Genomic DNA, 62,418 nt, shown 5'->3' with positions numbered 1-62,418 from the left:
TTTTTTCTTTTTTTTAGTAGGTATATTTATGAAATCACATCCACTTCCTTGGACATGTAGGCTGCGTTTTTTTGGCTGCTTTTTTGCAGACATTCTGCTGTGTTTAACTGTCCAAGCATTGTGAATGTGATTTTATGAAAACTACAAACCACTGTGCATCTAATGACACCGCTGATCTGCAAAACTGGATGTAAAAAAATGACAGTGACTTTTTGTAAGTGCAGAATCAAAGTTTTTCTGTACTTTAAAAAAATCCCATTAAAAACACATATCTGCACCAAAATGCATCGAATATGGGGGAAAGGCTTAACCTCTTCACAACACATGACGTACTGGGTACATCATGGATTGTGTGAGGTTAATCCCCGTGGGCAGTCCGCGGTGGTCCGCGCACATCTCACCTTGGATTTCAACAGCTGACGTGTGCCTGCCAAAACACGAGTGGAATCGCTTTCCACCCGCGCCTATTAACCCCTTACATCTCGCTGCCAAAATCTGACAGCAAGATGTATCAGCGCGCCGGCATTAGTATAACTTATCTACCCCCATCGGCAGTCACATGACATGATCACGTGACTTCCGGTGGTTGCCAAGCTGGCCTGGAAGCAGGAAACAGTAGCGGCCGGAGACAGCGCCGCTGGAGACGGGTGAGTTTAAAAAGCTTTTTATTTTCAATGCACGTGTTTTTCTGGTATGTGTGTCACAGATCACACCATAGTATGGTCTGTGGGACATCAGTGATGCCAGAAAAAAACGGACATGTCTCCGTGCGGAAATCACGGACACGCGTGTACGCCACACGGAGACACGGTCAGTGAAAAATCACTGATGTGTGTGCACACCCATTGATTTTAATGGATCTGCGTATGTCAGTGATTCTGGTATGTATAAAAACTGTCACATATGTACCAGAATCACTGACATGTGAAGGGGGCCTCATAGTAGCACACTTGGAGCAGAGGGTCTTAGCCCCCTGTTACCTCTCCACTTCTATACCTACCTCACTGATGGTAAGCTTCCCCGAAAGTAAGGCCCTGTCTTACATTAATTTTACCCCCAAAAGTCCCACCCTGCCTTACTTTCGGGGGAGGCCTTACATTGGAAAAAAAATGACAATCCTCCCCCCTGCAGCCTCCCCATTGTTTGAGATCCGGCATCCACCCCTTCCTCCCCCCTGCAGCCTCCCCATTGTTTGAGATCCGGCATCCACCCCTTCCTCCCCCCTGCAGCCTCCCCATTGTTTGAGATCCGGCATCCACCCCATCCTCCCCCCTGCAGCCTCCCCATACAGTGGTTCTGCCCCCCACTCTGCCACCACACACACTGACACATATGGTACCGGTACAGCCCCACACGGCACCCACACACATATCGTACCGGTACCGTACACACACACACACACACACACTGACACATACAGCCCCATACGGCACCCATACACGGAGGCGGACCACGGGTGGCACGAGACTGGAGAAGGCCTGGATGGAGCGAGGGAACAGCGGCAGCGGTAAGTTCCTGTACTTTCCCCAGGGACCCCCACCCATATGCGGCCTTACATTACGCCGCGACCACCACCCATAGGCGGCCTTACATTCCCCGGCCCCCCCCCCGCTACCCTGCCTTACAATCGGGGGGTGCCCTACATTGGCGGACCCCCCCGAAACCCCCACCCTGCCTTACTTTCGGGGGGGTCCTACTTTCGGGGAAACACGGTATAACCTGTCGATTTCTAATCTGTGGAAACATTTTGTAGGCTTAGAGGGAACAGATATGAACAGGATAATTTTTAACCGAAATTATAAAAAAATTAACAATTTTACAAGCACAAAAAACAAACTCTTTGAAGATGTTACTGTAATCTTTTATTATTGTCCTCCAAGTCAAAACTCAGATCTACAGACAAGATCATGCAAAGATTCCTCAACTACCACACTGACCTGATTCGTACACATGGCTAATTCCTTATTATGCGTGCCTCTCATTTATCTCACAGGCCTCATCTATTGGAGACGTCTATATTTTCTGTTTTTATATTGTTCTCTTAATAACTGGGCTGTACGTAAGCAGGAATATCACACAGCACCTCGAGCCTCAGGTTATAGAATAACCAAACATTTCATGATTCAAGTGAATGTTCAATGACCCTGTTAACCTTCGTGGAGGCAGCTATGATGGGCGTAGAATATAATTCACAAAGAACCAGGTTTTAGAAGCCACCTTACAGGTTCATGATGATGTAAAGGGATTGTATGAAATTATAAGAACATAGTTATCTTGTTCCGAGAGCAGCACCACTCTTTTCCATAGACATCGTCTGCTTCTGGAAGGCTTAGAGCTGTGTCTAGGGAAAAGGTAATCTCATATAACCCCTTTAACTCTAGTGAGTTTTGAATTGGCTCCGAAGAATGCCTTTCTCCAAAGTCTGTTAACAAGGGTCATATTGATGGAAAAAGAAAATGAAGTCAAGCTGTGAACCCCACCATACTCATAATATCGGTATGGTAGAGAGGATTTACATAGACGGCCTTTTCTTCTACATGGCTGGAGGGACAAGGTCCTATAGGACACCTTTCACAAACCCACTCATGGTACATAATCTGATAAGTACATATGTGAATTCCCGATTGCAATCTTCTAATTCGTCATCGTTCTCTACGGTCCATCCACCTTCCCCTTCCATACTTTCTAATGTCATGAAGTGTAATGTAACAGCCAGTAGCTATAATAGTTTTTGCATGTTTCCTGCTCTGACATGTGTAGCTAGTGGTTATGGCAGTGATGAAAATAATGGCTTGTCTTTGCACCCGGTATTGACCGTCATGAATACGATCAGGAGATATATGATTGGAGCCCATGATAAAGAAGATCCAAGTCCCATCTGATGCACGTAAACCAGGAATATAGGTACTTTATGACCCTTTGCCCGGAATGATCTGCAGTTTACAAATCCAATAAGCAAACCTAAACATTCCTGGAAGTCTTTTATATACTTTAGTATGTATTCATGGATGTACAGTATATGACAGGAAGATCGAAGAACATTAGATAATTACTGTCCAAGGTTGATTAATCAGTTATCACACCCCATCTTAGGGCTTTTTATGGATGGATGAGGAGCCGGACACTAAGGGCTCTTGTACACTTGCGTTTAAAAAATCACTGCAATACTCGGCTACAAATGTGAGTCGAGTGTCCTGCGTATGATCTGCGTACAATGTTTTTTTTTTCTTTCTCACATAGCATCCGTATGACATGTGAGCGTCATACGAGTGCTATGTGAGTGTTATGCAAGCAGCGTCAGACTGGCTACCGGAGGAATCTCCATTAATACCAGTCCTGGCCGCGGTTACCTGCACTGAACTCCGGAGGTGTCACCTGAGCTCCTGAGTTCAGTCCAGTCGGTTTGCAGCTGTCATGAACTGAACCGCAATCACCGGGGAATCAATCACTCGACGCTCGCTGTTCAGTCCAGGCTGCACTCCGGAGCTCAGGTGACAGCTCCGAAGTTCAGTGCATGTAACCGCGGCCAGGACTGCTATTACTGGAGATTCCTCCGGTAACCAGTCCGGCGCAGTATGCAAGTGTCAAGGATCCATGTGACATGCGTATGCCATCTGTATGACATTCTTATGCCACCCGTATTCTGATTTTTTTTCTCTCGCTCCCATAGGCTTGCATGGGGGTGCGAGTGCTGAGACTTGGTGCAAATCGCAGCATGCTGCGATTTCACCGAGAGCACGAGTCGTGCCGTTAAAAATTTAGCAAGAGGACACGGCCTCATAGCGTAACACTGGTGCGAGTGCAATCCGATATTTTATCGGATCGCACTCGCACATGGAAATCGCAAGTGGACTCGATCCCTAACAGTGTTACTCATCTTAAGAGAAAAGAAAAGAGTCAGCTAAAAAAAAATACAATAAAAGAGATAGTTTTACCAAAAGAGTGAACAATTGGTTTTCTTAGGTAAAGAGGTTGTCCAGTTCTTCTTAATTTTTTTATTTTATAACCAGGCCCAGCTGTTGTGGCCACTGATTGGTTGAAATGGTCACATCCTATCCACGCTGGAAGAGTAAACAAGGAGACATTGCCCAGAGCAGCGGTCTGGAAGAACAACAGGATGACTAAGTTATAAGAGATTGAGGCCTTCCATATTGTATTGTGGCTAACAGGGCAAGAGAAATACTGACAGTGTAGGGCTTTATAATCGAGTGGGGGAAAAGGCAGGCAGAGAAGTATACTCAGGCAACCGTCATTAGATGGAAGACGGAGGGGCGAGTGGAAGCATGTGTTAATCGGCAAAGTTATATTAGAAAGGACTTGGACGTTTTGCAGAATGAGTTAGAGAAAGATCCTTTAACTCCAAAGGAAGACTTAGATTGCCTCCAGTAGAATTTAAGCCTAGTCTTATTTTTACTCCTCGACCAGCCCCTGAGGATTCCTCACTAGTACATCTCAAATTTGTAAAAAAAAATCATCTCATTTGAGAAAACTTGGACTAAAAATTACAACATCAATTTTAAACAATTTTCTAAATTTTTTAATTTAGAGTCCACTAATGCAATCAATTTGTTTTTCTGCCAGGATATTAATAGCCCATCTGGGCAGCCATTACAGCCCCGCTCATCGTATCTCTCTGCATTCGTAACACTCGATTATCACTCTCATTATTATCCCTTTATGTCACGATAACACTATCTGATGCAAGATCTTAGCCTCTCCCCTTTGTCTCTCTCCGCCTATTTATTCTTTTTTTATACTTACTTTCTTGTATATTCTAAATAATTAATGGACCTGCAAGCCCTTGTTGACTACACTCTTTAGATTTGCACACAATGTTCTTTTTTTTGCTTCCTTTTACTCTCCTTTGAAATGACAATTTGAAAATATAAAAACAAATTCTCCTAAATTGTTCGGGAGTATTTCATCATGTACTTAATTTTGAAGCATGGCTAACTAAATTTAGATAAAGTCCTAAAAGGATGCAGGATGATATTTTCTGTCCTATATTCCTACAGATTTTATTGCTCACTTCAAAGGCCAGAAACTAAAAGCTATTAATTATGATCCAACAAATCCCCAGGATAGGATGAAATGTATTATCTCACAGAGATTCACGGGACAGAAATCCAACTCAGTGCTGCTAAAATAAAAAAGGGACCATCTCTGAAAATGGGTTTCATCCTAGTGTGTAGTGACTGATAAACAATATCATTCAATAGACCAGGGCATTAAATATACGATGATGGAATTATTACTGCGCTTAGATGGGTCCTTCAAGTCAGGGGTGTCACCAAATGCTAAAAACATTGAGGATATAGTAGAAGTCTTGTTAACAAATGCAAGAATTCTGCCTGAAGCAAAGTGCGATGACGGTGCGAGCGTGTTACCATACCTTCCACCTTCAGTGACTCCAGCTGAGATTATGAGATTCCAAAGGGGTATGTAATCAATACCATGAATGGTAAGAAGAACAAACAAATCAATTTTGGAACAAATGAAGACCGATATGTCACTCAAAGCAAGGATCACCAAGCTACGACTTGCCTACTTTGGACACATCATGCCAAGAGAGAAGAAGGACATCATAGTCAGAAGAATAGAAGGAACAAGGTGACGAGGAAGACCAGCCAGCTGATGGGTTTATACTATCAAGTGAAGAAGACCCTGGTGGGCCTAGCCAGGCTTGCACAAGGTCGATCTTCCTACAGAGAGTTCATCCATCAAGTTGCCATGGCTAGAGAGCAAGCTGAAGGCCCTTAAAAAAATTGCTGGGCTGATCTCAATTTCTCCTCGGGAGTTAAAGTCCCAGTTCTCTTTTTCTACTTTCTTGATCGTTAAGTAGGACACATAAAACAAAAATGCCTGTATTTTATGCAGTCAAAAAAGGAGCATCATGGGGTTGAGTGCAAATTAAACACAAAACTAGCATCAATTTGTTTTCTATTTTGTTTCCTCATCAGGTATCATAATTGGAGATTGGCCTTCAAAGGTTTTGTTATTTCTAGAAAGTAATGTTTTTTAGAGTGAAATAAATCCCATCAGAATAGTATGCACTGGACATTTTATATCACTGGATACCCAACATGGTATATTTACTTGGCATCTGAATCTGGACACACTTTTTCCCTTTGCTTTTCATTACCCACTACTGCTTCCATCTTACTTCCCTTTTCTGTTCTTTCTCTTCCACCCTTCTTTTCTGTATCTTGGATCTTCATACTTGAAGAGAAATCAGTTTCAACATTTCTGGGGTTTTTTTTTATATAGTCTTAAGATTTGCCATTTAATGTGTTTGATTATTTTTATGCTGTAGCATTAATTTTTATACGTTTGTATTTTTGACCACAGCTTATACTCCTGCAAGGTTTTTCTCCTCCTAAGTGATAAAAACCCACAAAAACCTACTAACTCACTGTCTTAGGTGCACATTCAGATATGTGGCTCTAATTTTAAGTGGAGTTCAAGGACAAATGATAGTTAATAGCCAAATGGATCGAGATTGAGTTATAGGTTATTTCCGGGGCAAATTCAAACATTTGCTGCTAGACGCTGATGATATCGAGGATGTGACTCACTAAGCTCTTGCATGCATTGCCCTTGGATGGAATTGTACACTAATACAAAAATATTGTTACACACCCTCTTAAATACCCATTGGGAAATGGGTCCCTATTGGCCGGGAAAAACTGAATTTGCTTACAAATCTGATGAACAGTGGATAACAGGAGAGAGGGTTATTCCATTCAATAAGCCTATAACTAGTTTTGATGCTTTACTACCCATTCAAGGGAATATTTATCCTCTTTTTTTATGCAAATAAATGTGACTGGTTTGCCAAAACCCAAAGGGCTAGCAAAGTAACACATCTGCACATTTGAAGGAATAGCAAAAATAGCTACATCCTCTTGTAGACAAGAACAATCAGATGTGAGTGGTCTTATGGTGTCATAAATTACCGTCCTAGTAAACCATACTGGCAAAACGAGGAAACAACTAGTGCCATGATATTAGAGGACCTTATAGGGACTTTGTTCCGGCAACTCAATAGGGAAGAATTGTGTTTCCACATTCCTACAAAACAATACGTGACTTATTGTACTTCCAACTGTTCTGCTACCAAACTATGTAGCTTTGCCTGGATTGTATCATACTAAAAGACAGATTCTGGATATCTAGTACACTGCGTGCACAATTATTAATTGTTAGGCAATTATGTTAACCATTTCATCATTTTTATGCAGATTTTTAACTCTGTCTCTAAAAACTTGAATGCTTGTTGGATGAAGGAGATCAGGTGATGTGTTTTTGTGTAATCAGGAAGGGTGTAGCCTAAATATATCAACACTATTTATCAAGGTGTGCAGAATTATGAGGCAGCTTGTTATTCTCAGCACAAATAGGCCAAAAAGTGATTTATCTGATTCTGAAAAGTCGTTAAGTCTTACAGAGGGATGCAGTAGTCTTGAAATTGCTAATATATTGAGGCAGGATCACAGAAACATCAAAAGTTTCAAATAGTCAACAGGGTCGAAAAAAATGTATTGAGAATAAAAAATTTACATTAACTGCAAAAGATCTGAGAAGAATCAACTATGAAGAGACCAAGAAGCCATTATCCTCCAGCGCTGCCATATTCCAGAACTGCAACCTCCCTGGAGGGCCCGGAAGTACAAGGTGCTCACTGCTCAGAAACATGGTTGAGGTAAGGAAACCAACCACTACTGAACAAGACACAAAAGTTGAAATGTCAAGACCAGGTCAAGAAATATCTGAAAACAGATTTTCAAAAAATTTAATGGACTGATGAAATAAGGGTGACTCTTGATGGATCAGGCTGGATTACTTACGGTCATAGACCTCCACCAAAGTGGAGGTGGGGTACTGCTATGGTCTGGTATTATTATATATTAACTAGTTGGACTTTTTCGGGTTGAAGATGGACATAAAATCAACTCCAAAACCTACTGCCAGTTTTTAGAAGACAGTTTCTTCAAGCAGTGGTACAAGAAAAAGTCTATATCTTTCAAGAAAACCATGATTATTATGCAGGACAATGCTCCATGACATACACCGATGTCTCCACTGCTTGGTTGTCAGTAAAGCCTTAAAGATGACAGAATAATAACATGGCCCTTCTTCAGCTTACCTAAGCCGTATTGAGAACTCGAGGGCCCTTCTTATATATGAGATTTAGTGAAGTGAAGAAAAACAGTCGTCTGTCTGCACGATGTCTGGGAGGCTGTGGTTGGTGCTACTCAAAAAGTTGATCATCAACAGATTAAAAACAGACAGACTCCATGGATAGAAGAATTATGTCTGTTACTGAAAACAAGGCAGCTATATGTCTTTTAAATTTAGAAATGTATTTTTGTACTTTTCCAGTTGTTTAGTTTGTATTCTCACTTTAACAGATGAAAATAAACATTTGAGGTGGGAAAATTTAAGTTTTTCGTTTAGCTGCCCAATAATTGCGCGCACACAGATATTCTCCTAAGGCCGGTTTCACACATCCGGCTTTTCGCCGGTTTGCCGGATCCGGCGCTCTCCCATACAGTGACTACAGTACAGTGACAGCGCAACAAGCGCCGGTCACGTGCTGTCATGTGACCGGCGCATGTGACCCGGAAGTTACAGCGCTGTCACTGTACTGTATTGTCTGTACGGGAGAGCGCCGGATCCGGCAAACCGGCAAAAAGCCGGATGTGTGAAACCGGCCTAACAAAGGCAAAACCTCAAATTTACGTTCTTAAATATTCAGGTTTGTTAACTTTTTAGATTGACCGACAGCTTTGTAGTTGTTCAATAATAATTAATAATCAAAAATACAAATTGCCTAATAATTGTGCACACAGTGTAGTGTATCCGCCATATTCCTAGTCATATATTTGGACATGACCTATCAGCCACCTACATTGTCATTATGGGGATGGGCTTTACAACGTGTTAAAAGATTTAGACTTTCTGAAAAATTCTCAGCGTATTTATAATGAAGCAGGACAATGCAAACTATTGCCCACAACAAAGAAAAGATGGAGAAAACTATCAAAGTGATGATTTGAAAGCTTCTTAGTGGGGTAAATTCTCTCATCCTTCATGGAAAATCTGCTTTGTGTAGCACTTTTGAACGTTATTTGACTCATCCGATCTTATGGTTACTCTGTCTTATAAATATTTGTCTTCATAGTATGTGTTTCTCAAAGTGAGAAGGCTCATAAAGGACTGACATTGATGGATTACTCCACATACAATGGAGAATTTACATGAACTCCCCAGTGATTAGACGACACCGGAGGGTTAATACGGTCATCTGTGAAACATTGAACACTTCTGATGAACAGGCCTATAGGTTTCATAATCAGACTTATGGAGAACAACACCTTCATGCTATTTAGCTGTACCCCTTGACATGGTACAATTGGGAGAGTTGTAAAAGACTGAGACTTTGATATAATTATAGTAGGGGACCTGCACCCTACTGGGTAGATGTACTATGCTTTATAGACGGTTGAATATTATAAGATGTATATGTTTGTACAAATGGCTGCCATGTAGCGGCAAGTCAATTTTAGATTAGATGTTAGATAAGATAGGCTTAAGGTAGTGGAAGGGAGGGGTAGCAGATGGTAGGAAAAAGGACAGGAGGGAAGGCTCGAGAGGGCATCAGTACATAATAGGGTTCAAGTGTGAGAAGATGTGGTGTCTGTGCTAGGACCAGTCAGGGAACCCTGAGGTAACTTCGAGAGGTCTGGAGCCTACAGCTCACCCCAACAGGCTTAGACAGTCACGGAGCAGGAGAGCCATCGGAGCTCAGAATCAGACAAATGTGACTGGAGTTAGAAGGAAGGAGACAGAGAGACCCTGGAACTTGAGGACAAGATCCAAGATAGCAGGGGACAGGTCGAAGAGCAGTACCCCACATGGAGACGAAAAAAGGAAAGGAAGGCCATGTCTGTCATAGCGGTGTTGAGAATAAAAGTGAACACTTCTGGTTGGCTAAGTGAACTCTGGCGTTACGTGTGTTACTGATTGTCCACAATGGCGACTGCAAGTGAGGTGATTGAGACCGTCCTGGAGAAACCAGTAAGTGTCATGCACACCACCCAAAGTGACATCTGCACACAGTCTCCTTGGGGAAGGAGTGTGGCACCCATGCGGCCTGGCACCTTCCTTCATAATCACCCATCTTCTATTTTTGAAAACTTCGTTAAACTGAACTGACCTTGGTCCTGGCAGATCTGTGTGTTTATTGTACTCCTTGGTGAAGGTATAGATACAAAGCAATAGGTGATCCATTAGTTTGGTGGGGACATAGCCTTGAAGTGGCTTATCTCATCGAAAACACATGATAGTTTGGCCAAGCCTTCCTATTACTGGGAGAGACAACAATCATCCGCTGTTTAATGTGTATGGCCAGCTTTGGAGGTCAACAGTGTGGCCAAAGTATTGATATTTATGTACTTAGTTTAAGCCATGGAGGCTGAGAAAGACAAATAAATGACATTTTTATAGCCGGCAATGGAGTCTGTAACTGAGTCTGCCGCAGTGCCTGTGAATTATTTCAATATCTAATACTGTTCTTATTCTTTTGTGTAAAAAAACAAACATTTTTTTAAAACCCTAGAAACAGAACTCAGGGCTGCACTGACCCATGACGTCCCACGTGTGAACATTGCATTAGTTTGTACAACTCAACACTGCAATCTGAACCGCTATGCTTCTGAATAAATCGTTGTCTGTTCTCTGTCTACAGCATCTTTTACCAGGAATTTCCAACATTGATTTGAGATTTTATATATAATATATATATAATATATATATAATTTTTTTTTCTTTTTCTGAAACCATGCTGGGCCCAGATATAAAAAAAATTAAAATGGAAAAAGACTGGACATCCACAATAAGATCAGTTGACAAAGTCCTACAGTTTAAGGGTAGATTTCTTTCTAACATAAGGTCAGATAACCCTATATAGTGTTTTTTCGAACATGTAAGTTTTTAAATAACAGAACGTAATACATATTTGTCACTGTTTGGCCATATATATCTGTATTTTGTCATGTATTTCTGAGATAAGTAAATTTGATGAAAGGACAAAATAATCAGAGCAAATATCGCCAGTGTATATTTCATATTGTCATGGGGATGAATACAATGGGATGAATTTAGTAGTTTCATTACACCAGATGACAACTGGATAGAGCTTATCATTGGCTCGCAATATTTTTTGGCTTGTTTTTAATCTGTGCTAGCCTAGCTGGGAAGATGGCAAAAAAAAAAAAAAAAAAGACTAAATGGTATTGTTATGGCAGGTGTGCATTTCAGCATACTGTAGCCAGCTCAGTTTTTGGAGGAGGTCTTCTCTGAGGATGCTTCGGATTTTGGCGCCTTGGGTTGACCCCCTCCCTTGCCTCCCTCAGATACTTCTTTTTTCTCGTCTTTCTTTTCTTCTTTTTTCTCCTCTTTCCGTATGGTGACTGTACTTGAGGAGTAACCCTTCCCACCGGAGTAAGAACCAGGGGAATATGGGTAACCGATGCCAAACATGCTGCCTCCTCCCACTGTGGTCAAACGAGTCTCTTCTCCTTCAAGGAGTTTCCTGTAAATAAAAAGGATGTGGTTAAAGAGACTGACCTCAAAGTAGCATTTAGAATAAAGGTTAAAAAAAAAAAAAAATAGCACAGTTTTTTTGTTAAAAATGTTAAAAAGTTCTGAACCTGAAGGGAAAAATACATGCCGTGTGTCCCCGAAAATAACACCTACCCCGAAAATAAGCCCTTGCATGATTTTACAGGATTTTTGCAGTATTCTTGAAATATAAACCCTACTCCAAAAATAAGCCTTAGTTACAGTCAAGGCCAGCATTAGGGGGGAGTCAAACTGCGCAATTTCTCAGGGCCCCACTCTCTTAGGGACCTCAGCAGTTGTATTCCGAGGTTCAGATTGTTTAAGGACCTTTGATGACTTCACAGACGTGTCCCCAAAGCTTTCTGAATTGCAGGAGTCTAAAAGAACTGAACAGGACACAGGCTGGTATGCAGGACTGGCATTAGGAGTATGGGAGAGCGAATTGGGAAATTTCACAGGGTCCCCACTATAATAAGGGCAGCAGGGTTTAGATCCTGATGCTGCTTAAGGACCTTTGTGACATCACATTATGTAACTAGGTTGTCATTAAAAGTCGTCCTAATTGCAGGAATCTAAAGTTAAAGAGGAGACAGGCTGGTATGTATGTATGTGCAGTGTGTGGATGGATAGATAGATAGACAGACATACGAGTGTGGCGGCCCTGCGGCTTCAGGTGCCACAGGGTACTGCACCTCACCCGGGGGCAGTATTCATCTCGGATACGGATGAGGTCATTGCCGGTAAACCACCACCACACATCCAACAAACAATTCGGGAGCTCTATCACTGGGACTGGGCCAGGGTAGGTGCCAGGGGTGGCCATCACGAGGTATGGGACCTCTTGCCACTAGTTCAGCAACCTGGGAGGCTGGGGACCTGCAGGGGAAGTGAGGACCCATCTCACACAGCATTCAGTTAGCTCCTGGCGCAGCCAGTGCCAGGTCAGACTCAGTAAGAGACATCAGAAGAGACTGCACAGAAAGGAACCCGTGGTCAGGAGCTGGAGGCTCGACCCGGGTTCTTAGTAAGAAGGGGAACCCAGGGTTTGTGGGGAGTGCAGCCCATTCCTCGGCCCAGGAGCTGGGGTGGAGGGAAGACCACTGGAAAGGACACACAGAAGGAAACACCGGCCTTGACCTCTGAACTATCCGGGATCGGCTGGAGCCCATTACAGCAGAACACAGCACTCCAAAGGCGGTGTAACTTCAGTGAGTAAAGAACTTGACCTGCACCCTCTGTGTTGTCCCATCATTGCCGACGCTGCCATCATTGCGCCCCTGTGCCATAGGTGACTACTACTCCCAGCATCCTCCCTGGGGCCTGAGCTCTGCCTGTGGAGAGCTGTACCATCCGAGCTGCATTATCATCCACCCCAGGGAAAAAGTCCCGCAGCGGTGGATCCCATATTTAGCAGCACACCACGAATAACACCGCCGGGGTCACGGAACTGGGCCAAGCCGCTGTGACAACCCAAACAGACACCGGCCCGGTGACTAGTAACCCTTGGAACCCCGTGGGCGCGTCGGAAGTCTTACACACAGGGTTTGGAAAGTTATGTTGATGTTCCAAAATGTAATAAGACCATGTTTGAATAAATGTAGATTTTTTTTTTGGTTCAAGAAAAAATGTGGATTGTTGTTCATTGAAAAAAATAAGACATTCCCTCAAAATAAGCCCTAGGCCATCACTTGCAGCAAAAAATAATATAAGACCCTATCTTATATTTGGGGAAACATAGTATTAAATGGGAAAACATTGGGTGGCATAAAAAAGGACTTAGGCATAATAGTGTCAGGTAGCTGCTGTAAAAGAAGATAGGATCAAACAGGTCACAGTTATCGTTCTGGACTGTCCAGATATTTGAAGTTATATGTGATAGATTTCTAGAGATGGGATGTTAATACAAGGGTTTATTTTAAATCAATAGAGTCAGGAAGGAATATTTTTTTTTATAAGATTAGGGTTATTTATCTTAATGGGTCTTGTTGTATTCTCTGGATGAACTTGCAGGATAAGAGGTTAAACATAATGTGATCATATTATGGCTACCGCACATATCCGGACATTCTTCTATGACTCAATTACCTGTATGCGGCTATTTCAATATCCAAAGCCATCTTGACATTGAGCAGATCTTGGTATTCTCTCAGGTGACGAGCCATTTCTCCTTTAGTAGTTCTTAGAGCATTATCAAGTTGGTTGATGGTTTCCTAGAGAAATTATGAGACATTTGAACATAACTATAAAAAAAATCAATAAGTGGACTGAATGTCAAGAATTGCAGTGTTTTGAATAGCAGCAGTGTTTTTATTACTATTACGCTATTATTATTTTACTTCATATTCTAGATAACGTGCAAAATCCATATAAAACAAAAAGTAGGAAATGTGCCTGGATGTTATACTTTCCAGTCTTTATAAAACAATTGGTGAGTATTATGTCATATGTAGAGCGGCAGCTCTCTAACACCGGTGTCAAAAGACACCGAACATCTATTTCCAAAATAGGCACTATCAAATATGACTTTGCTGAAGTGTTACCTGCATTTGCCCTATCTCCTCATTGTTCCTGTCGTCCGCCTCCTGGAGCTGCCTCTCAAGTGACTCATTAGAACTGCGCAGGGCGTCAATCTCCAGAGTTCGGGCTTGTAGTTGTCTTCGATATTCTGAGATCTCTTCCTTGGCTTGGCGAATGTTGTCGTTGTTGCGGGCTGCCTCTTGGGACACGTTGGCAATCTTGGCATGGTACCACTCCTCAGCTGATTGCTGATTACGGGTGGAAAGGACCTCATATTGCATGCGGATTTCCTTTAGAGCAGCTGTGAGGTCAGGTTTACTGACCACATCCATCTCTACAGTGATCTGTAAGACAAAATGTTATATATGTTAGTCAGCAGCAGACCGTGCTTTCTCTACCTCGGCTGAATATCTGGCTACCCCCTGTCCACCTCAGTCCGTTCCTTCAACACATGCCAAGGATAGGACTACAGTTCACACCACCCCTGCCTGCTTTTCTCTAGGCCATTCCTTGATCACCTCTCCTATGTATCTGACTACCATTTCTCTATCTTTAAGTACCATTTTTTATATACCTGTGCTATGTGCCAGACCACATTTACTCCAAATCACTTATATACCGTGATGCTCAACACTATGTGCGTATATGCGTACTGTGATGCTAGTCATTAGGTAGCGCTAGATACAGCTTGAGTGCAGTGTGAATGGAAAGGTAGTCAAACAAGCCGGGATCAGGAACCAGGAGGGCACGACAGGACACAGTGAGTTGGCAGGGACAATATCAAGATACAGGCTGATTGTCAAGATTCCAGGAGAGTACATATAAGGTACAGGGAGAAGGAGGAGACATGGTCAGGGGAAAGTCCAACATCAGAAGCCAGGTGGTAACGAAAAAGTCAGAGGGGCGGACAGAGCACAGTCAACTACAGTCCAGGGTGACGAAGCCAAGATCAGATAACTATACACAAAGAGCCAAGAGCACTTACTGTGGAACCAGGAAATACAGCTGGTGATGTTTCGGGTAAGCATGCTCCCTACACATAGCCACACAGCTAGGTCAACCACTGTGTGGATGAAGGACCACCACATCATAACCATGTCATGGCCAGCCCAATTTCCAAACCTGAACTCCATTGAAAACCTCTGGAATGTAATCAAGAGGAAGACGGATAGTCACAAGCCATCAAACAAAAAAGAACTGCTTACATTTTTGCACCAGGAGTGGCATAAGGTCACCCAAAAGCAGTGTCTAAGACTGGTGGAAAGCAGCCAAGACGCATGAAAGCTGGGATTAAAAATCATGGTTATTCCACAAAATATTGATTTCTGAACTCTTCATAGTTATAACATTATTAGTATTGTTGTTTCTAAATGATTATGAACTTGTTTTCTTTGCATTATTTGAGGTCTGAAAGCAATGCATTTTTTTTGTTATTTTGACCATTACTCATTTTCAGAAAATAAATACATTTATTGCTTAGAAATTAGGAGATGTCAGTAGTTTATAGAATAAAAGAACAATTTACATTTTACTCAAAAAATATACCTATAAAAAAAAAAAATCAGATAAACTGAAACATTTGCAGTGGTTTCTTAATTTTTGCCAGAGCTGTATATATCAGCATGATCCCACACATTCTAGACATATATACAGTGGGTACGGAAAGTAATCAGACCCCTTTATATTTTTCACTCTTTGTTTCATTGCAGCTATTTGGTAAATTCAAAAAAGTTCATTTATTTTCCTAATGTACACTTTGCACCCCATCTTGACAGAAAAAAATCAGAAATGTAACTTTTTTAAACAAGAAAAACTGAAATATCACATGGTCATAAGTATTCAGACCCTTTGCTCAGTATTGAGTAGCCATGAGTCTTCTTGGGAAGGATGCAACAAGTTTTTCACACCAGGATTTGGGGATCCTCTGCCATTCTTCCTTGTTGATCTTTTGCAGTTCCTTCAGGTTGGATGGTGATTGTTGGTGGACAGCCATTTTCAGGCCTCTCGAGAGATGCTCAATTAGGTTTAGGTCAGGGCTCTGGCTTGGCCAGTCAAGAATGGTCATATGGTTGTTCTGAAGTCACTCCTTTGTTATTTTAGTTGCGTGCTTAGGGTCATTGTCTTGTTGGAAGGTGAACCTTCGGTAAAGTCTGAGATCCAGAGCACTCTGGAAGAGGTTTTTTTTCAGGATATCTCTGTACTTGGCCGCATTCATCTTTCCTTCAATTGCAACCAGTCGTCCTGTCCCTGCAGCTGAAAAACACCCCATAGCATGATGCTGCCAACACCATGTTTCACTGTTGGGATTGTATTGGGCAGGTGTTGAGCAGTGCCTGGTTTTCTCCACACATACCGCTTAGAATTATCACCAAAAAGTTCTATCATCATCTCATCAGACTAGCGAATCTTATTTCTCATAGTCTGGGAGTCCTTCATGTTTTTTGCAAACTCTATGCGGGCTTTCATATGTCTTACACTGAGGAGCAGCTTCCGTTGGGCCACTCTGCCATAAAGGCCTGACTGGTGGAGGCTGCAGTGATAGTTGACTTTGTGGAACTTTCTTCCATCTCCCTACTGAATCTCTGGAGCTCAGGCACAGTAATCTTGAGGTTCTTCTTTACCTCTCTCACCAGGGCTCTTCTCCCACGACTGCTCAGTTTGACTGGACGGCCAGGTCTAGGAAGAGTTCTGGTGGTCCCAAACTTCTTCCATTTAAGGATTATGGAGGCCACTGTGCTCTTAGGAACCTTGAGTACTGCAGAAATTCTTTTGTTATCTTGGCCAGATCTGTGCCTTGCCACAATTCTGTATCTGAGCTTCTTGGGCAGTTCCTTTGTCCTCATGATTCTCATTTGGTCTTTCATGCACTGTGCACTGTGAGGTCTTATATAGACAGGCGTGTGCCTTTCCAAATCAAGTCCTATTGGTTAAACTAAACGCAACTGGACTCCAATGAAGGAGTAGAACCATCTCAAGGAGGATCACAAGGATTTGGACAGCATGTAACTTAAATATGAGTGTCTGAGCAAAGGGTCTGAATACTTATGATCATGTGATATTTCAGTTTTTCTTGTTTAAAAAAATTGCAAAGATGGGGTTCAGAGTGTACATTAGTGAGAAAAAAATGAACTTTTTTGAATTTACCAAATGGCTGCAATAAAACAAAGTGAAAAATTTAAAGGGGTCTGAATACTTTCCATACCTACTGAATACACTAGAAGGATCCTATGCATTCTAAACACACACACACACACACACACACACACCACTCTAGAGGACTTACCACCAATCCATCACATCATGGTCACATTACCAGTCATATGATTGTGATGTCACCAAAGGGCCTGAAGTACCGCAGAGTACAAGACCTGTGGTGACATCATGTGACCAAAAGTCCTCGAGCAGTCTCTATAATGAATATAATCAGTGTAGTTCCTTCTGTAGATGCTGGGGGATCCTAAGAGTAGGGGCCCTGGGAAGCTGCCCACTTTGCCTTGTCCTAATGTCGATCCTGATCCTATGCCAATATTTTCCTACGCCACTTATTTTCTCAAACCATTTACAAGTTCTTAGAAAAAAACTAAAATTTTAAATACATTTAGTTATCTACCAAAAATCTCATTTTTTTTATTGATGTCTGGACATAACAATGGTCAAAAGTGACCAACTAATGAGATGTCACAATAAATAGCCAAATAACTAATTGCGGTTCCAAAGGGACATCTGCAGCTTGTATCCCCAATGATCGGAGTGGTCTTCATATCCGCTGTTACTATCCCTGAGCCGTTATTACCAAGTCCACAGAACTGCAATTATATTACTATCATTTATTATGGGTACTGTGAATCAAACAGAAAACTGCACAGTGCAAACATCTGCTTTATGGAAATTCTGACGCTTCATCCCTTCACAAGAGAACGCTGGCAGTGCAAGTGTTAAGCCAATGCCTGCTGACTGTAAATCCCAGCAGAAGACCCAATGAATTATGGGTAAAACAAATGCATTAAATGAACAGCTGGACATTGGGGATTGGGGGAGTAAGTGCCGGCTCCACAGCGCGATCTTTAGAAATCTTATTATCATCCATCTCCCACAGGAAACACTTGTGCGCTGAGCAGTGGAGCCTGTAAGACGTCTCTGTACAGAGGCCATGTATCACGGGCTGAGACCGGCTGCATCCGCTATAATATCTTCATCGCGGGATGCTGAATCATTATATCACATGGCGGCCAGTCCGAAGTTTTTATACCTTCCTTACAGACAGAAATATTTCTTTTGGAATGGAGAGCGTCATTGCCCCTAATTGGGAACAATTGCCATTCTATTCAAGGCTGTGTATAGCACTAAACGGGGTGTCCACTTCAGATCTTTTTTATTTACAGCAATTGTCCAATATGAGATAAAAATTAAAAAATAATAAATAGTAGCTATTCGTGTTTGGATTATTCGTAATGAATCCCAAAGTACTATCCTGGTATTCATTATTAGAGTTGAGCGGACTGCTAATAATCCGGGTCCAGTGGATCAGCGGCGGGTTGACAAAGAAGTCCGGATCCGATCCGGAATCCGGGCCTATATATGTCAATGGGAATAGGAATCTGGGAAAAGAGAAAGAGAGAGAGAAAGAGAGAGAGAAAAAAAAAAAGCCGAATCCGGATCGTGCACCTGGATTCCCGCGTCCGGGTCGGACGCGGATCTGCCGCTAAAACCACGCGGATCAGGATTTTGCCGGTCCGAGTCCGCTCAACACTATTCATTATAAATGATGAACCTAATGCAAGTCCCTGGGGAGTCCGAGCATTTTTCATGAAGATTTCCGAGAAGAATGCTCAGGTTCCCCATTGACTTGCATTTAGTGTTGAGCAAGTAGTTAACTATTCGTACTCACTATGCTGTTAGTGAGTACTGTCCGCTACTCGCATATTCATTACGAGTAGCGGGCGCAATGTAAGTCAATGGGAAATATTCGCTAAGTAGCGAATAACCTGAAAGCCGTACTTTTCGTGCGAGTAGCGAATAATGCAGCTTTCGGTTTATTCGCTACTTAGCGAGTATTTCCCATTGACTTACATTGCGCCCGCTTCTCGTAACGAATATGCGAGTAGCAGATAGTACTCACTAACAGTATAGCGAGTACGAATCGTTACTCACTCAACACTACTTGCATTAAAGGGGTATTTCCATCTCCAAGATCCTATCCTCATATGTAGTAGATGTAATAATATTAGCAAATACCTCGAATTAGAAATTTAGTATAGTTCTCCTGACTCACTATGCCGTTACCTTATGTTCAGGGCATTACAGGACCTTAAGTATCCATGGTTACAACAACGCATATAGTCACAGCTTGTTACTTAGTTGCTCATGGTCATAACCATGGATACCTAAGGCAAACTGAACATGAAACATGGTAACAAAAACAAGACAGTTGCACTCTGTTATGCTAAAATATGTGGAACAATGACTATGGGAATATAGACTAATGCCTCTCTTTGGGTTGTTGCTATGTTTCTGTGTCGCCCTGGGCAAGCCAGGGGACACGAGTCACACACCACCACACCCTACATCCCAGGTAGGAACACCTAAGCTAACCAGAAATCCTCGTTGCCTTCCTCCAGAGGCTGATGATTCACACCAGGGGGTGGGCCAGGCGGTTGGCTCCGCCCACCGAGGAGTTCACAGCTCTGGAGGCGGGAAAACCAGGCAGATAAGAGTTTGGAGGAGGAAGTGGAAGGAGTGGAAGTTGAGCCCAGGCAGGGCAAGAGTGAAGGAGAAAGCTCAGGGACGAGCTTGAGTAACAAGCAGTGAAAGTAGCAAAGTGGTAAAGGAGGAAAGCAAGTGAGGTGACAGGAAAGAAAGAAAGCCTGAAGGGTCCAGCTGTGTGTAGGACCAGGTTAGCAAGGTCAGCAACGGCGGTGACTGTCTGGAGGGGGACCGTTTGGAAGTTCCTGGAAGGACCCCGTTGGCTGTGTGCCCGGCGGTCTGGAGCAGTGTTCCGAAGGACAGTCAGCACCAGGGCAGGGGCCTCTCGGACTCCGGCAAGGCTAGGAGTCGCCAAATTTGCCGAATCCGTCAGTGAAGGGGACGTAGATCCCCCAACAACCAAGTCCCGATTGAAGGCAACAGCCCAGCCAGTATAGAAGAGACACCGCCACCGCCAAGGCACCAGTTTCTTAGGGCCAGCGCCTGCGGGCAAAGTGCAGAGCTCCCCCGGTCCAGCTTGAAGCCGGGGAGCGGGTTACCGGTGGGGACCCATCGCAACCAACAAGTACACCAAGGTGCTAGGAAAAGGGACATCACCGTCACCTATCGGGAGAGCAAGTGCAGCCGTCCGTGGGACCGTCTATCCAGCCGTTTGGTTTACCGTAAAAACTGTGTCCACGTCTCAGGCTGAGTGAGTACCACAGTGCCGCAAGGCACAGCGCTGCCCCCGCGTCCCTGCGCCCACCAGGCCCTGCACCTCCCTCACCATCACCGGGCCCCGGGATCACGAACCCCTACCCACGGAGGGGCAACACAACACCTGGCTGCTCCGCATCACCATCCCCGGGAGCCCCGTATAGAGCAGCGGTGGTGAAATCACCACAACCGTGGGTGGCGTCACGGACAATAATCATTCCCCACACCCAACAACTCCCTTTCACTCACGGGCGAGGAGTGCCGCTCGAGAACCCCCGGGATCCGGCCCACAGCTCGAGCCACCACTGAGCAGCAGCTGCCGGACCCGAGCAGAAGGGGTGAGTGTAGTGTGCAGACACCCTCCTCCCCGCCCGCGACATTTCATGTTCAGTTTGCACCTGTTTACATTAGAAGGTTAGGATGTGCCATCAGTCTTTTTCTTAGATTACAGGGTCATACCATCTGATTGTGCACTTGTGGTCTTCAGCCTTAGGAAACTGCAAATAAAGAATTAAAATTGCCCATTTGCCCATAAATTGTAGGGGTTTTTTTTTTTAACCCAAAAAGGCATTAGTTTGAGAGGTACCCAACAAAAGTGAGGTCACCTTGGCGTTGGCTCTTGGCCTCACATAAAACTGGCCATTTATGTGTGCTAAGTATCTCAATTTTTACATGTTTTTCATAGCAGTAATGCATGTCTATATTCCCATATTCATTGTTCTACAATGTTGTGAGGAAATCATCCAGCCCTTTCTTAAAAGTTGTTATACTGTCAGTCCTTACTACCTCTTGTGGTAGGTCATTCCACAATCTGACTACTCTAACTGTAGAGAACCCTTTCCTATTTAGCTGCTGGAATCACCTTTCCTCCACTCGCAGTGAGTGCCTCCTGGTCCTTAGTATTGGATAAAAAGGAAGAGTTCATAGTTTCTCGGAAACGCGCATACTGCAAAAATATCCACAGTATAATTTGACAGGAACTTTGAGCTTACAATCTGCAGAATGTTTTGTACATCAAAATCATAGCATTTTAATAGTCACAAGTTACACAAATGTTTTGGTTGCGACACATGTTGCTGTGTATCTCCAGCCTTAGCGTATGTGCACAAAATGTCTTTTCAAGCGAATTCACTTACAAAAACTGCCTTAAAAAAATGCTAAATAAACGCTTAAAAGTAATTAACATACAGTGGTATGCAAAAGTTTGGGCACCCCTGGTCAAAATTACTGTTATTGTGAAGAGTTAAACAAGTTGAAGATTAAATTATCTCTAAAAGGCATAAAATTAAAGATGACACATTTACTCTGCATTTTAGGCAAAAAAATCTTTTACATTTTTAAAGTATCAAAAAAAGAAAATGCGCCCATGCAAAAGTTTGGGCACCCTGCAGAGTTAGTACCTAGTAAGACCCCTTTGGCAGTATCACAGCTGTAAATGCTTCTTGTAGCAGCCAAGAGTCTTTCAATTTTTGTTTGAGGGATTTTCCTCCATTGTTCCTTGGAAATGTCTTCCAGTTCTGTGAGATTCCTGGCTCGTCCTTAATGCACTGCTCTTTTGAGGTCTAGCCACAGGTTTTCAATGGTGTTCAGATCAGGGGACTGAGAAAGCTATTGTTAATCCTTTAGCTTGTTCCTTTAGGGTTCGTCTATTGTTGATTTTGACCTGTGTTTAGGATCATTATCCATTTGTAGAAGCCATTTCTTTTCAACTTCAGCTTTTTTACAGATGATGTTATGTTTGTCTCAATAATTTGTGGAAATTTTATTGAATCTATTCTTCCCTCTATCTGTGAAATGTTCCCTGTGCAACACAACCCCAAGGCATGATTGATCCACCTCCATGCTTAATGGTTGGCGATATGTTCTTTTCTTAAAATTCTGAGGACTTTTTTCTCCTCATATAACTTTGATCATTGTGACCACAGAGTTTTATTTTAACCTCATCATTCCACAGGACTTATTTTATTTCCAAAAGGCATCAGGCTTGTTTAGGTGTTCTTTAATATACATCTGATGCTGAATTTTATGGTGAGTGTAGTCATTTGGCTTCACAAGTCTATAATTCTTGCAATGATATGCAGTTAGTTCAGGAGCCGCTAGAGGATGTAAAGGTTTATGGATAAGCTTCAATGTTTTCTTCTTGCACTGATATAGTTTTTTTTTATAATATACGATTGCATTGGGCTTATGTTAACTGATATGTGTTGAACTTCATATAATTCAATAAAAAGTACAGTTATAAAAAGAATTTTATGGTGAAGATGCAGGACAGATTTTCTACTGATGCCTCTTCCATGAAGGCCATATTTGTAGAACAATGTACCACAACTCCACAGTCTGATAAATCTTCCTGAAGGTTTTTTCCAGTGAAGCAGGGGTATGGATTGCCTCTCTAGGAATCCTATGAGCAGCTCTCAGAAATTTTGCTTGGTCTCCACTGTTCCTGGTTACTGCCATTTCTTAATTACATTTCGAACTGTGGAAAGGGAAACTTGAAACACTTTGCTCCTCCTGCTTTGTGGGCCTCTATCATTTTCATTTTCAGAGTGCTAGGCAGCCGCTTAGAAGAACCCATGACTGCTGTTTATGGCACAAGGTTAGAGGAAGCTTAGTTTTTATACAAATGTGAAATCTGCATCACTCAGCCTTTCCTAACTATGATAGTGAACAAGCCATAACCCTAACGGGCTAATTAAGGTCTGAACCTTGTTCAAAGTTATCTGAGCAAACAAATCTCCACGGGTGTCCGAACTTTTGCATTCGCCCTTCTTCCTTTTTCCAATTTTTAAATTGTAAATGATGAAAATATTTTTTTTTGTGTTTGTGTCATCTTCAACCTTATGCCTTCACAGATCATTTCATCTTCAACTTGCTTAACTGAATAACAGTACTTTTGACCAGAGGTGCACAAACTTTTGCATGCAACTGTATGCATTTCTATGTAACCAAGGCAAAAAAAGAGTCTTTAGATTTGCTGAAAGCAGAGAGAATACCCAGACAAGCAATAAATTTGAAATATATAGAACATTTATTAAGATAGGGCACTATAGAGTATGACAAAATAATGCAATGTAATATAGGACACGAACGAGGAGTCCTGAAGGGGAAAGAACCCCACGTGTCCCGGAGAGATGGAGAGAAAACAAGTTTGTCCCGGAGAGATGGAGAGAAAACAAGTTTTTTAACTCCAAAAGGTTAAAGAAAAACTATAGGCTATATGCTCAAGGCACAGGAGAGCTGAATCAGAAATAGTCAAGGCTCACACGGAGTACAAGGTACTTCCATGTGCAGCATAATGGTAGAGGCAGTACTACTTACCAAGGCCACCATATATGCCGGGGTAACACGTGGAGACCGGCATATACGGTGATCTGGCCTTGGTAAGTAGTACTGCCTCTACCATTATGCTGCACATGGAAGTACCTTGTCCTCCGTGTGAGCCCTTGACTATTTCTGATGCAGCTCTCTTCTGTGCCTTGGGCATATAGCCTATAGTTTTTCTATGATCACCTTTTGGAGTTAAAATAAACTTGTTTGCTCTCCATCTCTCCGGGACACGTGGGGTTCTTTCCCCTTCAGCACTCCTCCTATTTGTCCTATATTACATTGCATTATTTGTCATGCACTATAGCGCCCTATCTTAATAAATGTTCTATATATTTCAAATGTATTGCTTGTCTGGGTATTCTCTTTGCTTTTAGCAAATCTAAAGACTCTTTTTTGCCTTGGTTACTCTGATTAATGAGTTGTTGCTTTTTCCACTATGTGATCTATTTGTGGTCCTTGTCCGTTTCAATTGTATGCATTTCTATTTAGAAACCACTCGCTGTTCGTATGTCCATTCTTTTGAGCGTCTTTCAACCACTTCAGGTTCTAAAGAAACCAAGAGGTTAAAAGAAGTGAACTCATCATTCCAGAGGCATTGTCCTCTCAGAAGTCTCTTTACCTTATAGTAAAAGTCAATTTAAAGGCTGAAAAAAATGCACGAAAGGCGCGCTTTTGCTTCAAAACCCATTAGCTATATCTTCATTTTTTAATTGAGTTAAAGAAACATCCAGAAAATGTAGAGTAGAAAAGATATGTAAAGTCACCACTAGGGATCACCAGAACTCTGGTGTGTGTAATAGGACTATGAATACACAAGGTGTTAAGGAAGTACAAGCAAGGGCAGAGCCAGGAGGTCACGCGGTACAAAGGAGTAGGCGGAGACAGTGTCAGGGGCAAGCCAGAGGTCGGGAACCGGGAGAGCAAGCAGTAGGAGAGGGGCGCAGAAATGGAACAACTAACAGGAAGCAGGAGAGGAAGACCGGGAAGTAAGACAAAACAGAGGGTACGGGTGTCAGGGAGGTCAGACGAAACGGGGAGGATGGGAGTCAGGGAGGTCAGACGAGGAATGGGCAGAATCAATAGAAATTACAGGAACCAGGTGTGCCGAACTGACGGAGGAGACATCCTAATAAAGCGGCGTGATCCCAGCCACAAGGCATAAAAACATAGGCTCCTCCCACCTGCCTCGAACATGGAAACACCGCCCGCAGGAACAGGTGACAAATACAACTCCGCAACAGCAGAGTCCAAACTAAATTGTGACAAGATGCCACAAATCTATAGAAAAAGGCTTTTAAAATGCTGTTGGACAAAAATGTTGAAAAAGCGCTCAAGAGATCAAAAGACTACCAAATAAAACAATAAAAAAGATGTTTTAGATTAAAAAAAAACGCAACATTTTTTGAAACGTCTTCCTCTTGAAAAACTTGACGGGTTTGCACACCTGAAAAAAAGCATCATGTGCATATAACCTAAAGTGAGTAACATTCCCGGTGCGAGCTTCAATGCTGGACAAATTGATTGCGACTTCGCTTTCACAAAAGCCATTATTACTAGGAAGTAGCTAAATAGAGTGTGACGGAAGAGGACAAATGAAGGATTTGTATGAAAGAGAAAATCTCAGCAATGGAATCTGTTACGAGAGGAGGTTTGACGGATGAGGAAACGTATGTGTAAATCTAATATACCGCCATCTTCCATTTACAATATGATGGCTATATTACTGGATATGATTAGAGCCTATAGTAGATAGAATACATCAAAGTGACAGATCAAACCTAAAAATAGCAACGAGAAAGCAAAAATCAATACAGAAAATAAGAAAAGGACGACAAGCAATGTCAGGACACGATACAAAAGAAATCATGAAACCCTAGTGATCATCTTGGCCATGGGATTAAGACAAGAAGAGAGTAGAATGCTACAAGAAAGAAAATAGATCTGAACAGATGGCTAATCCGGACTACAATAGCCAAAGATAGAAATCAGGTGCTGATATGTCAGATAGATATATATATAATATATATATATATATATATATTATATAGATAGCTAGATATAGATATACATATCTATATCTATCTATCTATGATTTGTCATATTTAATACAACGGCAAATTGGTGCTGCTGCTCATAGCAACCAATTAAAACGAAGCTCTTATTTTTCAGAAGCACTTTGTAAAATGTAAACAGAAACCTGATTGGTCTCCACTTTTCTCTTGTACCAATTCTGAAATATTTCTATGTATCAAAGTTTAAAGAATTGTGACTGCGAGCTACTTCCCGGCCCCTTCCTGCCTACGTTCTAACAATCAGCCACTAAACCCTCAAGAATGCAAATAAGTTATCATTTCATTCAGGGTTGATAATTCGACTTTATATTTTTCCCCGACAGTTTATTAAAAAAAAAAAATCACTAAAAAAAATTTTTTTTACAAACACATTGAAAACCTGCAATAAATCATTATAATTTTAAGTGATCCATGTCTACAGCCCATAATTCTGATATGAAGAAATCAAATGCAGTCACTGTAAAATGAGGATATTTACAGTCAGAATAATCTGTAAGTTTCCTCGTTTCAAAAAAATCAGGGACGTCTTAACTTTTTCTTACGGACAGGTCAAAAAAGTGCCCAAATTTTACAGACTGTCCTGGAATTTCTAAAAATCACATTCTCCCTTGAAGCTTAGCCACAGGCAGATTTTAAAGGAACGCTGCTATATGAAGAATGGAGGCCTTCAGCAGACCCCCTGCTGTTATAGCAACTCATCGCCGACCCGCAATTATGTCACGCGTCTATGGGCGCTTAAAATGGTGCGCCCCCATAGCCTGTAAAATCCCGCTGTAGGAGTTTTACATGGTGAGTATTTGGTCAGTTTATTACCCCCGTATTTGTAAGTCAAAACCAGGAGTGGGTGATAGAGATTTGGTACTCATGTTTCTATTATACTTTTCCTCTGATCAATCCACTCCTGGTTTTAGCCACAAATACTGAGGTAAAAATCTCACCAAATACTCAACATGTGCACTGGGCCTTTGTGGCAGGCCCTGGCTGTTATATGCAGCCTTTACCTGCCAAGTATGGGGTGAGCTCCCTCCCCCCAAGTGAGCCCACTCCATACACTCGCTTCTGACATGCGCCGTGCCGTATATGTACAGCAGATGTTGTGAAGGGGTTAGTGAGACCCCATTATAAATTAAAGTATATGGACACTTAGATTGTTGGTAGATTACATCAAAATAGTCTGAACCTGCCTAAAAAAAATCTAATGTTTATAGATAACTTTGAAGGGACCTTATCAGAAACTTTTACCACTCCTCAAACCATTATAAATTTTAGCCCTGTAAAAGATAAGCAAGTCTCTCCCTTTATTCCCTTGGCCCGCTGATGATTTTCCAAAATTGGTAGGTTTGTACCAGGCAGCGACTCGTGGCTGACAGACCGGTTGTTTGCTCGGATACGCAGGCCCTGACCTGTCCATCAGACATGAGAGGCTGCAGCTAGGAAATACAGCTGAGACAGAGAAGATGGAAGTCATCGTCACGCCCTGATGGACTTCCAGACAACTTCAAAATGCGATGTCTTGCTCCTGGAGCAGTGCTTTGGGGTCATAAGGCCATGTTCCCATGATGAGTATTTGGGAAGTTTTTGATGTTTTGATGAAGATTTGTATATATAGCTTGGTCCCTTGCTTCCCATACAGAGCACGTTTTTAACTGCAGGTGAGGTTACACATAGGTTAGGGACCCCAAAAATAGATATTACCTTGGCGTTTGGTTTTGGGGCTCCTTTGCATTGATCAATACAATGGCTAAATATCTCTCATTCCTATTTTTCATAGCAGTTATGCAGATACCATTTTCATATTATTCACTTATTTCACATAGTCCATTGTATTTTTCAGTCTAGTATTCCTATAGCAGTTATGCTTTTCATTATTCCCCTATACTTTATATTAATGAGGCAGATATGATAAGTGATTGTCTGTCATGGTTGTCAGACGGCCCTTTTCCGATTCTTCTATATAAATATTAATGTACTATATTAATTACATACACTAAGGGAGGGAATTATAGTTACAGGGGAGGGCATTATACTTACACACATGAGGATTTAGTTTTTACAAATCAGTGGGATAATGTGGAAAATGTAAGTGCCCGTATCAATGACAAAACCACAGTCATAGAAGATGAAACCGGTCATCTGATGACATTAGCGCACTGGTTTATAGCAACTAAATCATATATCATTTTATACAAAAATATTAACACCAACATGAATTTTTTTTGAAAGGCTGACAACATTTGTGATGATAATTTACAGGTCCTTTATATAAGGGGTTGTGTGTGACGGTAGGGCGCCTTTTAAATGCCATTGTGCCATATTGGTCTTTGTTCACGTGGGTGTGGTACTGCTGAGTATTTGCTTTTACAGCATCTATGGGAAATCAATTTATACATCCGTCCGCTGCCGTCAATATCTTAAGACCTGGAAATGATCAGTACAAGAATTCTCCACATTATCCAGAACAGGAATGGAGCGAGCATCATCATGGTCACACCTCTGTATAATTGATATGAAAATATTTTCCTTCTATATTTCCCACCTATACTTCTGTCCCGGGTTCACCACAGTTTCATCTCAGGGTTGCTGTGGTTTTTCTGTAATGAAAAGTGGGAAGAGATCCAGAAGAGAATATAAAGCTTTGCTTTTATCTCTCTGTCCTTGGGATTCTCTTATGCTTCTTTGTAGATACCTTTATACAAAAATTAATTTTCAGCTGTCTTTATATTGTATAAAAAAAGACTTATCCATTTGTTGTTTTTTCATTATGATTATTCACATTTGGATTTTTTAATAATTATTATTATTAATTTTTTTTTAAAATAAAGAATTATATGAAAAAATGCATGAAAACGTGACACCTTGAGCATGCAGTGTTTGGAAGAATTCCAGGGACCAAAGAAATTAACCAAAAGTGTGAAAACGGTAACAAGAAGTTTGCCTTAAATCTTTCACCTAATTCACAGCCAACATTTTACCTCTACCTTTTACAGCAAAAAAAAAAAAAAAAAAAGTGTCAAAAAAACCACTCAGACTTAAAAGAACAAACAATATATATAATTTTTTTTATAGATATAATCATCTGCTGATATACATTGAAGTGTTCGAGCACTCAAAGGTATAACTTTTAGATGGTTATTACTTACTAGCTGTTGTATGTTGGAATATAAAAACAGTTCAATCATCAAACATACATTCAAAATATGTTCTGGATATTCTAAAATATATCACCCAATTTCCTGTGGAAAACAAATGTGTTATGACAAACTGACTGTAAATTATTGTCCCATGGGGCTCATCTTTCCCAAATATCTCAGCATCTTCTAGTTCTGTAATTTCATCTTATGCATGCTGGGTGTAACGTGTGCTCACATCATGGGGCACGTGCAATCTATGATAGACATCTTCCATATGGACCAGTTGCCCCATGTATTTTTGCTGCTGGGTGCTGATGACTATGCATAAAGGTGGCTCCTTCTGTTACTATGGGGCCACCGGAGAGAGGATGGATTAGAAACTGGGACCATAGGGTGGGATCCTCTTTATTAAAGATCCAATAACATTACAAGTAAAATATATCTTTGTACCGTGTTAGCCAGTAGAGATAAAAAAAATGTTTAAAAGAACAGAGTCCTCAGTGGTTGATACCTTTTAATGGCTAACTGAAAAGATGGTAATAATTGCAAGATTTCGAGACTACTCAGGTCTCTTCATCAGGCATGGTATAACACAAAATCTGAAGAGTCACATATTTATTTATACACGTATAAATATGTGACTCTTCAGATTTTGTGTTATACCATGCCTGATGAAGAGACCTGAGTAGCGGCCAATAACATTAGACGCCAAAAGAGGGCAGAACCACCAAAAGTGCCATGTCACCCAGGAACAAAGACGCACCGGCCACACCTTTTCCAGCTGAGGGGGGTGTGATGATCTACTTGACTTTGAGGACTTTTTTTTTTTACAAACTATATTATAAAATATGAATATTAGAGGAGCCTAAAGTATTATTAAGCCATATGAATGCTATTTTCTACAATATGCTGCCCTAAGCTCCTGCCTATATTGCCCTATCCATACACACAGCTCTGATCTTTCATGCTGTTGGTTCCCCTCCCACATCCTTTGTAATAAGTTTCTATTACGCGTCATTGCACAGGTAGCGCCCTTTGTTTCTACATGCAACACTTTCTGGAAAATTCTTTGCCTCTCAATGTCCTCTTCCTTTACCCTTGGAGGTGATATATATATATATACAATCAGTATACTGGAGGCAATAGTCATGGAGTAGCATGGGAGACCTCATGCATGGTAATATATTAGCCGAACACTGGAGGACCTGACATTGGGCATCTCATTGCCCCATTACAGACTCTACTACTGTTGGACATTCCTCCCACCTCACAGCATTTATGTAATTATGGGATATTACTAGTACATTACCTCCACCATCTGCAAAGTCTACTGCTTGTGTGCTACATTTTCCAATGGAGACATTGTATAGAGTGGCAGATATTGGCATGTAACCTCTACTTCTATGGTATGCCTGACTGATCTCACTCTTATACTCACACACTCCCCTCCTCCCTTCGCTGCTGGAGCCACAGCCCTGACAGACCCCCTTTCCACCCATGGGACCCACCTGAGCCTCTGTCACTGCAGCCTGAAGCTCTGCAACCTCCTCTTCATGGACCTTTCTCAGGAAAGCCAGCTCATCCAGGAGGGACTCCACCTTCTTCTCCAACTGTAGACGGTCCAGGGTGGCTTGATCTACATCCTTTCTAAAGTTCTTCATAGCATCTTCAGCCTCCTCTCTCTTGCCAGCCTCTTGCTCCAGCTTCTCCTGCAGTTGGTGCACAGCATTTTCCAGGTGCTGACAGTCAAGTTGGGCTTGATCCTTCTCATGAAGTTGTTCTTCAAGCCTTGACCTAAGCTCCCTGACCTCTTGCTCATAGACCTGGCTGAGTCTTGAGGGCTCTGACTGTTTCTGCCTCAGCAAGGTCACCTCTGTCTCCAGTAACTTGTTCTGCTGCTCCAGTTGATGCACCTTCTCAATGTAAGTGACAAAACGATCATTTAGACCCTGCAGTTGCTCCTTCTCATTGGTTCTCACTATCTTTAACTCATTGCTGAGAGCTGTGGTCTGGGGCAAATCAAAATCAACCTGGTGCACTGAGGCAAGTTGGCTCGCAGGGGACCTGCTGATCTTCCTGTAGGAGGAGATGCTGGTGTAGGTATCCCTAGGTCTATATGCTTGGGAAGACCTGGGGCTAGGACTATACAGGTGGCTTGATGACCTGGGAGAATCTCCAAATATCTTCTTGTAGGATGAGGTGTAAAGATCCCTGGAAGTCATGGTTAAGCCTTGGAGGTGGATGTGGGATGCTGCTGGTGATGGCTGAGGATGTAGTACCTTCCTTCTTCCCCTCTACACACAATGCACACTGCAGACTTCCAGCATCACTTTATATACACTCATTGCTCCATCCACCCATCCCAGGAGCTGGCCACTCCCAGCACTACAGCATGTGCCCATCCCATCCATGTGCAACATCCTCTGCATCCAGCAAAGGGAAGGGTTAATCAATTCAGATCACTGCTGCAGTTCAGGAATACATCAGATTTCAGCACTTTGGGTAGTGACAGCGGTCTGATCTCCATCTATACTGGGGCTATTGCTGATGAGATCTCACATAACATAATAGTCAGAGGCAGAGCAGATTTAGTATTAGAGGTAAATATTTTGCCAAAAATGTAAAACACATAAGAAGGTATTTTACATGAAGAAGGAAATGCAGAATGTATGCACCCTTGGGTAGCTATAGAAATTCATCTGTATTGCTTTGAAAGGTTAATGTACATTCATACAGGATGATGGTGACAATAATCAGCCTCCTATCAAACATTCAGTTGGCAATACTGCCACTCCTTTTTGTCCCATAGTCCGCTCTCCCCATCTACAGAGATGGACCTCCCTATTGCAGGAGGATTTGAAGGGTGTGGAAGTCAGAGGGATGGACCCACAGCTCTGCAGTCTGACCTAGAGAATTGCAGCAATGCCCAACTCCTGGTGTCCTAGCACAGGCATATACAGAAGATTGGGGTCTGAGGGACGTACATGCCATGGGGTGATCAGAAAAAAGTATCTGGGTAGATGGATGGATGGATGAAGGGAAAGATGGATAGAAATAAAGATGGATGGAGGGATGGATGAAGGGAAAGATGGATAGAAATAAAGATGGATGGATGGATGGAGGGATGGATGAAGGGAAAGATGGATGGAAGGAAAGATCATGGATGGATAGATGGAAGGAGGGATTGATGAAAAAATAGATAGATGAATGGATGGACAGATGGATGGGTGGATGGAAAGATGGATGGATGGAAAGGTGGATGGATGGATGGATGGAAAGGTGGATGGATGGAAAAATGGATGGATGGAAAGATGGATAGGATGGATGGATGGACGTATGGATGGAAAGATTGATGGATCTTGTATTCAATTTTATTAGTATCCAATAATTTTATGGGGGATCTGTCACCTTTCTGTGTCTGCCCATTTTAGTTAATACTTTATACATTAATAATTTTGGAGCAACGTTCTTTTTATGTTTCTGCATTGTGCGGCTCTTCGTTTATTCCTCCAATTAATATATGAATACATTGACATCTGGGTGTTACTATTGCTTTTGTCAGAGGGGTGTGTCCCTACACAGTCTGCCACTGTCCAATCAGTGCTGACTGAAGGGACACACCCCTCTGACAAGAGGAATGGCAACACCTGGTTGCCAATGTATTCATGAATTTTCAGGAGGAATAATGGATGAAGAGTGTCATAATGCAAAGATAGAAGTAAAGACGCTCCACAATTTAATGGAAATAGCAAATATTTGCTAGACCACACCCAGCAGGGGAGGGGACAGATTCTCTTTAAGTATAACATACCAGGACATGATTATTGGCATCATATTTAATCCTGTGCGTAATAACAAATTACACTGACCTGGTATTACAGTTTTCTTATGACTTTAATTGGCCTCTAAATGGTGGCTTTGGTCTGGGCGGACATATCATTGGTGCAACCTGTGTATCTGCACAGGGTCCTAAGAGGTAAGGGGGCCTATTTCTATCTCCAAAGCAGTTAGAATTGCGCATTATCATGACTATGGTACTGTCCATAAGGAGTTTGGAGCCGTGTGCAGACTAACCCAGTGTAAAGAATTGGCTGAAAATTGGTATGTATGCTATTCAAGGAACAGGGAAACGGAAGGCATCTTAAATATTTTTTTATACCAAAACTCCCCACCAGGTGAAAAAGTTCCACTGTAAACTGAGCGGCCCAAAAACTGTGTGCCGATAATGGAGATGTCACAATTGTTCCACAGGCTAGCATATCTGTTCAATATGGCCGCCATCATGCATGGTGATCATGTTCATCCTATGCAGAACATGTCTGGTGGGTTGCTGCACACTTCCAAAATGATGCGGTCTTTGAGGTCAGCCAGGGTGTCGACATTTCCCCTATAAACATTCTCTTTCAAATGTCCCCACAACCAGAAATCATGAGGATTGAGATCGGGCGAACACGGTGGCCATGTGTTAGGGAAGGAGCAGCTCAAAATCCTTTCATCGGGAAAATGTGCACACAGAATGTTCTTCACATGATTTGGGATGTGAGGAGGTGCTCCATCATGCATGAAGGTGGTTTTCAGAAGAAATTGCCGCTGTTGGAGTGGCGGAACGACCACTGTTTCCAGCATTGTCTTGTATCTCTCTGCTGTCACTGAACAGGTAGTAACCGCAGTTGGCCTCATTTCTTCGTAAAAGAACGGTCCGATGAGGTGAAGCCACACCAAATGGTTACCTTTGGCGAATGCAGCGGAACCCCCAATGACCGCATGCGGATTTTCGGTAGCCCATATGAGACAGTTTTGTGTGTTTACCGTTCCATTCAGGTAAAAATGCGCTTCGTCGCACCACAGAACACTCCATGGCCAATTGCCATCCACTTCCACTCTCGCCAGAAACATGAATGTAAACGTCCCATGGGTATCATTGTCACGAGAAAGAAGTTGTTGATGCTGGCTAATTTTGTATGGGTATCCCTGCAGGGCCTTTTGGATAACTTTCCACACTGGGCTGTACGGGAGCCCCAATTGCCTGGAAACACTGCGTGCACTGCTGTTCCCGGCAGGGTTGTTCGTGCCCTGTTCCACGACGGCAGTGGCAATGTCCTCCACAGCCTCTCTGCTTACCTGTCGTCACCCGCTCCCTGGCTGAACAGTAACCCTGTTACCTCAAAACGTGTCATCATCTGTCTCAGCAAATTGACAGTCATTGGACCGCTACGTGTGTGAAGGGCTTTCAAATGACGAAAGGCTTTCAGTGCAGCTGTAGCATTCCTGGCATTCTCATATAACAACCGCACTAACCGCGCATGATCCTGCAAAGAGGCAGGCAAGGTGCGCTCACTGTACAGCGCCACTTTTTCACCTGATGGGTAGTTTTGGTATAAATTTTTTTTTAAGATGCCTTCCGTTTCCCCATGCCTTGAATAGCATACATACCAGTTTTCAGCCTTATTCTGTCCACTGGGTTAATCTGCACATGTCTCAAAAACCTTAGGTTATTTTATGGCCACCTTATATTACACCAAAATGGGAATTACTCTTATATAGCAGCTCTCTCTGTTCTGGATCATAGCTGATCCTTAGCTTGGTACCTTTCTATGAAGTCTGTTTGCCCTAATACTGCATATACTGTAGACAGGGATTGTCTTCATAAAGTATTTTATGTGTAGCAAAATCAAGAATTTTCTGGTAAGTGGTGGAAAGAGAAAAATGGAAGTCTAAAACCTTTTAAAATTTGGTTCTTCATATGGCACACAAGCTAAGTGCAATGTTCATAGATTTTCAGGCTGAACTGTGGATAACTGAAATTATGGCACCAGTGATAAAGAAGTGCTCCACAGGCCAAGGCCTAAAAAGCTGCAACTGAATTCTCTAATGTGTACTTAGACAAACCTTTTAGAAGAAAGTCCCATCCCCTGCTGTACTGCCTGGTGGTCTGTTGCCTGCCTCCTGGCACCGTATTTTAGGCCTCTGTCACACGTACGTGCCTCCGGTACGTGTTTGGCAGTTTTCTCATGTACCGGAGACACGTACACACGTAAACCTATGTATTCCTATGGTTTAGGACACACGTAAGTATTTGCGCACGGAACGTGTGTCCGTTCCGTGCTTACGTGTGTCCGTGTGTTTCTCACGCCGATATGTCCGTTTTCTCTCCGGCATTACGGGTGTCACACGGAACGCAAATGTGTCACATGTAACACACACAGACCACACGGATGTGTTCCGTGTGACACGCACCGGAGAGAAAAGACATGTGTCTGCGAGAAAAAAAAAAACCAAAAAACACTACTCACCTTCTCCAGTCCTGCTGTCTCTGCAGCTGCTGTCACTTGCTGCCGACCGCCGCTCATTATGCTAATTGAATATTCACTTCACTGCGGCCGGAAGCAGCAGCAGCGGGGAGTCGGCAGGCTGGAAACTGAAGTTCAGCACCACGGACAGCGACACCAGGGACAGGTGAGCAGAAAGTTCTCATTCTCCGTGTGTTATCACGGATAACACACGGAGAACACACGTAGCCCATAAACACGGCTCTTGGAGGGCAAAACGCACCTCTGACACGTCCGTGAAACACGTGCGTGATTTTCACGGACGTGTAAAAGAGGCCTTAGAGTGTTCAGTTGGCCAGTCAGCTTGAAGCTCTTCGGGCCCCGCTCCCTGCTAAGAGTAGCAGAGGAGCTTGCTCTCAGGAGCTCACGCTTGGGATTTCAGTGGGCTGCTTTGCTTGGAAAGCCCTATCCCCCTCGTTGCGCTAGCGCCCCCGATCTTTGAGCTTCGTGGGAACAGTCGATATAGGCCCTGTCCTCCGCAGGTTAATTGCCGGGTTGCTTGAAGCTTCTCCCCAACCTAGGGTCCATGTACCCCAACGTGCCTTCGGTCCCAGCCCGGCTATTGAACTGCGGCTGCTGGCTATCCTCCAAGACTAGCCAAGCACCCAGTCCCAATCTCCCGCGACTGGGTCTCCGACTCCTCCGGGTCCAGACCAGTGTCTGCAACCTAGACTGCTTTTCCCCTTGGAGCTCCAACTCCCAGCTCCCTCCGAGCTCGAGGGCTACCACTCAACTTCCTCTCACTTTGCTCCCCTGGAGCCGACTCTTTGCTCCTCTCTCATTGCTCCCCTGGAGCCGACTGACTTATCACCTCCCACCTCCCTGCCTGACCCCTAAGTGGGCGGCCTTATTCCAGCTTAGCAGCCCACTGGTGTGCCTGACAGGGTGTGGGGCGAGGTGTAACTAGGCTTTGTGAATACTGGTGGAGGCAGTACTGCAAGATTGGGACCCAGAACCATGGTGAGTTGAGTCCTGCACGGGCAGAGAAAGATTATGCAGAACCCTGTGACTACCTGACTAGTCCAGGGCATCACACATTCGTCACGCAGTTGTTGTGTCTTATTTTAGGCTAAGAAGGGGAAAGTGTGGGTTTTTGGGTTGGGTCATTACGGTAAGGCAATGACCATCAGTCAGACTTTCCTAAGTCATGTCAATTGAATTAATAAATGTTGTACTGTACTTAGGCCCCAAATAGTTAATGTTCCCAGTACTGAAGAGGGAAAAGGAGCGCTGCTCCTCTCGGGAAATAGATGGTTGTATGGATCATTGTGTATTGTGTTGCATGGTGTATTCTGCACGGATATAGTGACGTCCTCGGGGCTGTGTGGCTAATGTCATTAATCCTGAATGAGACGTTAAAGTGCTGGATCAAGAAGTAAATCTTCAGGGCAGCCCAGCTGTGTCAGACACTCCTGTAATGCAGACAGTGCAACCTTGGAAGCTGCTGCGTCAGCAAAGTGGTGCCATGGTATATGCTGCAGAGCCCCTCATCAGCACCGCAGACATCATTCAGGCGGCTGTATCTGCAGAGGTCCGTCCTGCAGATTAGTTATTGATGCTGTACTGCCGCATTGTGAGAGGAGCCCTCATCTACATGCAGGCTCGTACTGCAGAGCCGCTGCAATCTGGAGGTGGGAAACAGCATCACCAATTCTGATGAATCATTCAGTGAAGCCCCCGGGCTCGGCTTTATCGCTGGCTCTTATTAAACATGTGTATGAAGAAGTGAGCCAGACTGACAGTATATAGCACTCTCACAATCAACAACTACTATTCCAAGGTTTACTGATTTACCGTATTTTTTATTTAAGGAAATAGTTAACAAATGTTAGATGAATGGGCAGGGGCATACAAAGAAATCATGGGGCTCTATAGCAAGACCTTGTTTTGGGCCTCCTCACCACAAAAAAATTGGAAGGATCAGCGGAGTAGCCTAGGTAATGGTGCATAAGCACATATGCAGAAGGGCATACTTCCCAACTGTGAAGGACAGAAAAATGGACATGTAATGTGGAACATACACAGAAATAGTCGCCATACTGAAGGTCCCAAAAATGCCCTCCCCATGCAATATTATACCCCTCATGTATATTCAATGCTTCTGTGGCGCCCCTGCAGCTCCTGTCGCCACAGTATATTGCACCTTATTTAAGGTGCGGTATTCGCCTCGGGTAAAGAGGGTGTTAATCACCGGTGTTCCACATGCCCACTTTACATACAGCTTAGTAGCCTTCTCACTGGGGAGCTGGACTAGGGTAGGCAGGGGGTTTGGCCAACACGGAGCTTGGGACTTCCCGGTCACTAGAGACAACACCTGGGGGCGGGTTCCACTTGGCGTAGAAGTAGGAGCAACCATACACAATCACCAGTCAGTCTACCCGGGACTTCAGTTCTGGCGACAACACCATCACCTTCTTCCTTTTTCTTCTTTCACGGGGACTGTGGCTTGGAGCGGAACGCTCAGCCCGAGTTCCTCACTACTGGAGGGGCAACTCTTAGAAAAGAATTTTCCAAACACCGGTGGCTTCTTCAACTTATCTGAGGTTGACCGGGCCCATCACAGCGGGTGACTGGTACTACCCGGGTGTGCGGCATAACAGTGAGTAAAACCTGGAACTGCAGCCGATTCGGACTCTTATTACCGGCGCCGTTGGCCCCCACCACCACTACTACTCTCATCACCCTCCCCAGGGGCCCACTCGACTTGTGAGGAGCGAAACCATCTTTGCTGCTACTACCATCTGCCCCAAAGGACAGCGACAGCAGCAGCGGCTAATCCCTGGCCACGTACCACAGGTGCCATCACGACAACAACCCCCAACATTATCTCCTATCCCCCTTCTATTGGTGTACACCTCGAGGCACGAAACCAGGCAGGGCACTACAACATCCCCGACCTCAGCACTGGCCTGGTGACGAGTAAACAGGTACAAGACCCGACCTGGACTCCCTGCCCCCTGGTTGCCACATTTTGTCGTCACGGACAGGATAATGTGCCCAGCCAAAACCCGGGTACTGTGCGCCTTATTAGACTATATTAAAACTGGATTTATTGAAAGGACAGTCGCCATTAGTCATTCAGCTCAGGAAAAGAAGGGGTGTGCCTTCATGGGCATCTTAACCAGCCAATGAACAGACTCTGGATAAATACTCCATCGATGAACTGTGGCTCCAGGTCCTGGAATTGACAAGGGGTATGGCTCCTCTGACCAAAGTGGTGCAACCTAAACAAGGGACTCAGCCACCTGTAACCATTGAACTGGCTTCCAGTGCTGATGACCTCCCCTGGCGGCGACGCGGGAGAGCCCCGCTGCCACATGTCCCTGACCATTACAATGCTGATGGGCAGCTGATCTGACAGCGCTTCGACAAACGTGGACACTTTGCCCGTGGATGTCCCTTGAGTGCCCAAAGCCGGGGACAGGCAAGAATAATTGTTTTTCATGTGCAAATGTTGATATTTTATTGCATGATGATACTGCTGACCGGTAACTGTTGAAAATGTTTAAAACTGTTTATTGATGGTGCCTCCCATAAAGGGAAGAATATTATTTTGTTAATTGCATATTGAAAGATTGTGGTGTACTAACTTTGTTTAGATGCAGCCCAGGAGTGCTGCCATTTGCTGTGGGGGAATGTGGCGCCCCCGAGCTCCAGTCCCCACAGAGTACTGCACCTCATTTAAGGTGCAGTATTCCCCCTGGGTAAGGAGGGGGTTAATCACCGCTGTTCCACATTCACACCTTACATAAAGCCTAGCCTTCTCACAGGGGAGCTGGACTAGGGTAGGTAGGGGGTTGGCCAACACAAAGCTTGGGAATGTCCCGGTCACGAGGACAACCACCTGTGGGGTGGGTTCCACTTGGGGTAGAAATAGGAGCAAACTCACACAATCACTAATTAGTTGACCTGGGACACCAGTTCTGGGACACGACCCCATCACCAATTTCTTCTCTTCTCTGGACGAGGCCTGTGGCTTGGAGCGGAGCGCTCAGACCAGGTTCCTCACGGCTGGAAGGGCAACTCTGAAAATAGGACTTTCTTCTTTCAAGCACCGGTGACTTCCTCTGATTTATCCAAGGTCGACGGGCACATCACAGCGGGTGACCGGTACTATCTGGGCTTGGGCGAGTGGCACAACGAGTAAAGACACCTGGAACCGCAGCAACTGACTCGGACTCTCATTACCAGCCTCGGCGCCAAAGGCCATTGCCATCACTACTCCCCTCATAATCCTCCCCGGGGGCCGCTCCACCTGTGGGGAGCAACACCATCTCTGCTGCTATTCCCATCCGCCCCAAAGGCAGCGGCGGCCAATCTCTAGCCGTTTATCTACTACTACCCCCATAATCTTCCCTCCTTATTAGTATATACCTCGGGCACGAAGCCGGGCAGGTCACCGAGACAACCCCAAACCATCACACCAGCCCAGTGACGAGTAACTCAGGTATGAGACCCCGTGCCTGATTCACCCCTGCCCCCTGGATGCTACAGTAGCAATTTCTCGGATAGTTCTTTTCTGTTTTCGCAGATGAAGATGGCTTGTTTCACCTGCATGGAGAGTTCCTTTGACCGCATGATTACTTCTCAGCAAAAACTTCAAAATGCAAGCACCACATCTCAAATCAACTCCAGTTCTTTGATATACTTATTTGAGAATGAAATAACAAAATAAAACAGCCTTTGAGTCAATTGTCCAATTACTTTTGGGCCTTTTAAAACCAGGGTGGAACATGTAAAGGAGCTGATACTCCTAAACCCTTCATCAAATTTTAATGTGGATACCCTCAAATGAAAGACAAAAGTCAGTACTTTATGTTCATGTCCATTATATAACTATAACTTGTTTTAGTAAACAGGTAACAAAAATAAACAAAATTTGTGTCAGTGTCCAAATATATATAGACCTAACTGTACTTACATACATAGCATGTACAGCTATTTAGCCAAAGAAAAAAATAATTAAGTGGAAAAAAAAATGACTTGGGGTTTCCCCTATTTTTGATAACCAGCACAGGTAAAGCAGACAACTTCAGGCTGCAACCCTCAGCTGGCTGCTGTACCTTGTCTGGTTAACAGCTTCCTGGACTTAGCTACATGCTTAAAGGGAAGGTGTCGCGGATTTTTATAATCCAAACAATGATTACTTGTAAGATAACATGAAGTTATAATGTTATCTTGCAATAAATAAAGATGTCTTTCAGTTTTTATAATCTTTGAAAGCTGGCAATGGGGGCTGCCATGTCACATTCCAAGTTCTAGCACGACAGTGCAGCCTCAATTTACAGCACCTCATGGACATAGGGGATAGTAGTCGGATCCCGACCCCTTTAGTTCTGTTACTACTCAAATGGTAACGCCTATGTGGGCTGCCCAATTCCCAGCCGTGGGTGGGTTCAGCCGCCATTTTTCCATAGCCCACGATTTTGGCTGGGCTGTATTTTTCCCCCCTACCGCCAGGATCTGAAGGAACAAGCAGCACCAGCTTCTGTCCTAACAGCTCCGCCTCCTAGAACAGAACCAGCCTTACCGACAGCTGAAGATCAGCGTTGATCCGTTGAGGGGCGATGTGCAGTGGTGGAGGACCGGAGCTGACCTGTGGAGTAGCGTTGAATGGTGGAGAAGCAGCGTGCAGCGGTGGATGACCGGTACTGATCTGTGGAGCAGCGTTCATCTGTGGAGGAGCGGCGCTGATCGGTGGAGGAGCGGCGGCATGCAGCGGTGGAGAAACGGCGCTGATCGGTGGAGGAGCGGCGGTGAAGGAGCGGCGCTAATCGGTGGAGCGTCGTCGTCCAGCGGTGTAGGAGCGGCGCTGATCGGTGGAGCGGTGGCGTGCACCTGAAGATACATACATACACACACACACAGACAGACTGATCGGTGGAGGAGCGGCGGCGTGCAGACAGATCATAGCCCCCACATATATACAGACTGGGGTTAGAGCCTGCTAAGTCTGTATATATGTGGGGGCTCTGATCTGTCTGTGTATATGTGTAACAGTATGTATATGTGTGTTATCTGTCACCGTCACTCTCCTGTGGTTTATTATCTTCAGGTGCACGGCACCGCTCCACCGATTAGCGCCGCTCCTCCACCGATTAGCTCCGCTCCTTCACCGCTGCTCCTCCACCAATCAGCGCCGCTGCACGCCGCCGCTCCTCCACGATCAGTCTGTGTGTGTGTGTGTGTGTGTGTGTATGTATATATATATATATATATATATATATATATATACTGACTGTGGTTAGAGCCCCTTCCTCATATATTTATAAATACAATATAATATGTAGGGAAGGGGCTCTAACCACTAATAGATATATATATATATATATATATATATATATAATTGCCTTATTCTGTCTGTCTGTCTGTCTTGCTCCAAAATTGTGTCCTTACGGTGACACAAAGCGGATTAACCGCTAGGCTTGCCATGGCCCCGCCCCCCCTGCACGGATTGGCCGCTCGCCCAGGCTCCGCCCCCACACGGATTGGCCGGCTGCTCGCCCAGGCTCCGCCCCCCACACGGATTGGCCTCTCGCCCCAGCACCCTGGACGTATTGGCAACTCGGCCACGCCCCGCCCCCCTCACGCAATGCACGCTCGCTCTGGCCCCGCCCCCGGCACGCATTCCCCGAAGCGACACCACGACTCCCATGTGAGTACTGTACCCCCGGGAGCCCACATCAGCGTACTCCGCCAACCCAGCCAACACATACCCTCACATTGCTGGGGTTGCCGCCGTATGCTGGTGTGGGCTCCGGTGCGAGCGGGGGACGGGATACGCTGGTAACCATGGTAGCATAGTTACCAGCGCATCAAGGAACTGCAGCGGCGGAACATACACACACGCACACACATAACAACACACACACACACATCAGATCACACTCACTCTCACACACACATCACATCGCATCCACACACTCACAACATCCTGGGATACCGCTTGCTTCTCGGCGGCGATACTGTGCAGTGAACTTCCAGGACCTGCCGGAGGATCACATGGCCAGAAGCATGTGGTATCTCCGGATGTTGTGAGTGTGAGCGCATATGTGCAATATCGTCAATGTGTGTGTGAGTGTATGCGATCGGGTGTGTGTGAGTGTATGCGATCGGGTGTGTGTGTGTGTGTGAGTGTATGCGATCGGATCTGTGAGTGTCGGCAGAGGAGCACGGCGTGCTGGAGGAGGCTGGGAGGAGAGAGGCTGATCCTGGGGAAGGCTGAGAGGGGGAGGCTGATGCTGGGGGAGGCTGGGAGGGTGTAGGCTGATGCTGGGGGAGGCTGGGAGGGGGAGGCTGATGCTGGGGGAGGCTGATGCTGGGGGAGGCTGGGAGGAGGGAGGCTGGGAGGAGGGAGGCTGAGAGAAGAGAGGCTGATGCTGGGGGAGGCTGAGGCTGGGGTAGGCTGGGAGGAGAGAGGCTGATGCTGGGGACAGAGAGGCTGGGCTGATGCTGGGAGGAGAGAGGCTGATGCTGGGAGGAGAGAGGCTGATGCTGGGATGAGAGAGGCTGATGCTGGGGGCAGAGAGGCTGATGCTGGTGCAGCATGGGGGATGGAGCACGATGGGGGGGTGCGCAGCATGGGGGATGGAGCACGATGGGGAGTGCGCAGCATGGGGGATGGAGCACGTTTGGGAGTGTGCAGCATGGGGGATGGAGCACGATGGGGAATGCGCAGCATGGGGGATGGAGCACGATGGGGAGTGCGCAGCTTGGGGGATGGAGCACGTTTGGGAGTGCGCAGCTTGGGGGATGGAGCACGATGGGGAGTGCGCAGCATGGGGGATGGAGCACGATGGGGAGTGCGCAGCATGGGGGATGGAGCACGATGGGCAGTGCGCAGCATGGGGGATGGAGCACGTTTGGGAGTGCGCAGCATGGGGGATGGAGCACGATGGGGAGTGCGCAGCATGGGGGATGGAGCACGTTTGGGAGTGCGAAGCATGGGGGATGGAGCACGATGGAGAGTGCGCAGCATGGGGGATGGAGCACGATGGGGAGTGCGCAGCATGGCGGATGGAGCACGATGGGGAGTGCGCAGCATGGGAGATGGAGCACGATGGGGAATGCGCAGCATAGGGGATGGAGCACGATGGGGAATGCGCAGCATGGGGGATGGAGCACAATGGGGAGTGCGCAGCATGGGAGATGGAGCACGATGGGGAATGCGCAGCATAGGGGATGGAGCACGATGGGGAGTGCGCAGCATGGGGGATGGAACACGATGGGAGGTGCACACCTCCCCCCAACACACACACACACATGCACACACGCACTGCACAACACACCACACACACACTGGGAACCACAAACACCGCCCTACACAGACACCCACACACACAGACAACGCTGCACACACACAACACCCAACACACAAACACCGCGGCATACATAAATATACGCACATACCGCACAACACACACATTGCACAAAACATACCTCTCCCCAAAACACACACACACACCCCACACAATCCGCGCAACACACACACACAACACTACAGACACACAGCGCTCCACAAACAACGCAACACACGCAACACACATACAACACCGCTCTCACCCCCCGCCACACCCAGACAACACCCAGAACATGTACAGCCCCTACACAAACACTTAGTAACTACACACAACAACATCTATATATAACAAAAATCATACATTAACTACACAATACGTAAATTCTAGAATACCCGATGCGTGGAATCGGGCCACCTTCTAGTATATATATATATATATATATATATATATAGTGGTTAGAGCCCCTTCCCTATATATAAATTTTATTATATTTATATATATATATATATATATATGATATATATGGGGAAGGGGCTCTAACCACAGTCTCTGTGTGTATGTATATATATATATATATAACTGTGGTTAGAGCCCCTTCCCCCTATATATATATGACTATGCTTAGAGCCCCCCCATATGTATATACACTGTTCACAGAGCCACAACACATATACACCTAGACTGTAAGATCAGCGCTCTCCTCTCCTGACTTCCTCTGTGCTGCTGTGGACCTGCTCCTTCCTCTGTGTCTCCGTGAGCTCCTATCAGATCAACGCTCTCCTCTCGTGACATCCTCTGTGCTGCTGTGGACCTGCTCCTTCCTCTGTGTCTGTCTGTGAGCCTCCTGTCAGAATCTGTGCTCTCCTCTCCTGACATCCTCTGTGCTGCTGTGGACCTGCTCCTTCCTCTGTGTCTCCGTGAGCTCCTGTAAGATCAGCGCTCATCTCTGCTGACATCCTCTGTGCTGCTGTGGACCTGCTCCGTCCTCTGTGTCTTGTCTGTGAGCATCCTGTAAGATCTGTGCTCTCCTCTCCTGACATTCTCTGTGCTGCTGTGGACCTGCTCCTTCCTCTGTGTCTGTCTGTGAGCTCCTGTCAGATCAGCGCTCACCTCCCCTGACATCCTCTGTGCTGCTGTGGACCTGCTCCTTCCTCTGTGTCTGTCTGTGAGCTCCTGTCAGATCAGCGCTCACCTCCCCTGACATCCTCTGTGCTGCTGTGGACCTGCTCCTTCCTCTGTGTCTGTCTGTGAGCTCCTGTCAGATCAGCGCTCACCTCCCCTGACATCCTCTGTGCTGCTGTGGACCTGCTCCTTCCTCTGTGTCTGTCTGTGAGCTCCTGTCAGGATCAGCGCTCATCTCTCCTGACATCCTCTGTGCTGCTGTGGACCTGCTCCGTCCTCTGTGTCTGTCTGTGAGCCTCCTGTAAGAATCTGTGCTCTCCTCTCCTGACATCCTCTGTGCTGCTGTGGACCTGCTCCTTCCTCTGTGTCTTGTCTGTGAGCCTCCTGTAAGATCTGTGCTCTCCTCTCCTGACATCCTCTGTGCTGCTGTGGACCTGCTCCGTCCTCTGTGTCTGTCTGTGAGCCTCCTGTCAGAATCTGTGCTCTCCTCTCCTGACATCCTCTGTGCTGCTGTGGACCTGCTCCTTCCTCTGTGTCTTGTCTGTGAGCCTCCTGTCAGAATCTGTGCTCTCCTCTCCTGACATTCTCTGTGCTGCTGTGGACCTGCTCCTTCCTCTGTGTCTGTCTGTGAGCTCCTGTCAGATCAGCGCTCACCTCCCCTGACATCCTCTGTGCTGCTGTGGACCTGCTCCTTCCTTTGTGTCTGTCTGTGAGCTCCTGTCAGATCAGCGCTCACCTCCCCTGACATCCTCTGTGCTGCTGTGGACCTGCTCCTTCCTCTGTGTCTGTCTGTGAGCTCCTGTCAGATCAGCGCTCACCTCCCCTGACATCCTCTGTGCTGCTGTGGACCTGCTCCTTCCTCTGTGTCTGTCTGTGAGCTCCTGTCAGGATCAGCGCTCATCTCTCCTGACATCCTCTGTGCTGCTGTGGACCTGCTCCTTCCTCTGTGTCTGTCTGTTAGCTCCTGTCAGGATCAGCGCTCATCTCTCCTGACATCCTCTGTGCTGCTGTGGACCTGCTCCGTCCTCTGTGTCTTGTCTGTGAGCCTCCTGTAAGAATCTGTGCTCTCCTCTCCTGACATCCTCTGTGCTGCTGTGGACCTGCTCCTTCCTCTGTGTCTTGTCTGTGAGCCTCCTGTAAGATCTGTGCTCTCCTCTCCTGACATCCTCTGTGCTGCTGTGGACCTGCTCCGTCCTCTGTGTCTGTCTGTGAGCCTCCTGTCAGAATCTGTGCTCTCCTCTCCTGACATCCTCTGTGCTGCTGTGGACCTGCTCCTTCCTCTGTGTCTTGTCTGTGAGCCTCCTGTCAGAATCTGTGCTCTCCTCTCCTGACATTCTCTGTGCTGCTGTGGACCTGCTCCTTCCTCTGTGTCTTGTCTGTGAGCCTCCTGTCAGATCAGCGCTCACCTCCCCTGACATCCTCTGTGCTGCTGTGGACCTGCTCCTTCCTCTGTGTCTGTCTGTGAGCTTCTTTCAGATCAGCGCTCACCTCCCCTGACATCCTCTGTGCTTCTGTGGACCTGCTCCTTCCTCTGTGTCTGTCTGTGAGCTCCTGTCAGATCAGCGCTCACCTCCCCTGACATCCTCTGTGCTGCTGTGGACCTGCTCCTTCCTCTGTGTCTGTCTGTGAGCTTCTGTCACATCAGCGCTCACCTCCCCTGACATCCTCTGTGCTGCTGTGGACCTGCTCCTTCCTCTGTGTCTGTCTGTGAGCTCCTGTCAGATCAGCGCTCACCTCCCCTGACATCCTCTGTGCTGCTGTGGACCTGCTCCTTCCTCTGTGTCTGTCTGTGAGCTTCTGTCAGATCAGCGCTCACCTCCCCTGACATCCTCTGTGCTGCTGTGGACCTGCTCCTTCCTCTGTGTCTGTCTGTGAGCTCCTGTCAGATCAGCGCTCACCTCCCCTGACATTCTCTGTGCTTCTGCTCAAGAACACATTTCTTGTTTTGGCAAAAAATTAAAATGTTTTCTTTTCTGTGTACAACAGTTGTAAATAAAAAAGAAATTGTTCTACAATCGGATTGATGCCTTTTTATTTTTGAACCAACAAAACGTTTGTTTGCTACGACTGTATTTATTTTAATATATACAAGAAAAATAAGTCCGGCACTCAAAATGGGACAACAAGAAAAAGTAGAATCCAGATGTTTTTTGCTCTGTATTAATTTTTATTCTTTTGATTATTGCTACAATTTTTTCTTTTTATGTCCATCAGTAATAATGGTATCAACGTTTCGACAGAATCTGTCTTTTTTCCAAGACTGTCAGTAGGGACAAGTGAAAAGCAGAGAAAAAGCAATTGAATATGTATTTGACTCGATGAAAAGCGAAAGCACTATGTCCAGGGATCAAAAGAATATGTGAAACACCTTGTGAATTACAAAACCAGAAGAAACATCCAGAATATGGTGTTATGCAATTTGCTATGCAAATGGTAAACAGAAGAGGAAGTAAGGGGGTGGCAGCACTCGCCGCCGCAGCTCACCCAGCGATACCCGCCGCCGCAGCTCACCCAGCGATACCCGCCGCCGCAGCTCACCCAGCGATGCCCGCCGCACACCCCAGCTCTGTGTGTGTGTGAAACAAGGTCCCCATCAGGGGTGATGTGTGTGTGTGTGTGTGTCACAAGGTCCCCATCAGGGGTGATGTGTGTGTGTGTGTGTGTGTGGCACAAGGTCCCCATCAGGGGTGTGTGTGTGTGTGTGTGTGTGTGTGTGTGTGCGCGCGCCACTGCATGTGAGTACCTGTGTGTGTACCGGTGATACTGTCTGCTGAGCTGTGTATCTAATCCTGTGTGATACTGTTTGCATAGCTCTGTGTATCTAATCCTATCCTGTCTGCTGAGCCGTGTATCTAATCCTATCCTGTGTGATACTGTCTGCTGAGCTGTGTATCTAATCCTCTCCTGTGTGATACTGTCTGCTGAGCAGTGTATCTAATCCTATCCTGTCTGCTGAGCCGTGTATCTAATCCTATCCTGTGTGATACTGTCTGCTGAGCTGTGTATCTAATCCTCTCCTGTGTGATACTGTCTGCTGAGCTGTGTATCTAATCCTATCATGTGGGATACTGTCTGCTGAGCTGTGTATCTAATCCTATCCTGTGGGATCCTGTCTGCTGAGCTTGTGGAGGTGGCACTGAGCTATAGCTTGTTTGTTTAAACATAATAAGAATATCTGTGTATATAACTAAATCAAAATCTAGATGTAGATGCAAAATTATCTGTCTGTCTATGTAGCCATTGCACAGACCTATAGTATAATTTAAAGTTGTATAGTCATGAAGGGGTTAACCAAAGATAATGAAGCCAAAATGTGAAGCTACAAACTCTTATCAGTAGTGTCCACACAGAAAGAATGTTTTAATGAACATCTGCTGGGAGAAATAGGGGAGTGACACTCCCATAAACTCTGTGTATCATTTTCAAGGCCGAAGGTGCCTTCTGTAATAATTAAGTTTCTTTCAATATAATAATGAGCTCAGTGGGTATTGCTGACTCAAGGAGAGAGCATGTTGTCTGTGTGTTCTTTGTCTTATATACATTGATATATATCGGCACTGGTATACAGCATTAATGGGGCACCGTCTCTGGATCCTAAACGAAGACTCCATTAGCAGTCTTGACCCAAAATTCCTCCCTTGACAGTTTGGCGCACCAACGTGGAGCTCCTTCAAGGACGCATTACCGACCTGGAGATACCGATGGTTTGGACATCGCGGACTGAGATCTCCCTCTCCTCCAAACAGGCTGATCACCTCCGACCCCACGGGTAAGTGTTACATACTGTGTATTCACTACCGTTGTGGTTGGTTTTGGAGAGGAGGGAGTGACGGGCTGTGTGTCCATATCGGTGTTAAAAGGTACCTGATTGTGACTCAGGGGTAGTGCCCGCTGGAGCTCAGAGCACGATCCCAGCCCTGAGGTGTGGATCGAGTGTCACATGGGATCCAGAGGACGGTTGTTAGGGCAGGAAAGACGGTGGTGGCTGGATATAGCTAGTTAGACTGACCCGGTCTGTAATTAAAGACGCGGGGGGGTTCCCGTGGCTGAAGATAGGGATTAGGATATTAATTTTGATACAGTTGACCAAGTCCGGAGGGAATACCTTTTGTACCCCTCCTCCATATCACGAGATACCCTTATTAGGGGGTTCCCGTGGCTGAAGATAGGGATTAGGACATTAATTTTGGTGCAGCTGATCAAGTCCGGAGGGAATACATTTTGTACCCCTCCTCCATATCACGGGATACCCTTATTCCCTTATTACTATATAGCTGAGGAGTTGCCAGCTAGTATAGAGGTGTAGCCTTAGGTGCCGGCCGGACTCTAACGTTCACCGCATAGTTATATTAGTGTAATCCAGACACCACCAACATAGCAAAAATGTTCAGACAGAGGAAACAGAAAGTTGAGAGGCCTGAAGGTTCACAGAACGTGTTAGAGCTGGTTGCAGAGAGAGAAGGGAAGAAAGCTGTACGCCATGCCTTGGAGATTTTTAAAATGTTAGAATTACCAAAAGGAGGTCGGTTACAACTGTCACTATGGGCAACAGCATTGAAAGCAAAAAAGGGCAAGTTAAAAGACAGGAGATTGTTGAATGATGCAGAATTGTTTGGCAGAATATCGCAGGCATTGCTATCAGAAAGATATATTGAGGTTGAAGATGAAGATGAGCAAGGGGATGTTGTGTTTTACTATATGTTACCCGAGTCTGAGGACAGATCTGAGGGTCCTCCGACAGGTTGTTTTGTTGCTGCCCCACAACCTGATCCCCATTCTATTCCCCGATCCCGGAGATATTCACAGATGCTGCAGTCACTAGACAGCATCCCTTAACCCTTTCCACACCCATACCCCTTTTCCCTCCCATACCTGCAATGCCGTCTCTCCCCATACCGGCCAGTCTGCCGTCACACTCCCCAATTATCAATTCCCTCCCCTTGGATCCCCCTTTTTTCCTTAGGACACATAGTGAGCCTTACCTCGAACCTGACAAGGAACAGCCCTCATTTAAATATGTCCCTTTCAACCCCACCCAGTCAGCGACATTAATCCCCTGCCTGCCAGATCCCAGCATTAACCCTATGCGATTTTATAGGAAGATGCTACAGGTCCATCAGTTATACTCAGCTGCGCGGAAAGACCTAGATAATCTCACCAAAGTAAAAGCAGGAGACAGTTTTTAGCCCTTAATGGAGCCCCATCTCACAATGCACCCAGGCACTGATGACACTATTTTTTAAAGTGCACAACAGTATTGTGCCGCTTTAAAAAGATGGGCTCAAGATCAATTTGTGTATACAACCGCGCCGGTGCAGCCCCCACCACAGCCCATGCCCCGACAGGGCCCAAACCCCATAGACGTAGCTCCCAATCAACAAAACCAGCAGAGCCAGCAACAGAATTGTTGGTGTTGTGGTCAGTTTGGTCACTATCAAAGAAAGTGTCATGCCCCCAAATCTCAGTGTTTGGCCAGGTACCCTCAAAACCGTAACCAAAACTTGCAACACATAAATTTACAATAAAGGTGTTCCCTGTAGATTCAGTAATGATCTACCTGAAGCCAGGTGTGCCTTATCCCAGAGTATCACAGTATCCCTTTAAATCAGTTTTAGGAGATTTTCCAAGATACTGCCCACAGTCCGGCTGCACCCAGGAGTCTGCCCCAACCTTCCCTAATGACACAGGGGGGAGCCCCGGACTGCTTGCTTTTGTTGCAGTGATTTCCAGTCCCAAGCTACCCGCTCTAATGATGCTCTCCATTCCACTCCATCAATCTTAAGGTTTCTATAATATATGTTTCTGTAGTACCTTTGTTTCTGCTGGCTGACACGGTACAGAAATATATTTTATATATTTCTATAGTGAAAGTTCTGCCCATGTTTTTTTTCTTGTATCTGTTTTTCCCACCAGCTGTTCTAACATCGCGCATCCTGAAGGAGACGGGGGGCATAAGTCAGCGCAGGGATGTGTGGGAGTGTTTTTTTCAGTAAGCTGCTGCTAGTCACAAGTTGTAGAGAGCAGGAAAAAAAAAAAAATAAATAAGGAAGTAGAGAAAAGTAAAAAAACAAAAAAAAAAAATAAAAAATGAAAAAGGTAGCTTCAGCAGATTTACAAAGCTGTTTCTGTCTCATGTACTAACCAGTGCTTTTTCCGGCTGGTGGAGTGGATTTTGTTTAATCTTTAGAGTTCAAAATTTTATAGGAGATTATCAATAGTATTCTGCTGCTATTTAAATAATTAAATTAATTTTGCAGGGAAAAGTATATTTTTTAAAATATACAAATTAGGTTTTTTTGTTTTTATCGTTATGTTTTTGTTTTGTATTATTTTTGCATACAAACTGCCAATATTGATTATTTTCCTTTTTTTTTGTAGATACAGAATATCTATGAACCCTGTTGTAAGGTTTTAAAATTTCCCAGTAGAGTATAAGTTATCTTTATCGGTTGGTTAATTATATTGTTTACTGTTATAGACCTATATATTTTGTCAAAGTAGTATATAAAACAAAAAAATAAAAAGGGAGGAAGTAGATATCTATTATATTTTTCTAGCAGCAAACATATTGGATAGGCTTTAAAGCTGGCCTTTCTTTTGCAACAGTTATGTCATGTTTATTATGAATGTAGGAATATATGTCTGTTATAGGAATAATCTAATCTATATTTCTTTTAGTTTTTGTTTTTATAGATGAAACCAGATGGTGGTCGATTCTGCACTGGATATGCTACAGTTTACACAACATGAGGTAATCTAAATTTGGGCCACTCCTATCGGTACGGAAGGAAGTGACGTAAGTGCCTCTCTAGATGGGTGGAGCAGAGGTAGGTAAGATAGTCAAAATGTATGTAGGATGTAGATATTTCCTGTTGTCAAATAAGCTAGGTACGCCGAAAAGAAAGGCTAGATCTGAGCTGATGGAATCGGATGGAGATCCCTGTACAGGTGCAGCTGACCAAGAAGCAGTGAACGGGCCTAGAGTTGAGGAGTCCTTTACCATGCATAAAGACCATGCCTCGGTGACACCGGTCACGTCAGTGACTTCTGTCACTCATTGTGTTCTTAAATCCCTACAGGATCAAATGAACCAATAAGAAGTGGAGTGCGAGACGCAGGGAGCCGGCTGACTGAGGAAGGTCTGTGGATGAAGGGCGGTAAGCTTTCTCTGCCATGAGATCTCTTCTTAATGATGGCCCAAGTAACATGGATTAACATCTGTGAAAGTTGGATATCAGTGTGCGCTTTGGTGACGCCAGGGTTCAGTGCCCAGGTAGATAAACTCACCCAGTCTTGTGAAGCACATTTTTAAAACAATGAGGAAAAACAGTAAAGAGTCCGTAGAAACACCCTGCACCTGCTCTACCCATTCTTAGAGACTGCAAACTGATTATAGATGTATATCATGAGCACGTTGTATGCAAGTCTGTGCGTGTTGTGTAGATTTTTCTCCAGGTCTGGTCAGAGGCTTTCCAGTGCAGAAAACGACGTCATTGCTGAAAATCCACATAATGCAAGTGGTATGTAAAAAAACCCCCAAACTGATAAGTTGTAAATCAATGCGTGTTATATTTCTCTTTAGTGTGTGTTGTGTTTCTTTTTAGTAATAAACAGGTTCCAATGTAAAATGTTTTTCTTTGGTCTAGCGCAAGCCACGTATAATTTTCATATGATTGACTAATTAGAGAAATAAACAAGTGTATTTTCTAATTCCAGATCCTAAATCAGAGTTAGTAGTATATGGTTTTCGGTCCGGAGACTGATTAAACCTAACAGGACACAGAAATTTCGATAAAGCTCAATGGCAGGATAACATAGATTCACGCCCCGCATTGCAGAAGGGTCGATCTACCGGAGCTGCACTGAGCGTCCTGCTTATATTTATCCTTTACAAAAAACCTGTACAGTCCCAAACCATCATTGCCGAAATAGTTAAATAGTTAGAAGAGAGGACTTAGAGAACCTTGAGACATGGGAAAGTCCAACTACAAAGGGTGAGGACTCGCCTAGGGGTCCTTGGTCTCAAACCGGTGACGAAATCCCATTCCCCTCTCCACCCATGCCTCAACGTTCAGTCAGGCAGGATTTCCCAACAGATCTTTCTTCCTCTTTTCCTAAAGGAACACGGTACCCTTAGTATTTGGAAATGGCAGAAATAAGTCAAGGGGAGACTGTTGAAGGTACGAATTGAGTAGTCGAAAATACTTAATTCAGCCATTTCATAGACCCAAAAATGTGGTTTGGTTAATGTAATCTAACCATTTACAAATGTTTTTGTTTCCTACTAATTTCAGTAATTTTCCTTAATACAAAATGCTAGATATGGAAAATCTCATTTCAGGAAAAGTTTTGGAAGAGCCTATCCCATCAGGCTGATGTCTCTCCGGCTTAGTCTGCTGAGCACTGGCAGTGACACGCGAGTTGACGTCACATCTCAAAAACCAATGGACCCGATACAATCGAAGCAGAAAGCGGCCGCTATTCAACCCATTATCCCAGAAGGTTTTTCCAAGTCTGGGCCACAAACTGTTCACATGAAGCCTCATCATGTTTTGTTGTTTTTTTTTATCAAGAGCAGATTATCCAGATTCACAAAGTGGCCCTAAGTGGACTAGCACTGACTAAGCATCCTCCTTTTTGTTTCATATCCGGAAAGAAGAACCATGGACAATTTCCAAATGTCCTTTTGTTTTTTTGTTTTTTTAATTATGCGCTAATTTTTAAATAAGGTTTAGATTCAATTTTTCTTAATCAGGATAATGTGCCCTAATAAGAGTAATAATGCCAATTCTAATAGCCCCTATAAATCATAGTTATATTTAATAAATAAAAATAAGTACTTAAGGGGGGGGAGCTAAAAAAAAGCCTATAGTGTTAAATTAAACAACCGATTTCATGAAAAGCCCGCATATATAGCTATAGATATAATTAAAGTCCCAAGGGCAATAGGTCACAAATAAGTCCCAAATAATAAAATATATCTAAATGGGAAATTTTTTTAAATTTAAGGTTAATAATATTCACAGATATTTTATTAAAGGGGGACTGTGGAGGTGGCACTGAGCTATAGCTTGTTTGTTTAAACGTAATAAGAATATCTGTGTATATAACTAAATCAAAATCTAGATGTAGATGCAAAATTATCTGTCTGTCTATGTAGCCATTGCACAGACCTATAGTATAATTTAAAGTTGTATAGTCATGAAGGGGTTAACCAAAGATAATGAAGCCAAAATGTGAAGCTACAAACGCTTATCAGTAGTGTCCACACAGAAAGAATGTTTTAATGAACATCTGCTGGGAGAAATAGGGGAGTGACACTCCCATAAACTCTGTGTATCATTTTCAAGGCCGAAGGTGCCTTCTGTAATAATTAAGTTTCTTTCAATATAATAATGAGCTCAGTGGGTATTGCTGACTCAAGGAGAGAGCATGTTCTCTGTGTGTTCTTTGTCTTATATACATTGATATATATCGGCACTGGTATACAGCATTAATGGGGCACCGTCTCTGGATCCTAAACGAAGACTCCATTAGCAGTCTTGACCCAAAATTCCTCCCTTGACAAGCTGTGTATCTAATCCTATCCTGTGGGATACTGTCTGCTGAGCTGTGTATCTAATCCTCTCCTGTGTGATACTGTCTGCTGAGCTGTGTATCTAATCCTATCCTGTGTGATACTCTCTGCTGAGCTGTGTATCTAATCCTCTCCTGTGTGATACTGTCTTCTGTGCTGTGTATCTAATCCTCTCCTGTGTGATACTGTCTGCTGAGCTGTGTATCTAATCCTATCCTGTGGGATACTGTCTGCTGAGCTGTGTATCTAATCCTATCCTGTGGGATCCTGTCTGCTGAGCTGTGTATCTAATCCTATCCTGTGTGATACTGTCTGCTGAGCTGTGTATCTAATCCTATCCTGTGTGATACTGTCTGCTGAGCTGTGTATCTAATCCTATCCTGTGTGATACTGTCTGCTGAGCTGTGTATCTAATCCTATCCTGTGTGATACTCTCTGCTGAGCCGTGTATCTAATCCTATCCTGTGGGATACTGTCTGCTGAGCTGTGTATCTAATCCTATCCTGTGGGATCCTGTCTGATGAGCTGTGTATCTAATCCTATCCTGTGGGATACTCTTGCTGTCCTTGGTGACACTTTAGACATTTCTGGTCACCAGGAAAATGGCTGTGCACTGTGTCCCTACATGTCATTACCTGTTATCTGTTGTAAACACTCAGATTAGGAGAGGGAGGCGTGCCATCACACACAGGAGAGCAGACTCCGCCCACTTTACGGCAAGCTGTAATCTGAGCTTTTTATACAGTCTGATTTCTGTAGGATTTCAGCAGCTGCTCCCCCTAGTGTTTAACAGTGGAAAATATCAAACTTTCTAATTTTTTTTTTAGATTTTGCTCAATTAAAAACAAACAATAATATTTAAATAAAACGTTATTACTTTACATTTTTTCAGTTATTGGAATTTTTGTTTTTTTGACGATACCTTCCCTTTAAAACTCAATTCATTGATTGTGTGAGAACGGCTGCACCCAGTAATCTATGTGATTTATCATTGTATTCAGAATCTCCTTGCCTACATTATGCTGCTGTCAGATGAGGTAGCATAAACTTGCTCACAGATTCTCTTTATCAAGATACTGCAGCTTGCATCTGTGCGTCTGGTACCCAGTCTTCGCTCCACGTAATACTCCTGATCCTCATCCAAATCCACCTCAATTATATCCCGAGGATCAGGCATCCCTTTTTGACCGTCACAGGATTAAAGGGGTGGTTCACCCATTTTTTTTATTTTCTGTATGAGCTATACTTACCTTTCTAGGCGTCTTCTCCATTGCCTTCTGTTTCCAGTTCTGGCACTGAGCGGCGCTATGCTGCACGCTCAGTGCCTGTCACATGACCCCCTGGAGCTGTGGCCGCCGGCATCCTCTTACGTCCCGGCATTTCCGGGCTCTCAAACAAGACGGGTACGTCACAGGATGCCGGCGCCACTCAGATTGAGTGACAGGGCTGTGGGCGGTGACTACCGCACGTCACAGCCCAGCATCGAGGGGAGGAGCCGGAGGACGTCACTGTGGAGCCGGCGTCCTGCAGAGAGGCTGAGACACGGGGCGCCAGGGTGCAGTACAGGGGGGGTCTTTAGCTGAATCCCCCCCTGCACGTAAGTATGTGCTCACACTGTCCACCCGCCCGCTCTGCTGCGATGTCAGGAGAGCGGCCGGTGTCGGGCAGTGTGATCATCTGCTCCTCCCAGCAGCAAGACACTGGCAGGCATGTCACCGCTGTGCTCTGCCATCTGTCCTGCTGCATGGGACCAACTGTCTGCACTCTGTCACCTGCACCACAAGTCACAGAGTGGAGACAGTTGGTGACAGAGCACCTCTGCCCCCCCCTGTTCTTTCCCCACTCTCTTCTCTCCCCCCACTCTTCTCCCCCTCCCCTCTTCCCCCTCTTCTCTGCCCCCCTCTTATCCCTCTCTCCCCTCTTATCCCTCTCTCCCCTCCCCTCTCTTTTCCCTCGCTCTCTTCCCCCCTCGCTCTCTTTTCCTCCCCCCTGCGCTCTCTTTTCCTCCCCGCTCACTCTCTTTTCCCCCCCCGCTCGCTCTCTTTTCCTCCCCCCTGCGCTCTCTTTTCCTCCCCCCTGCGCTCTCTTTTCCTCCCCCCTGCGCTCTCTTTTCCTCCCCCCTGCGCTCTCTTTTCCTCCCCCCTCGCTCTCTTTTCCCCCCCCGCTCGCTCTCTTTTCCCCCCCGCTCGCTCTCTTTTCCCCCCCGCTCGCTCTCTTTTCCTCCCCCCTGCGCTCTCTTTTCCTCCCCCCTGCGCTCTCTTTTCCTCCCCCCTGCGCTCTCTTTTCCTCCCCCCTGCGCTCTCTTTTCCTCCCCCCTGCGCTCTTTTTTTCCTCCCGCGCTCTCTTTTTTTCCTCCCCCCTCGCTCTCTTTTCCCCCCCTCGCTCTCTTTTCCTCCCCCCTCGCTCTCTTTTCCTCCCCCCTCGCTCTCTTTTCCTCCCCCTGCGCTCTTTTCCTCCCCCCTGCTCTCTTTTCCTCCCCCCTGCGCTCTCTTTTCCTCCCCCCTGCGCTCTCTTTTCCTCCCCCCTGCGCTCTCTTTTCCTCCCCCCTGCGCTCTCTTTTCCTCCCCCCTGCGCTCTCTTTTCCTCCCCCCTGCGCTCTCTTTTCCTCCCCCCTCGCTCTCTTCTCCCCCCCCGCTCGCTCTCTTTTCCCCCCCCGCTCGCTCTCTTTTCCCCCCCGCTCGCTCTCTTTCCCCCCCGCTCGCTCTCTTTCCCCCCCCCGCTCGCTCTCTTTCCCCCCCCCGCTCGCTCTCTTTTCCTCCCCCCTGCGCTCTCTTTTCCTCCCCCCTGCGCTCTCTTTTCCTCCCCCCTGCGCTCTCTTTTCCTCCCCCCTGCGCTCTCTTTTCCTCCCGCGCTCTCTTTTTTTCCTCCCGCGCTCTTTTTTTCCTCCCGCACTCTCTTTTTTTCCTCCCCCCTCGCTCTCTTTTCCCCCCCCTCGCTCTCTTTTCCTCCCCCCTCGCTCTCTTTTCCTCCCCCCTCGCTCTCTTTTCCTCCCCCCTCGCTCTCTTTTCCTCCCCCCTCGCTCTCTTTTCCTCCCCCCCGCTCGCTCTCTTTCCCCCCCCCGCTCGCTCTCTTTCCCCCCCGCTCGCTCTCTTTCCCCCCCCCGCTCGCTCTCTTTCCCCCCCCGCTCGCTCTCTTTCCCCCCCCGCTCGCTCTCTTTTCCCCCCCGCTCGCTCTCTTTTCCCCCCCGCTCGCTCTCTTCCCCCCCCCGCTCGCTCTCTTCCCCCCGCTCGCTCTCTTTCCCCCCCCCGCTCGCTCTCTTTCCCCCCCCCGCTCGCTTTCTTTTCCTCCCCCCCCTCGCTCGCTCTCTTTTCCCTCGCTCTCTCCTGGCATGGTCAGTACAGAAATCTCTCCATCGTGGAGGGGTGAGAGGGAGTAATAAACATGGAGTCCCTACTGTGTCTGTGTATTTATTTCTAATAAAGTATTTTTCTCTGTGTGGTCTTTTTTTTTTTAACCCTTTATTGGAGATTCTTAATGGCCAGGTCAACCTTGGCCTGACATTTAGAATCTCGGGCTTTATACCAGCGGGTAAAACATAGCTGGTATTAACCCCTTATTACCCAGCGTGCCACCTGCCACCAGGGCCACTGGAAGAGTTGGATACAGCGCCAGAAGATGGCGCTTCTATAAAAGCGCCATTTTCTGGGGCGGCTGTGGACTGCAATTCGCAGCGGGGGGCCCAGAAAGTTTGGGCACCCTTCACTGCGGATTCCAATCCCCAGCTGCCTAGTTGTACCTGGCTGGACTCAAAAATTCGGCGAAGCCCATGTCATTTTTTTTTTTAATTATTTCATGAAATTCATGAAAAAAAAAAAAAAAAAAGGGCTTCTCTATATTTTTGGTTCCCAGCCGGGTACAACTAGGCAGCTGGGGGTTGGGGGCAGCCCGTAGCTGCCTGCTGTACCTGGCTAGCATACAAAAATATGGCGAAGCCCACGTCATTTTCTTAAAAACGTTTTCAGGGAAAAACCTTTATAAAAAAAAAAAAAATGCTTCCCTGCATTTCTATTGCCAGTGAAAGTAACACCAAGCAGCGGGGGCTAGCAGCCAGTAGCTGCTTTGGTTACCCTTAGCAACAGAAAATGCAGCGGGAGCCCACAAACAATGTGATTTTTTTTATTTTTTATTTTTAATTAATTTTTTTTTAAAAAAAACGGCATGGGCTTCGCCCATCGAGCACCAGAGCATTTTACTGCTCAATTCATCCCAAGTAATCAGATGACTCCAGTGTCGGCCGATTACTTGTTCTGTGTCCCCCTGCATCCATCGCAGCGTGTACGGGCTGTGAGGTCAGCGGAGTGGAGACAGTGACATGCTCTGCTCTGACACATAGTGTGCTGCATGTCACTATCTTTCTCCACTCTGGCACTTGTAGTGCAGGTGACCGGATGCTGCATGTCACGTTTTTGCCGCGATTTGGTGCCTTTTTTGCTGCGTTTTTGCTCACTGCGTTTTTAATCAGTGCACAATGCCATTAAAGATTGTTGATGAAAAAAATAAAAAAGGTCTGATGTCATTTCCTTATTCAAAATGTTCATTGTATGCAGGAGAGCAGACAGCAGCTGCAGAACTACAAGGCTCAGCATCCTCCATCCAGGACTGTATGCAGTTTTTTACCCAAAAAGAAAAAAAAAATGACGTGGGCTTCGCCATATTTTTGTATGCTAGCCGGGTACAGCAGGCAGGTACAGGCTGCCCCCAACCCCCAGCTGCCTAGTTGTACTCGGCTGGGAACCAAAAATATAGAGAAGCCCTTTTTTTTTTTTTAATTATTTCATGAATTTCATGAAATAATTTAAAAAAAAAATGACGTGAGCTTCGCCTAATTTTGGTGTCCAGCCGGGTACAACTAGGCAGCTGGGGATTGGAATCCACAGTGAAGGGTGCCCATGCTTTCTGGGCACCCCCACTGCGAATTGCAGTCCGCAGCCACCCCAGAAAATGGCGCTTTCATAGAAGCGCCATCTTCTGGCGCTGTATCCAACTCTTCCAGCTGCCCTGATGCCGGGTGGCTAGCCGGGTAATAATGGAGTTAGGACTAGCTGTATATTATCAGCTAGCCCTAAGCCCGAAATTCATGGTGTCACGCCAATGTTAGACATGGCCACCATGAATTTCTAGTAATGATAAAAAAAAAAAAAAAAACACAACACACAGAAAAATATTTTTATTAGAAATAAAACACAACACAATTAGTGACTCAATCTTTATTGAAATAAACCCCCCTCCGCAGTAATCCTGGGTCAGGGTCCCGCGCCGTCCAATCCGGATCCAATATCATCTGATCGGTTTGCTGGAAGGAAGGCAAAGCGATCAGATGATGTGTCAGGATAAAGGATGTGAATCACATCATACATCAGCTGATTGTATAAAAGCCGATTATACAATCAGCTGAAGCATCAGTGCAAAAAAAAATAAAAATAAATAAATACTCACGTCTGTGCTGATGACCGGCAGCTCCTGGAGCGGAGTCTGATCCTGGCCCATCACTGCAGGAGCTGCCGGTAATCAGCTGATGAAGTCCCCTGACGGCAGGATCAGTTGATAGCCGGCCGGGCAAGAAAAAGCCGGCGAGACTACGATCAGCTGATGCGTCAGGTGACTGCATCAGGTGATCCACGGCCAGGTCCTGCAAGCTTCGTGCATGCACCGGGGAGACTGCACACAGCCGAAGCGGCGGGACCGAGACAGGGGCTGGAAGCAAGCATGGCACCCGGACCCTGCAGACAGGTGAGTATGACATACACACTCACATACACACTCACATACACACTCACTCACACACTGTATATACGCACACACACTGTATATACGCGCACACACTGTATATACGCACACACACACTGTATATACACACACACACTGTATATACACACACACACTGTATATACGCACACACACACTGTATATACGCACACACACACTGTATATACACGCGCACACACTTTCTTCCCCTGGCTGTGCAGAGCTGCTGTATCTGTGATTTCTCTGAGTGCACATCCACTGGGAAGAGGCAGGGAGGAGGGTTTGGGTGGGAGCAGAGTGGGTGTATTAGACACAATGGGTGTGTTAGATAAGCCAGACACCGCCCTAGAGCCACAAAGAATTCTGGGACTTGTAGGAACTGAACACAGGAAGTCAGAGGAGAGATTAACCCCATCAGAGCTGGAGCCAGCAATGACCGTGTGCTGCTAGTGCACAATGAAAGGTAATTTTGCTGAAAAAACATAATAGATGTGTTGAGGGGCACATATTAGCAAGATTTATCAGAAAAAAAAAATCAGTTTTGGTAACTGGACAACTTCTTTAAGCATTTTAATTAACCAAACAAATTCTCCCACCCTAAAGGCAAAAGTCCTCATACGTATGTGAGTTGCAAGTTTTTGTCTGCTCACAAGTTACCATAAGGCTAAGTTCACACAGGCCATCTTTTGCTGCATTTTCGGTGTGTTTTTGAAGTCCCAAAGATGCACCAAAATGCATGCATTTCCTTCTCCCAACAAAGTCTATGAGATTTCAATTTTGCTGTCCACACTGGGCATCTTTTGTTGGCTGCATCTTGGCTGCGTTTTTCAAGATGCAGCATGTCAATTCTTTATGCGTTTTTACTGCGTTTTTGAGCCCTCCAGTCAATAGATTTCACTTGCAAAACGCATTGGGCAAAACGTGGTAAAAACACGTGAAAAACGCATACGTTTTTATGCGTTTAACGCGTTTGCGTTTTCAGAAAATGAGATGCACTCTCAAGATGCACTCAAAATGCACATAAAAGATGCCCTATGTGAACATAGCCCAAGACTTTTTTCAACCTCTCCCCATACCTTAATCAAAATAAAGAAAATCTCTCTTCCCCTTAAGGCCCCGCTACACGCAACGACATCGCTAACGAGATATCGTTGGGGTCACGGAAATCGTGACGCACATTTGTGTAGCCCCTCATCTGCAGCGATCGCCTCCGGGACCTCAGGGACTTCTCTCCACCTCCAGGGACGCTGCAGGGTCTCCACGTGCTGGAATTCTTCTGGCCACAGGTATGGCAGGTTAACTTCAATAGGAGTCGTGAGGCCACTCTCGGTTTTGCGGTCAGGGTAATGGGTGACCGCCACTGCAGTTTAACGAGCATCTGGGGCTGATGATAATTGCAGTTTGGTGTTATGGCCTCCCGAGAGGGAGGCTGGCCCCAGGGGCTCGGGTGTTTGTGCGTAGTACCACAGGTCACAGAAGAACTCACACACAGTCAAGAAATGTCTTTCAGGGTTTTTACTCACATTCAGATGGTAGAGTGAGGCAACCCGGGCGATGCTATGATGAACCAGGTGGAACCAGGTATCCTTCAGGCTGATCCAGGGGTGACTGTCAACTCTCCTTCCTAGTCCTTGTTTAGGGTGACCCCTGACTTGTAGTACTGCGGGAATCACCCAGGGAAGTCGCAACTGTCGTTCTCCCCTTTCTGGCCCGTTTGCTGGCAGTGTGGACCAAGATGGCTTTGTGCCTTATCTCACTTATGGGCCCCCTCGTTGCTGCCGATGTTGCGGACTCTGTGTTGGTTGGTGAGGCACATCCAGAGCCCTCACCAGCAGGTTTAGCAGACCAATACTTGGTTTGTTGCTCTAGGAACCTGTTTCCCCGTGCGGGCCTGGTCTACCAGGAGTCCCCGTACTCAGTCACCCCGCTTCTTCCTGAGTTGCCTTTCAGGCTGACTGTGTGGCAACCGAACTCCCCCGCCGACAGCCACTACACGTGCAGGGTCTGACTAGTGACCCCGCACACGTCCTCCTTCTGCGACTGCACACTGCGCTTCCTCACTTCACACTGGTTCACTACTGCCTCCCCCACTGTGCCTGCCACTGCAACCTAGCAACCAGCTTCTCCACCCCACGACTAGCTGAGATATGGAGGCCACGCCCCCTCCTGGGTCTGCCCACGGGTCCCCTCTATGGTGTGTGTGAGACCTAGCCACTGTGTGTCTGAGTGTCCACACAGCGTGGGTGCAGTACTCAGTGGTGCAAGCCAGGGGTC

The 62,418-nt window shown here is 45.3% G+C and overlaps 1 protein-coding gene across 1 annotated transcript; it reads right to left on the bottom strand.

Annotated features, from left to right (window-relative positions):
• Positions 1–1,839: 1,839 nt before the first annotated feature.
• LOC142304107 (low molecular weight neuronal intermediate filament-like) lies at positions 1,840–31,397 on the bottom strand. The gene is made up of 4 exons (XM_075346150.1): positions 30,580–31,397; positions 14,166–14,486; positions 13,711–13,835; positions 1,840–11,596 (listed from the first exon to the last, which is right to left on the bottom strand). The coding sequence occupies exons 1-4, from the start codon at positions 31,291–31,293 to the stop codon at positions 11,338–11,340; spliced, it is 1,419 nt and encodes a 472-aa protein (XP_075202265.1). The 5' UTR covers positions 31,294–31,397; the 3' UTR covers positions 1,840–11,337.
• Positions 31,398–62,418: the final 31,021 nt, after the last annotated feature.

Source organism: Anomaloglossus baeobatrachus, chromosome 4 (genome assembly GCF_048569485.1).
Source record: "Anomaloglossus baeobatrachus isolate aAnoBae1 chromosome 4, aAnoBae1.hap1, whole genome shotgun sequence".
Lineage (NCBI taxonomy): Eukaryota > Metazoa > Chordata > Amphibia > Anura > Aromobatidae > Anomaloglossus > Anomaloglossus baeobatrachus.
This window is presented reverse-complemented; position numbering and strand designations above follow the sequence as displayed.

Bases quoted from the DNA above. Each gene is read 5' to 3' on its own strand.
- LOC142304107 (XM_075346150.1), bottom strand. From the start codon at position 31,293: ATGACTTCCAGGGATCTTTACACCTCATCCTACAAGAAGATATTTGGA. The intron at 13,836-14,165 runs GTAACACTTCAG...TAATTTCTCTAG, and splicing joins AGGAGATAGGGCAAATGCAG to GAAACCATCAACCAACTTGA. The intron at 11,597-13,710 runs GTAATTGAGTCA...TTTTATTTACAG, and splicing joins ATTGAAATAGCCGCATACAG to GAAACTCCTTGAAGGAGAAG.